Source organism: Oncorhynchus mykiss, chromosome 11, assembly GCF_013265735.2.
Source record: "Oncorhynchus mykiss isolate Arlee chromosome 11, USDA_OmykA_1.1, whole genome shotgun sequence".
In the NCBI taxonomy this organism is placed as follows: Eukaryota; Metazoa; Chordata; class Actinopteri; order Salmoniformes; family Salmonidae; genus Oncorhynchus; species Oncorhynchus mykiss.
This window is the reverse complement of record NC_048575.1, coordinates 9,830,705-9,902,793: the sequence shown is the minus strand read 5'-3', so window position 1 is coordinate 9,902,793 and position 72,089 is coordinate 9,830,705. Positions and strand designations below refer to the sequence as shown.

Genomic DNA, 72,089 nt, shown 5'->3' with positions numbered 1-72,089 from the left:
TTATAAGGCAAAATCCTGGAGGAGGAGCACTGTGCAAGCGATACTATTGAAATGGAAGGAGTATCAGACCACTGCAAATCTACCAAGATCTGGCCGTCCCTCTAAACTTTCAGCTCATACAAGGAGAAGACTGATCAGAGATGCAGCCAAGAGGCCCATGATCACTCTGGATGAACTGCAGAGATCTACAGCTGAGGTGGGAGACTCTGTCCATAGGACAACAATCAGTCGTATATTGCACAAATCTGGCCTTTATGGAAGAGTGGCAAGAAGAAAGCCATTTCTTAAAGATATCCATAAAAAGTGTCGTTTAAAGTTTGCCACAAGCCACCTGGGAGACACACCAAACATGTGGAAGAAGGTGCTCTGGTCAGATGAAACCAAAATTGAACTTTTTGGCAACAATGCAAGACGTTATGTTTGGCGTAAAAGCAACACAGCTGAACACACCATCCCCACTGTCAAACATGGTGGTGGCAGCATCGTGGTTTGGGCCTGCTTTTCTTCAGCAGGGACAGGGAAGATGGTTAAAATTGATGGGAAGATGGATGGAGCCAAATACAGGACCATTCTGGAAGAAAACCTGATGGAGTCTGCAAAAGACCTGAGACTGGGACGGAGATTTGTCTTCCAACAAGACAATGATCCAAAACATAAAGCAAAATCTACAATGGAATGGTTCAAAAATAAACATATCCAGGTGTTAGACTGGCCAAGTCAAAGTCCAGACCTGAATCCAATCGAGAATCTGTGGAAAGAACTGAAAACTGCTGTTCACAAATGCTCTCCATCCAACCTCACTGAGCTCGAGCTGTTTTGCAAGGAGGAATGGGAAAAAATTTCAGTCTCTCGATGTGCAAAACTGATAGAGACATACCCCAAGCAACTTACAGCTGTAATCGCAGCAAAAGGTGGCGCTACAAAGTATTAACTTAAGGGGGCTGAATAATTTTGCACGCCCAATTTTTCAGTTTTTGATTTGTTAAAAAAGTTTGAAATATCCAATAAATGTCGTTCCACTTCATGATTGTGTCCCACTTGTTGTTGATTCTTCACAAAAAAATACAGTTTTATATCTTTATGTTTGAAGCCTGAAATGTGGCAAAAGGTCGCAAAGTTCAAGGGGGCCGAATACTTTCGCAAGGCACTGTATATTATCCAGCACTCTGTCAAAGACTGGGGCCTCAAACATTTCCTTGCATTTGGAGTTAGCTCTCCATTTTTGGTGTGGAGAGATCCCTATTTCTTTCTGTGTGTGCAATGCCACAGCTTTTCTCATGATGTGCTTTCCTCAGAATCTGAACAGGTACATGGAGACGAGTTGTCATAGGGTAACACACACACATACAGTCAGACTGAACGTTTTGTGATGTCCCTCACATTATCACAGCCCTGGATGAGGTGTCTATTAAAGACCGGAAAGTAACGGACAACCCAATCCTTGACAACTATACCAAATAATATGTTGGAAAAATGATGAAAAACCACAACATACATTATGGCTGATTTTCACTGTTTGCCATGAAATGCTCATAATGCTGTATTTTATTTAACCAGGTAAGTTGATTGAGAAGACATTCTCATTTACAGCAATGACCTGGGGAATAGTTACAGGGGTAAGCTGGGGATGATAAGCTGACCGTGATGGAATGAAGATCAGATTGGGAATTTAGCCAGGAAATCAAGCTTAACACCCCTACTCTTACGTTAAGTCCCATGGGATCTGAAGTGACCACAGAGAGTCAGGACACCCATTTAACGTCCCATCCGAAAGACAGCACCCTACCGAGGGCAATGTCCCCAATCACTGCCCTGGAATATATTTTTTAGACCAGTCTAAAGGGGGCCACCTACTGGCCCTCCAACACCACTTCCAGCAGCATCTTGTCTCCCATCCAAAGACCAAACAGGACCAACCCTGCTTAGCTTCAGAAACAAGCCAGCAGTGGGATGCAGGGTTTTGCTCAGTTTGCTCAGTGAATAACAGAGTCTATTTGCCTTTTGAACATACGAGAGTCGCCAGAGGCGATGTGGGTTAACTGACCTTTCACATTAAGTGAATGATCCGGTTACGCTGGAGTTTGTTTGAATCCAAATGACTAATTAGATTAGGCCTGTGTTCTATGATTCCCTACAGTGGATCAGTAACGGCATGCAGAGGATCCGAGTTGAGAGGGTTTAGTTTTGTGTTGTTGCTTTTCTCCCTCTCGTTTTGCCAATGCATCATCATGCATCATGATCCTTTCCTCCTTGAGCACAATGACAATTTCGAGGATTTCTCATCTAATATCTGTGGAACACTGCCCTGAACGTTCAGGAGAAAGTTCCCTCAGGGTTAGAGTATTGGTCATCCCAGTCAAACGTTATTACCATGTTTTATCATCTCTCTATCAATCTGTGATGTTGCCCCAATTCATTTTCCATGTTCTGAACGGCTGTTTTAACCTATCGTTATGTCAAAGCTTGTTTGTATGGAAATGAGAGTAACCCCACAAAGTGAATTTTATAGACCGGGACAAACAGAACACTGTTCTCCTTGGGTTCTGCAGAACTTGAGTTGATCTTGAGTTGTCTTGCGATAAGATAACTACGACACACAGTATATCCTCTATGCTGATGAATGAAAAGGGCTGGAGATGTGAAACAACAAGAAGTGACCTTCAACATCAAGATACTTTTATTCACCATGCAAATAGCCAAGCTTCAATTGAGACTGCAAATATGCATGATCCTACTTCAAGTTGCCTTGTCGAGTAAACAATGGCACGTTCTTATAACCACGGGTCGAAACAATCTCTGAATATCAAACCTCGCCATCGAATCCTGGCAGGAAGGGCACTCTAGGGTAATCAATGATTCAGTGACCTTGGCACTACGGTCAACTTGGGACCTTTTGGACCAATCACAGGGCAATTAGAAGCCCAGGTGAATGGAAAGGCCTCATCCCCTCGCAGTGTGGTGGCCTCAGGGCTATGTTCTCCAGCCGAGGTCTCTGTCATTCTCAATCTCTCTATCTCAATCTCCCTCTCCCTCTCCTTCTCAGCTCAGAGAGAACCATCCGAATAACAAGGAGGCTGATGTTCTGCCCTCAGAGCAACTCTGTGGTTGTGGCAGCAGCCCTGCAAGTTAATAGACATAGCCTTAAGCTGTCAACTCTGTGGTTGTGGCAGCAGCCCTGCAAGTTCATGGACATAGCTGTCAACACTGGGGTTGTGGCAGCAGCCCTACAAGTTCATGGACATAGCTGTCAACACTGGGATTGTGGCAGCAGCCCTCCAAGTTCATGGTCAGAGCCTATACTGTAGCTGTCAACACTGTGGTTGTGGCAGCAGCCCTACAAGTTCATGGACATAGCCTATACTGTAGCTGTCAACACTGTGGTTGTGGCAGCAGCCCTACAAGTTCATGAACATAGCCTTAAGCTGTCAACACTGGGGTTGTGGCAGCAGCCCTCCAAGTTCATGGACATAGCCTATACTGTAGCTGTCAACACTGGGGTTGTGGCAACAGCCCTACAAGTTCATGGACTTATCCTTAAGCTGTCAACACTGGGGTTGTGGCAGCAGCCCTCCAAGTTCATGGACATAGCCTATACTGTAGCTGTCAACACTGGGGTTGTGGCAACAGCCCTACAAGTTCATGAACATAGCCTTAAGCTGTCAACACTGGGGTTGTGGCAGCAGCCCTCCAAGTTCATGGACATAGCCTATACTGTAGCTGTCAACACTGGGGTTGTGGCAACAGCCCTACAAGTTCATGGACATGGCCTATACTGTAGCTGTCAATACTGGGGTTGTGGCAACAGCCCTCCAAGTTCATGGTCAGAGCCTATACTGTAGCTGTCAACACTGGGGTTGTGGCAACAGCCCTACAAGTTCATGGACATAGCCTATACTGTAGCTGTCAACACTGTGGTTGTGGCAACAGCCCTACAAGTTCATGGACATAGCCTATACTGTAGCTGTCAACACTGGGGTTGTGGCAACAGCCCTACAAGTTCATGGACATGGCCTATACTGTAGCTGTCAACACTGTGGTTGTGGCAACAGCCCTACAAGTTCATGGACATAGCCTATACTGTAGCTGTCAACACTGGGATTGTGGCAGCAGCCCTACAAGTTCATGGACATAGCTGTCAACACTGGGGTTGTGGCAACAGCCCTACAAGTTCATGGACATATCCTTAAGCTGTCAACACTGGGGTTGTGGCAACAGCCCTACAAGTTCATGGACATAGCCTATACTGTAGCTGTCAACACTGGGGTTGTGGCAACAGCCCTCCAAGTTCATGGACATAGCTGTCAACACTGGAGTTGTGGCAACAGCCCTCCAAGTTCATGGACATATCCTTAAGCTGTCAACACTGGGGTTGTGGCAACAGCCCTACAAGTTCATGGACATGGCCTATACTGTAGCTGTCAACACTGTGGTTGTGGCAACAGCCCTACAAGTTCATGGACATGGCCTATACTGTAGCTGTCAATACTGGGGTTGTGGCAACAGCCCTACAAGTTCATGGTCAGAGCCTATACTGTAGCTGTCAACACTGGGATTGTGGCAGCAGCCCTACAAGTTCATGGACATAGCCTATACTGTAGCTGTCAACACTGTGGTTGTGGCAACAGCCCTACAAGTTCATGGACATAGCCTATACTGTAGCTGTCAACACTGTGGTTGTGGCAGCAGCAGTGAATGGGCGGTTGACAGAGTTGTGTTGGAGAGGCGGTGGACCAGCAACCAGCAGCTGGAGTCGATGGCTGCCTGCCTTCCTGCTATTCCATCTACACCCTCTCTCTCCGACGCTGGTGTTTCAGCACACAATGACAATGAATTTGTCCTACATTTCTGAATGAGCTTATATCAGACGTTTAACAGTAACTCTTTCTTCATTGCATTATTTTCAACCCGTTAGCAAGGTAGTTGTAGTATTATTTCAAGGTAGTTGTAGTATTATTTCAAGGTAGTTGTAGTATTATTTCAAGGTAGTTGTAGTATTATTTCAAGGTAGTTGTATTATTATTTCAAGGTAGTTGTAGTATTATTTCAAGGTAGTTGTATTATTATTTCAAAGTAGTTGTATTATTATTTCAAGGTAGTTGTAGTATTATTTCAAGGTAGTTGTATTATTATTTCAAAGTAGTTGTATTATTATTTCAAGGTAGTTGTAGTATTATTTCAAGGTAGTTGTAGCATTATTTCAAGGTAGTTGTATTATTATTTCAAGGTAGTTGTAGTATTATTTCAAGGTAGTTGTATTATTATTTCAAGGTAGTTGTATTATTATTTCAAGGTAGTTGTAGTATTATTTCAAGGTAGTTGTATTATTATTTCAAGGTAGTTGTATTATTATTTCAAGGTAGTTGTAGTATTATTTCAAGGTAGTTGTATTATTATTTCAAGGTAGTTGTATTATTATTTCAAGGTAGTTGTATTATTATTTCAAGGTAGTTGTAGTATTATTTCAAGGTAGTTGTATTATTATTTCAAAGTAGTTGTAGTATTATTTCAAGGTAGTTGTAGTATTATTTCAAGGTAGTTGTATTATTATTTCAAGGTAGTTGTAGTATTATTTCAAGGTAGTTGTATTATTATTTCAAGGTAGTTGTAGTATTATTTCAAGGTAGTTGTATTATTATTTCAAAGTAGTTGTATTATTATTTCAAGGTAGTTGTAGTATTATTTCAAGGTAGTTGTATTATTATTTCAAAGTAGTTGTATTATTATTTCAAGGTAGTTGTAGTATTATTTCAAGGTAGTTGTAGCATTATTTCAAGGTAGTTGTATTATTATTTCAAGGTAGTTGTAGTATTATTTCAAGGTAGTTGTATTATTATTTCAAGGTAGTTGTATTATTATTTCAAGGTAGTTGTAGTATTATTTCAAGGTAGTTGTATTATTATTTCAAGGTAGTTGTATTATTATTTCAAGGTAGTTGTAGTATTATTTCAAGGTAGTTGTATTATTATTTCAAGGTAGTTGTATTATTATTTCAAGGTAGTTGTATTATTATTTCAAGGTAGTTGTAGTATTATTTCAAGGTAGTTGTATTATTATTTCAAAGTAGTTGTAGTATTATTTCAAGGTAGTTGTAGTATTATTTCAAGGTAGTTGTATTATTATTTCAAGGTAGTTGTAGTATTATTTCAAGGTAGTTGTATTATTATTTCAAAGTAGTTGTAGTATTATTTCAAGGTAGTTGTAGCATTATTTCAAAGTAGTTGTAGTATTATTTCAAAGTAGTTGTAGTATTATTTCAAGGTAGTTGTATTATTATTTCAAGGTAGTTGTATTATTATTTCAAGGTAGTTGTATTATTATTTCAAAGTAGTTGTAGTATTATTTCAAGGTAGTTGTAGTATTATTTCAAGGTAGTTGTAGTATTATTTCAAGGTAGTTGTATTATTATTTCAAGGTAGTTGTTAGTTTGTATTATTTAGATGTACTGTGTTTATTCTTATATTTCACGAATGCAGTTATTTTCTAGGACCTGTAGTTGCAGCTTATTATACCAGATATCAAAGCAAAAAGTAATATACTTGTTGTCTGCCGTATGTATTTGCACTAGTTATGTGTGGTGTATTAAAAAAAGCATGTTGAACACCATGTGAATAATGTTTTTACATTTGACTAGAAGGGTCATTGACTCTGTTATTGAGGCTTTTTCACCTTCTCAATCACTCTCTGTCTCTGACCTTTCAGTGAGGAAAACTGATATCTAATCAGTGTTGGGGAAGTTACTCTGAGCATATCTTACCAAGCAACCAATTACTTCACACTGGAAGAACTTAAGCTACACTAAAGCTATGCTTATGAAAAATTGACTTTATTTAACTAAAGTAACTTTGAAAAAACACAAACTACTTTGTGAAAAACGTTTTTATGTAAATCTGAAATGTCATAGACTACAAATTGCAAGATAACATAACGATAACATAATGTCTAATTTAGCCTATTAAACACAAAAATAATGTTTCGAGTGAGAATTACGCAGGTCTGATAACGTAAAAGAAAGTAAATTATTGTCTACTTCACCAATACCTTATTTTCTTTTTGCAAAAACAGTAGTGTGTAATTCCAATGGTTAGCTACACCGCTACATGGTAAAACAGTAGTGTGTAATTCCAATAGTTAGCTACACCGCTACATGGTAAAACAGTAGTGTGTAATTCCAATAGTTAGCTACACCGCTACATGGTAAAACAGTAGTGTGTAATTCCAATAGTTAGCTACACCGCTACATGGTATAACAGTAGTGTGTAATTCCAATAGTTAGCTACACCGCTACATGGTAAAACAGTAGTGTGTAATTCCAATAGTTAGCTACACTGCTACATGGTAAAACAGTAGTGTGTAATTCCAATAGTTAGCTACACCGCTACATGGTAAAACAGTAGTGTGTAATTCCAATAGTTAGCTACACCGCTACATGGTATAACAGTAGTGTGTAATTCCAATGGTTAGCTACACTGCTACATGGTAAAACAGTAGTGTGTAATTCCAATGGTTAGCTACACCGCTACATGGTAAAACAGTAGTGTGTAATTCCAATAGTTAGCTACACCGCTACATGGTAAAACAGTAGTGTGTAATTCCAATAGTTAGCTACACCGCTACATGGTAAAACAGTAGTGTGTAATTCCAATAGTTAGCTACACCGCTACATGGTAAACCAGTCGTGTGTAGATCCAGTCGTTAGCAACACTGCTACATGGCAGAAAAGTAATTAACTACTGAAAACACAACCTGAATTTGAATTTAGTTAAACTACCACCAATCTACTGTTAAATTACTAGTTGAACTACCTGTAGTTAACTACTGTCCAATACTGCATCTCAGGCTTGACTTACTGTACCGTTACTGTCACAGTAAAATGTTCTTCAGTATATACTGAACGATCTCTTGAACAGAACAGGTTATGATTTTGAATGATGACGCACAATAAATGTACAAACATTTTTAGAAATGTTTGTACATTTATTGCAAAATGAAATACAGTAATAGTAATAGATAGTTCTGTGATGAGAAATATATATTTGGGAAGGGTATGAAGCCATTTCTAGAGTGTTTAAAATGTCCAAGAGCACAGTGGTCTTCATCATTGGGAAATTAACATAACACAGAACTACCCAGACTCTGCCTAAAGCTGGCCTTCCGACCAAACCGAACAACCAGGCAGAAGGAACTTGGTCGGGGAGGTGACCAAGAAACCAATGACCACTCTGACAGAACTACAGAGTTCCTTGGCTGAGATGGGAAAACCTGCCAGAAGGACAAAAGTCTTCATAGCGATTCACCAATCTGGGCTTAATGGGTGAGTGGCCAGATGGAAGCAACTCCTGAGAAAAGGGCACATGACAGCACACCTGGAGTTTGCAAAAAGGCACGTGAAAGACTCTGAGAGCATAAGACAAAATAATATGTTGTCTGATGAGACAAAAATGTAACTCTTTGGCCTGAATAAAAAACGCTGTCTGGAGAAAACCAGGCACAGCTCATCACCCGTCTAACACCATCCCTAGCGTGAAGCATGTTGGTGACAGCATCCTGCTATGGGGGTGCTTTTCAGTGGCAGGGACTGGGAGAAAGGTAAGGATAGAGGGAACAATAACGATCCAACAGGACAATGAACCCTAAGCATACAGGCATATCAATACTCAAATGGTTTCAGTACAAGAATGTGAGTCATTGAGTGGCCCAGCCAAAGCCCAGACTTAAATCCCATTGAAAATCCATGGAAAGACTTGAAGATTGCTGTTCACCGTTGCGCCCCATCTAACAACAGAGCTTAATAAAATCTGCAGGGAAGAATGGGAGAAAATCCCTAAATCCAGATGTGCAAAGCTGATACAGACGTACCCAAGACAACTCAAAACTGTAATCGCCGCAAAAGGTTCTTCGACAAAGTATTGACTCAGGTGTGTAAATACTTATGTAAATAAGGTATTTATTTTTCAATAAATTTGAAAAAAACTTCTATAAACATGTTTTCACTTATGTCGTTATGGAGTGTTGTGTGTAGATGGGTGAGAAAAATATATTTAATCCATTTTGAATTCAGGTTGTAACACAATAAAATGTGGAGTAAATAAAGGGGTATGAATACATTCTGAAGGCACTGTAACTGTAGGCATTTCAAATGTTTACCAGAAAAAAAACCTGATAATTAAGAACTGCATCTAGGTTGGAACTAAATCTGATGTCTGTCTCCAAATCCGGGAGGAAGCTGAACAGTCTTGCCATTCAGTACACTTTAGACGTCAGACAGATTTGCTAATATGTCACCTACATTTAAGTTTGTATTACTGATACATTTAATCCCGCAGCAAGAGAGAAAAATGATATAAACTCTAAGGTTTCCATATTTATTATATAGATGTGACTGGCTGCAGAAGATGGAAGGAAAATGTGCAGGAAGAAAAAGTTTCACATAGTGACATTTTTACATGTATCAAGCTAAGGTTTACTTAATTAGAACCTCCAGGCAATGCAGGAAACCTTTTTTTAAATTCTGTGAATGTTAATATGCTAAATGATGCAAAGCTCCGGCTCTTCAAGCATGAGACACACATCTGGCGGCTTACCATTTAAATTACAGCAACAAAAAACGAGGGAGTGGGGAGAAAAAGTGGAGAAAAACACTTCAAAAGTAATTTTCCAAAAGGAAAGAAGAACGGAGAAATGTATTACAACCAAATTGTATTTATTTTAGATTTGTCATCATGTCCAATTGCATGCATTAGAGAGTTGAGGCTCGGAAGGTTTGGCTTAGATTGTGGGAGATGTGTGGTGCAGGGAAGGGTCTTAATAAGTAATCTCTCTCTCTCTCTTGAAAAACAGCAACTAAGACTTGTTTTGCTCTCCAAACTGTACAACAAAAAACTTTACTTCCTGCCCATGAGTACAATCACCCCTGGAAGTGTTTATTTACTAGTTTAAGGAATACAGTACATGATTTTGAATTTCCCTTTAACTAAAGAACAATTATGGAGAAATGTTTTATTGATTGATTGTTTGTATGAGCTTTGAATGAGAGATGTCATGATGTCCTTTTGATACAATTTATGACTGTCTTTTTCGACATCACAATTTAAATTGTAATTTAGTTTTTCTTATTTGAATTACTAGATATGTAACATATAGGTGGTTGTAGATATGTTGTTTAGATATGTTTGTGTTTATGAAATCATCTTACAACTTACAGTTTGTTGATGGTTTGAGATATTTTTACGAAATGCAAATCTTATCATCAGATCTTAATGTTTGTTTACTTTTTACAGCCTTGCTAATAAACTCTCACCAGCACTCCTACAGTTAGCAAAACCAGGATTCAAATATTCTATTCATAAATCATATATATATAATGATTTACTAATCTCTTGCTGTTGTTGACAGACGTGCTAATAAAAACATGTTTTAACTTTCTTTCACTGTTATATGACTGGGAGGAACAAGGGAGTAGTGCTCCCTGAGACTAGCGAGGAGAGGACAAGTGATCCCTACACAGGGAAAGCAGACAGCAGAAAGACACTTGTTATTATTGGAATAAATTAATTTCCCACTAACGGGTATTTGTCAGTCAAAGACAGTTTTGATCTGCTTGACAAGCCAAAGCAGCTCAAATTCTGTGAAGTCTGCAAGTCCATTCAGGTCCTTTTAATTGCGCAGAACACACCTCTTCTTGAGATGAAGATTACTTCAGCTAAATTGCTCAAAGTCTACTATACCTGCTACTTTTTAATGGTAATTACAGAATGACTCAAATCCTAGTATGTTACCTGTTACTACGGTAATTACAGAATGACTCAAATCCTAGAATGTTACCTGTTACTATGGTAATTACAGAATGACTCAAATCCTAGAATGTTACCTGTTACTATGGTAATTACAGAATGACTCAAATCCTAGTATGTTACCTGTTACTATGGTAATTACAGAATGACTCAAATCCTAGTATGTTACCTGTTACTATGGTAATTACAGAATGACTCAAAGCCTAGTATGTTACCTGTTACTGTGGTAATTACCGAATGAATCAAATCCTAGTATGTTACCTGTTACTATGGTAATTACAGAATGACTCAAATCCTAGTATGTTACCTGTTGCTATGGTAATTACAGAATGACTCAAATCCTAGTATGTTACCTTTTACTATGGTAATTACAGAATGACTCAAATCCTACGGTGTTACCTGTTACTATGGTAATTACAGAATGACTCAAATCCTACGGTGTTACCTGTTACTATGGTAATTACAGAATGACTCAAATCCTAGTATGTTACCTGTTGCTATGGTAATTACAGAATGACTCAAATCCTAGTATGTTACCTGTTACTATGGTAATTATAGAATGACTCAAATCCTAGTATGTTACCTGCTACTGTGGTAATTACAGAATGACTCAAATCCTAGTATGTTACCTGTTGCTATGGTAATTACAGAATGACTCAAATCCTAGTATGTTACCTGTTACTATGGTAATTATAGAATGACTCAAATCCTAGTATGTTACCTGCTACTGTGGTAATTACAGAATGACTCAAATCCTAGTATGTTACCTGTTGCTATGGTAATTACAGAATGACTCAAATCCTAGAATGTTACCTGTTACTATGGTAATTACAGAATGACTCAAATCCTAGAATGTTACCTGTTACTATGGTAATTACAGAATGACTCAAATCCTAGTATGTTACCTGTTACTATGGTAATTACAGAATGACTCAAATCCTAGTATGTTACCTGTTACTATGGTAATTACAGAATGACTCAAAGCCTAGTATGTTACCTGTTACTGTGGTAATTACCGAATGACTCAAATCCTAGTATGTTACCTGTTACTATGGTAATTACAGAATGACTCAAATCCTAGTATGTTACCTGTTGCTATGGTAATTACAGAATGACTCAAATCCTAGTATGTTACCTTTTACTATGGTAATTACAGAATGACTCAAATCCTACGGTGTTACCTGTTACTATGGTAATTACAGAATGACTCAAATCCTACGGTGTTACCTGTTACTATGGTAATTACAGAATGACTCAAATCCTAGTATGTTACCTGTTGCTATGGTAATTACAGAATGACTCAAATCCTAGTATGTTACCTGTTACTATGGTAATTATAGAATGACTCAAATCCTAGTATGTTACCTGCTACTGTGGTAATTACAGAATGACTCAAAGCCTAGTATGTTACCTGTTACTATGGTAATTACAGAATGACTTATCTTAGCTGATCTGGCATTGCTGTCATACACTCTGCCTTCCTTTGCCTGCACCCCTTTTGTTGTTGTGATGTTGTGGTTGAGATGTTGTGGTTGAGATGTTGTGGTTGTGATGTTGTGGTTGAGATGTTGTGGTTGAGATGCTGTGGTTGTGATGTTGTGGTTGAGATACTGTGGTTGTGTCCGTTGTGACGACCCTCCCACTCTGTCTGCCGTATTCTCGCTTTGTTCTTGTTTCCTTATTAGGATGCCGGTGGGCGGAGTTGGGAGGGTCGTCAGCTACATGGGAAACACCTGGGCCCGGTGTGTCCCAGGATAAATAGACCTCTTCCACATTCATGGGGGAGACTCTCTCCATGCAGACACCTTTATAGATTTTGTTGTGGTTCTTGGTGGTTTTTTGGTTGTTTGCTTTGGCACCTTTCAACACCCTGCATTATCACATTCATGCAAAACACTCACTTACACTACTGAATACTGATTACACACACCATTGTATGTTATACTTAGTTACTTTATGCAATAAATATATACTTTGTTACTCCTTATCTCCAAGTTGTCTCCCTTTTGTTACGGGCTTTGAGCCGGTTTGTGACATTGTTGTGGTTGAGATGTTGTGGTTGTGATGTTGTGGTTGTGGTGGAGATGGTGTGGTTGTGTTGTTGTGGTTGTGATGTTATGGTTGTGATGTTGTGGTTGTGGTGGAGATGGTGTGGTTGTGTTGTTGTGTTTGTGGTGGAGATGGTGTGGTTGTGTTGTTGTGGTTGTGGTGGAGATGGTGTGGTTGTGTTGTTGTGGTTGTGGTGGAGATGGTGTGGTTGTGTTGTTGTGGTTGTGGTGGAGATGGTGTGGTTGTGTTGTTGTGGTGGAGATGGTGTGCTTGTGTTGTTGTGGTTGTGATGTTGAGGTTGTGATATTGTGGTTGTGATGTTGTGGTTGTGATGTTGTGGTTGTGATGTTGTGGTTGTGATGTTGTGGTTGTGGTGGAGATGGTGTGGTTGTGTTGTTGTGGTTGTGATGTTATGGTTGTGATGTTGTGGTTGTGGTGGAGATGGTGTGGTTGTGCTGTTGTGGTTGTGGTGGAAATGGTGTGGTTGTGTTGTTGTGGTTGAGATGTTGTGATTGTTGTTGTGATGTTGTGATGTTATGGTTGTGATGTTGTTGGTGTGACATTATGGTTGTGATGTTGTGGTTGAGATGTTGTGGTTGATATGTTGTGGTTGTGATGTTGTGGTTGTGATGTTGTGGTTGTGATGTTGTGGTTGTGTTGTTGTGGTTGTGATGTTGTGGTTGTGGTGGAGATGGTGTGGTTGTGTTGTTGTGGTTGTGATGTTATGGTTGTGATGTTGTGGTTGTGGTGGAGATGGTGTGGTTGTGCTGTTGTGGTTGTGGTGGAAATGGTGTGGTTGTGTTGTTGTGGTTGAGATGTTGTGATTGTTGTTGTGATGTTGTGATGTTATGGTTGTGATGTTGTTGGTGTGACATTATGGTTGTGATGTTGTGGTTGAGATGTTGTGGTTGATATGTTGTGGTTGTGATGTTGTGGTTGTGATGTTGTGGTTGAGATGTTGTTGGTGTGACATTATGGTTGTGATGTTGTGGTTGTGATGTTGTGGTTGAGATGCTGTGGTTGTGATGTTGTGGTTGAGATGTTGTGGTTGAGATGTTGTTGGTGTGACATTATGGTTGCGATGTTGTGGTTGAAATGTTGTTGGTGTGACATTATGGTTGAGATGTTGTGGTTGAGATGTTGTGGTTGAGATGTTGTGGTTGAGATGTTGTGGTTGTGATGTTGTGGTTGAGATGTTGTGGTTGTGATGTTGTGGTTGAGATGTTGTGGTTGTGATGTTGTGGTTGAGATGTTGTTGGTGTGACATTATGGTTGTGATGTTGTGGTTGATATGTTGTGGTTGTGATGTTGTGGTTGTGATGTTGTGGTTGTAATGTTGTGGTTGAGATGTTTTGGATGAGATGGAGATGGTGTGACATTATGGTTGTGATGTTGTGATTGAGATGTTGTGGTTGTGATGTTGTGGTTGATATGTTGTGGTTGTGATGTTGTGGTTGAGATGTTGTGTTTGTGATGTTGTGGTTGTGATGTTGTGGTTGTAATGTTGTGGTTGAGATGTTTTGGATGAGATGGAGATGGTGTGACATTATGGTTGTGATGTTGTGATTGAGATGTTGTAGTTGTGATGTTGTGGTCGTGATGTTGTGATTGAGATGTTGTGGTTGAGATGTTGTGGTTGAGATGTTGTTGGTGTGACATTATGGTTGTGATGTTGTGGTTGAGATGTTGTGGTTGAGATGTTGTTGGTGTGACATTATGGTTGAGATGTTGTGGTTGAGATGTTGTGGTTGTGATGTTGTGGTTGAGATGTTGTGGTTGAGATGTTGTGGTTGAGATGTTGTGAATGAGATGTTGTGGTTGTGATGTTGTGGTTGAGATGTTGTGGTTGAGATGTTTTGGGTGAGATGGAGATGGTGTGACATTATGGTTGTGATGTTGTGGTTGAGATGTTGTGGTTGTGATGTTGTGGTTGAGATGTTGTGGTTGAGATGTTGTTGGTGTGACATTATGGTTGTGATGTTGTGGTTGAGATGTTGTGGTTGTGTTGTTGTGGTTGAGATGTTGTGGTTGAGATGTTGTGGTTGAGATGTTGTGGTTGTGATGTTGTGGTTGTGATGTTGTGGTTGTGATGTTGTGGTTGAGATGTTGTGGTTGTGTTGTTGTGGTTGTGTTGTTGTGGTTGAGATGTTGTGGTTGTGTTGTTGTGGTTGTGTTGTTGTGGTTGAGATGTTGTGGATTTGATGTTGTGGTTGTGATGTTGTGATGTTGTTGTTGAGATGTTGTGGTTGTGATGTTGTGGTTGTGATGTTATGGTTGTGTTGTTGTGGTTGAGATGTTGTGGTTGTGTTGTTGTGGTTGTGTTGTTGTGGTTGAGATGTTGTGGATTTGATGTTGTGGTTGTGATGTTGTGATGTTGTTGTTGAGATGTTGTGGTTGTGATGTTGTGATGTTGTTGTTGAGATGTTGTGGTTGTGATGTTGTGGTTGTGATGTTATGGTTGTGGTTGTAGTAGATGAGTCCTACACCACACCAGGCTTTTTCCACCTCACACACTTCCCCCTGTCCACCTCACATTCTTCCCCCTATCCACCTCACACTCTTCCCCCTATCCACCTCACACTCTTCCCCCTATCCACCTCACATTCTTCCCCCTATCCACCTCACACTCTTCCCCCTATCCACCTCACATTCTTCCCCCTATCCACCTCACATTCTTCCCCCTATCCACCTCACATTCTTCCCCCTATCCACCTCACACTCTTCCCCCTATCCACCTCACATTCTTCCCCCTATCCACCTCACACTCTTCCCCCTATCCACCTCACATTCTTCCCCCTATCCACCTCACACTCTTCCCCCTATCCACCTCACACTCTTCCCCCTATCCACCTCACATTCTTCCCCCTATCCACCTCACGCTCTTCCCCCTATCCACCTCACATTCTTCCCCCTATCCACCTCACATTCTTCCCCCTATCCACCTCACACTCTTCCCAAGCCTTTATTCATAAAAGCTCCCCTCTACAGCCGCGTTACAAGTGGTTCTTAGTCTCCAGACGGCCAATAATCAGCACTCCTGACCTCTTAAATTAATATGTTTGTTGATACGAGGTTTTCTTTTTTTCTACAGCCACAAATCTGCAGGGTTTTAAATGCTGCTAACTCTGTCAAATGTCACCCGGTTGAAGCCAGTTGTCTAATGATTAAGTGCGGTGATCTCAAACCTGCCCCAACCTGGGCACAGAGGGATAAAATTTCAGCCCCCTCTCAACCTGCGGTGCCGGGCTAATTAAAATGTATTTTCTCCAGGCGACCACTTTAGCCCAGAGGGCAGAAATAGCAGTTGAAAATTTCGCTATTGCATTACATTTATTGTAGAGAGGCACCGGAGAACATTGCGGTTTATATATCTCCTGTGTTTATCATCCTCTCTCTCTCTCTCGCCACCTTTTTTCATTGCTATCATCACTCCGGATTTCCCACTTTCTTTGGTAAAGACTTTCTTTGGTAAAGATAACTCTATGAAAATCAATGGAACTTTTATAGAGGCCCTACACCATTTACTACAGAGAGAGATCTTTTTCAAACTAGGGAACTCATTAGCATATATCAGGGAGAATTTCACAACTTCTAGCTTCCAGAAAGCCTAAGCCCACCCAAGGGCAAGGCAGCACCATTTGACAGGATGAGGAAAAGCAAGCCGTTATTAACACGTTGGCGGGCTTGACAAATAATATCCGGCTCTGAAGTACCTCTGCATGTGAAATATTTAAAATACACTTCCTAAATCCATTTGGACTGTGTTTATGACAGTCCATGACTAGAATAACAGCTCTGACTGCCCTAAACATTCCGTTGAAAATCCCATATTTAACCTCCATTGTGTTTCTCCCTCTTTGCTGTGTTTCTTCCTCTTTGCTGTGTTTCTCCCTCTTTGCTGTGTTTCTCCCTCTTTGCTGTGTTTCTCCCTCTTTGCTGTGTTTCTTCCTCTTTGCTGTATTTCTCCCTCTTTGCTGTGTTTCTCCCTCTTTGCTGTATTTCTCCCTCTTTGCTGTGTTTCTTCCTCTTTGCTGTGTTTCTCCCTCTTTGCTGTGTTTCTCCCTCTTTGCTGTATTTCTCCCTCTTTGCTGTATTTCTCCCTCTTTGCTGTGTTTCTCCCTCTGTGCTGTGTTTCTCCCTCTTTGCTGTGTTTCTCCCTCTTTGCTGTGTTTCTTCCTCTTTGCTGTGTTTCTTCCTCTTTGCTGTGTTTCTTCCTCTTTGCTGTGTTTCTCCCTCTTTGCTGTGTTTCTTCCTCTTTGCTGTGTTTCTCCCTCTTTGCTGTGTTTCTCCCTCTTTGCTGTGTTTCTCCCTCTTTGCTGTATTTCTCCCTCTTTGCTGTGTTTCTCCCTCTGTGCTGTGTTTCTCCCTCTTTGCTGTGTTTCTCCCTCTTTGCTGTGTTTCTTCCTCTTTGCTGTGTTTCTCCCTCTTTGCTGTGTTTCTTCCTCTTTGCTGTGTTTCTTCCTCTGTGCTGTGTTTCTCCCTCTTTGCTGTGTTTCTCCCTCTTTGCTGTGTTTCTCCCTCTTTGCTGTATTTCTCCCTCTTTGCTGTGTTTCTCCCTCTTTGCTGTGTTTCTCCCTCTTTGCTGTGTTTCTCCCTCTTTGCTGTGTTTCTCCCTCTTTGCTGTGTTTCTCCCTCTTTGCTGTATTTCTCCCTCTTTGCTGTGTTTCTTCCTCTTTGCTGTGTTTCTTCCTCTTTGCTGTGTTTCTCCCTCTTTGCTGTGTTTCTCCCTCTTTGCTGTGTTTCTCCCTTGTTGCTGTGTTTCTCCCTCTTTGCTGTGTCTCTTCCTCTTTTCTGTGTTTCTCCCTCTTTGCTGTGTTTCTCGCTCTTTGCTGTATTTCTCCCTTTTTGCTGTGTTTCTCCCTCTTTGCTGTGTCTCTCCCTCTTTGCCTTGTTTCTCCCTCTTTGCTGTATTTCTCCCTCTTTGCTGTATTTCTCCCTCTTTGCTGTGTTTCTCCCTCTTTGCTGTGTTTCTCCCTCTTTGCTGTGTTTCTCCCTCTGCTGTGTTTCTCCCTCTTTGCTGTGTTTCTCCCTCTTTGCTGTGTTTCTCCCTTGTTGCTGTGTTTCTCCCTCTTTTCTGTGTTTCTCCCTCTTTGCTGTGTTTCTCCCTCTTTGCTGTGTTTCTACCTCTTTGCTGTATTTCTCCCTCTTTGCTGTGTTTCTCCCTCTTTGCTGTGTTTCTCCCTCTTTGCTGTGTTTCTCCCTCTTTGCTGTGTTTCTCCCTCTTTGCTGTGTTTCTCCCTCTTTGCTGTGTTTCTCCCTCTTTGCTGTGTTTCTCCCTCTTTGCTGTGTTTCTCCCTCTTTGCTGTGTTGCTCCTCTCCAGAGATGTGTTATTTGGTTGTCATTCGTTTCTCATGTTGATTTCAGTCTGAGACTAACAGAGACGAGTGGCTTCAAAAGTGTGATGCACTGTCAGGATGTGATTCCCAGAGAGATCTGGGGGCCGTTTCCTGCTCTGACTGCTTTGATTACGAACGACATCCGTATGTGTCTCCTCCTGATTTGTGCTCTCCCCTAACGAAGAAGCCAGTCAACAAGATAAATAGCTCAAGCCGCCGTGTGAGAGGGAGCGCTGCACCACCACCACCTCTGCAGGGCCAGGCTGACAAACAGGAGACAGCAGCAGCATCGGAGAAGAGAGAGAATCTCTGGGCTGAAGAGATGGAGGAGTATAGGTTCTCCTTACAGTAAGTCTCACCACTCATTATGAAATTTCCAGGAAATGTGGGTGACGAAGGCGTTTTGCCTCGCAGAAAACGGGGCTGTGACAGCCACATGTCAATGGACAACGTCTCGAGAATAACTACTATAGTAAAGATGGCACACACTCATTTTAGTTATCCAGTGTGAAGTAGAAATAAATGGGTGTGTTTATATCTTTATTTTTTTACATTTAGCATTTTATTTGATGATGTCTCCGACCCCATCATGTTTAAGTATCTCTCCTAGTGGTAAGATATTTTAGAGGGGTACACATTGTCTCAACACACATACCTCTGTCACTGTTTGGTTAGTTGTTTTTCAATTCCCTCTCAACGCAGACTGAGTAGGCGTTTGGACAAGTGTTTTCTCCTCTTGTGGAGGAGCATTTGATTTGAATGAGAAAATTGGGGGTCTAGCATGAACAGCCCAGGATAAAACACGTTATAAACCACCTTGGCAAAACACCATGTTTAAAATTAAAATAAAAAAAACATATTTCAAGGAGTATTAAAATAGCATAAAATGGGTATTGCTTATTTGGACAGGAAAATAGTTTTTCAGATATTTGTTTTTATGTGAGCTGAACATAAATGAATACTAGGCGAAACTGCACTATTGCAATGAAAGGGGAAGCCTCACTCTCTCCTGGGGCCTCTTTTCTCATTTCTGGATGGTTCGTTGATTTGTAGCTTCTGGTAGAATATTAAACAAGATCAGAGACTATACCCTGGCATCTCCCGACGACACGGAAGGAATTACAATGATTACCACAACAACAAATATAAAGCCACACATGTGACGACACAATGCCAACTGACTGGAGAGAATAAATGCATATGTAACTTGTATAGGCCGACTACACAGAGGGAAACATTTCATGTGTATTTTATCTTACAGTCCTATTTTGACTTTTGAACAGTTAATTGATTATCCAATATGTATTTCCTTCTATTTAAGCTGTGGAACATAATATGAGTTTGTCTATACGCCCTATAATGCCCCAATGCCCTAGAAAACTACTCCCATATTGAAGCCGTTTTAAGACCAAACACGAACTTCAAGCAGAGCTCGCTCGCATAACAGTACAATTATATCTGTTCATCACAGCAATCCCCGGCACTGACATTGTCTTTTCTCAGTATCCCAAACAGTCGTGCAATGCTTTCACTGGGCATGTCTAGCACCTGAGAACTGTATGGGAAACGAGCATAAGGGGATTCTTGTATTGTTTTATTCACTATTCCACTCGTCTCAGTGTAGTGATGTCACCTGAGCTGCTGTGTGCTGGAGACGTGTGTTCTATTCACCATTTGTAGATACATATTGTGGTGATTGAGGAATATTACTGCCAACTAGAGAACCACGAGACACTGAGCCCATTGATGAGGGAGAGCCTTGTTTTTTATAAGGTACTCAAACCAGATATACACACCGTACTCACGCTGTCTACTCTGAATAATGTTCAAAACAAACTATAGTATTTTGTAGTTTCAGGTTTCCACTTACCTCAAGTTTCACATCCTCTTGATACTCCTCTGGTAGGTTTATGAAGGCATCTTGATGAAGCTTAAAACGATGTTACTAGGACATATCAAATTGAAAATCTTATGCTGACATTTCCTTTCCAGTAATTCCACAAGAATGTCAGTTATCCACACAAGAGCATGCCATCATGCATCATTAACAAGAGAAAGACAATAAAGTCTTCCCTTAGATGAACTACTCCACTGTTTCTAACAATAAGGAGGAAATACTAACATCCTTCTGGATTATAAAATACTTTTAAATGTTGTGTGCTGTTCATAGTACAGCGGTGCCTAGATAAATAATGTTTTAGCTCGATGGGCCAGTATCTGGTGGGTCACCCCTCTCTTCTTGGAGTTTTGATTATATTAATTATCCTCTCATTTGTATCCCCTCCGATTTGCATATCAAAAAGTAAGCTGTTGGTAGCCAACCTCAAACGAGACTCTACCCAAAAACATACTTGGCTGCACGTTAACCATAAATTACCATAAATGACAATTTCAAAGGAAAGCTCAATGCTCCTATAATAAGTACAAGTATTGACAGTATCAGTCAATCCATGGAAAATGAAAAGAATAAAAGTATGCCAGGAATGATTTTTATGATGTTTTCCAGCTCTGTTGATATCTGTTTGAAGAAACATGAAAGACACTCGCCAACCTTTCCACCTTATTTGATGTCTGTGAGTGGAGTCTTCTTTAAGCACCTTTCTCAAAATAATGTGAGAGCATAAAAACTTCTTATGGCTGGGGGCAGTATTGAGTAGCTTGGATGAATAAGGTGCCCAGAGTAAACAACCTGCTACTCAGGCCCAGTTGCTAATATTTGCATATTATTAGTAGATAGAAAACACTCTGAAATTTCTAAAACTGTTTGAAAGATGTCTGTGAGTATAACAGAACTCATATGGCAGGCATAAACCTGAGAAAAAATACAACCAGGAAGTGGGAAATCTGAGGTTTGTAGTTTTTCAACTCATTGCCTATCGAATATACAGTGTCTATGGGGTCAAATTGCACTTCCTAAGGCTTCCAATTGATGTCAACAGTCTTTAGAACCTTGTGATGCTTCTACTGTGAAGGAGGGGGGAATGACAGCTGATTGAGTCAGGGGTCTGGCAGAGTGTCATGAGCTGGTCACGCGCGTTCACGTGAGAGGTAGCTTGCATTCCATTGCAATTGTACAGACAAAGGAATTCCCCGGTTGGAACATTATTGAAGATTTATGTTAAAAACATCCTAAAGATTGATTCTATACTTAATTTTACATGTTTCTAAGAACTGTAACGGAACTTTTTGACTTTTCGTCTGGCCTGCGCGTCATGAATTTGGATTACTGGGCTAAACGCGCAAACAAAAAGGAGGTATTTGGACATAAATGATGGACTTTATTGAACAAAACAAACATTTATTGTGGAACTGGGATTCCTGGGAGTGCATTCTGATGAAGATCATCAAAGGTAAGTGAATATTTATTATGTTAATTCTGACTTCTGTTTACTCCACAACATGGCGGGTATCTATATGGCTTTTTTTTGTGGCTGTGCGCTGTACTCAGATTATTCCATGATGTGCTTTCGCTGTAAAGCTTTTTTGAAATCTGACACAGCGGGTACATTAAGGGGAAGAGTATCTATATTTCCATGCATAATAGTTGTATCTTTAATCAATGTTAATTATGAGTATTTCTGTAAATTGATGTGTCTCTCTGCAAAATCACCGGATGTTTTGGAACTACTAAACATAATGCGCCAATGTAAACTCAGATTATTTGGATATAAATATGAACTTTATCGAACAAAACATACATGTATTGTGTAACATGAAGTCCTATGAGTGTCATCTGATGAAGATCATCAAAGGTTAGTGATTAATTTGATCTCTATTTCTGCTTTTTGTGACTCCTCTCTTTGTCTGGAAAAAATGGCTGTGTTTTTCTGTGACTAGGTAAGGACCTAACATAATCGTTTGGTGTGCTTTCGTCGCAAAAGCCTTTTTCAAATCGGACACTGTGGCGGGATTAACAACAAGTTTATCTTTAAAATGGTGTAACATTTTTATTATGAGATTTCTGTTGTTTTGAATTTGGAGCCCTGCACTTTCACTGGCTGTTGTCATATCGATCTCGTTAGCAGGATTTAAGCCATAAGAATTAAATCAAAGTGTTTGATTAGTGTTGTAATTTCATAGGGCCAATTTGCTACTGGAAAGCATTGCAACAACTTTTTCTAAAGTAAACATATTTGAACTGACTACCGTACTGACTACTAATCAATGTAATGATCCAACACAGCGTTTTAAAGTCTAGAGTATTCTTAGGAGAACCTCAGACTTAGAATGCTTTTCTGACCCTCCCCCTCCCAAAAAATAGGAAGTCAACAGGAAGTTGTTGACTGCAATTACTTACAACTCTCTTTAACAACGTCTTAGAATGGCCAACTTCAGTGGACCACGCTAGCACCTCGTGATTTCAGTTCATTTTTGTGTCATCTGTTGTATGAGGTGTCGCATTACTGTCTCTTATGCAAGTTTACATTGCAAAGGGGTGAAACAAACTCTCACTTTAAGTTGAAAACTGTGACCTCTACACATGAGCATGCCTAATAATATTATAGTGCTGATCGGCATTGATACAAGAGGCCAGTACTCATTAGCCAACTCTATTGGTCAGGAGGACTACTGCGCATGTATTTTACTCCCCCCCCCCCCCCCCCCCCCCCTGTTTCTGCATGTTTGCTCATTAATTAGACTGCCGAGTGTGTCTCAGCAATGTTATCCAGCTAAATATTTTTTTTTCTCTCGTTTTGGGGAAACCAGTTTTAATCAAACTCACACTCACATAACAATTAGATCTAATTAGCCCAATTATTAAGACTCTAATTACACTGAAATGTACCCCCTAAATCTCATATCAATTATGTGAGTGACATTCCTGTTAGAGACAGAGCAAGGGATAAGACAACGTGTAGCGACACCCTTTGTCTCCAGAGGCCAAATGATGATGCCAGCATCTCCACAGTAGATTCACTCCATGCTGAAACTGGTAGGGGTGTCCAGGTAGGGGAGCCCTGCTAGGGGAGCCCTGCTAGGGGAGCCCTTGTAGGGGAGCCCTGGTAGGGGAGTCCTGGTAGGGGAGCCATGGTAGGGGAGCCCTGGTAAGGGAGTCCTGGTAGGGGAGTCCTGGTAGGGAGTCCTGGTAGGGGAGCCCTGGTAAGGGAGTCCTGGTAGGGGAGCCCTGGTAAGGGTGTCCTGGTAGGGTAGTCCTGGTAGGGGAGTCCTGGTAGGGACTCTCTGAAGTTGGAGACTCACATCTCCCTCACTAGCTTTAAGCACCAGCTGTCAGAGCATTTTCCTGATCACTGGTAGTGTAGTCCTGGGAAGGGGAGCCCTGGTAGGGGAGTCCTGGTAGGGGAGTCCTGGTAGGGGATCCCTGGTAAGGGAGTCCTGGTAGGGGAGCCCTGGTAAGGGTGTCCTGGTAGGGGAGCCCTGGTAGGGGAGTCCTGGTAGGGGATCCCTGTTAGGAGAGCCCTGGTAGGGGAGTCCTGGTAAGGGAGTCCTGGTAGGGGAGTCCTGGTAGGGGAGTCCTGGTTGAGGAGCCCTGGTAAGGGAGTCCTGGTAGGGGAGCCCTGGTAGGGGAGTCCTGGTAGGGTAGTCCTGGTAGGGGAGTCCTGGTAGGGACTCTCTGAAGCTGGAGACTCACATCTGCCTCACTACCTTTAAGCACCAGCTGTCAGAGCATTTTACAGATCACTGGTAGGGGAGTCCTGGTAGGGGAGTCCTGGTTGAGGAGCCCTGGTAAGGGAGTCCTGGTAGGGGAGCCCTGGTAGGGGAGTCCTGGTAGGGGAGCCCTGGTAGGGGAGCCCTGGTAAGGGAGCCCTGGTAGGGGAGCCCTGGTAGGGGAGTCCTGGTAGGGGAGCCCTGGTAGGGGAGCCCTGGTAAGGGAGCCCTGGTAGGGGAGCCCTGGTAAGGGAGCACTGGATGTTTTGTGTATATCTCCTTATTGCTGGTTTGGATTTCCACAATACAAACTAAGTGGGGGCAGTAGGCTACATAGGTGTCATTCTGAATCACTGTTTCGATTGCTTTCTCTCTCTCTTACAAATAACGAGTTCCCACATTTGAAGAAGTACTGTATGGGTAGCTTTAGAAATGAGGTTGGTTTCTGTTGAATTTATTTCAAATATTGGAAATGTAGTAATCATGCATTGAAAGGCATCTGTCTCATGGGTGGTCAGAGGCCATAATGTCTTTATGATCTATCAGAGAATAGTTGACCCAGTGCAGTCTCGCTCTCTCTCTCTGTTCTCTTGCCCTATTTCCCATTAGCTTCCATTCATTCAGTGTTCCATCAATTTAACAGTTGCGCTGTTACTGCACAACACCAAGCACTGCAATCAAATGACATTTTGTTAAAATGCAGAGAGATAGTAAACAACAGGTGTAGACTTACAGTGAAATGCTTAAGGGCCCTTCCCAGCAAAGCAGAGAGAGAAACAAATGAGAAATAGTAGACAAATAATAACAAGAGAAATAAAGACAATGAGTCCATGATAACTTGGCTGTATACACGGGGTACCAGTACTGAGTCCATGATAACTTGGCTGTATACACGGGGTACCAGTACTGAGTCCATGATAACTTGGCTATATACACGGGGTACCAGTACTGAGTCCATGATAACTTGGCTGTATACACATGGTACCAGTACTGAGCCCATGATAACTTGGCTGTATACACGGGGTACCAGTACTGAGTCCATGATAACTTGGCTGTATACACGGGGTACCAGTACTCAGTCCATGATAACTTGGCTATATACACGGGGTACCAGTACTGAGTCCATGATAACTTGGCTGTATACACGGGGTACCAGTACTGAGTCCATGATAACTTGGCTGTATACACATGGTACCAGTACTGAGTCCATGATAACTTGGCTGTATACACGGGGTACCAGTACTGAGTCCATGATAACTTGGCTGTATACACGGGGTACCAGTACTGAGTCCATGATAACTTGGCTGTATACACGGGGTACCAGTACTGAGTCCATGATAACTTGGCTGTATACACGGGGTACCAGTACTGAATCCATGATAACTTGGCTGTATACACGGGGTACCAGTACTGAGTCCATGATAACTTGGCTGTATACACGGGGTACCAGTACTGAGTCCATGATAACTTGGCTGTATACACGGGGTACCAGTACTGAGTCCATGATAACTTGGCTGTATACACGGGGTACCAGTACTGAGTTGATGTACAGGGGGATTTTCCCATAAAGGGGAAATTGCAAAAAACATTTTTTTTCCCTTTGTGAGACTCAGAACCCAAACTGGTGTTCAGTGGAGTCACCAGGATGTCGGGAGCACGGTGACCTATTTTCCCCTCCAGCCTGGTGGGTTGGCAAGGTGCAGTCTGCCTCTCCTGCTGCGTGTGTGATGACGAGAGGTGCGGGCCAAATACCGGCGGGTCACGAATCAAAGACACTTGGCGTGGTAGGGGACAGTTGGCGTGGTAGGGGACAGAACCTCTCTCCCTCTGCTGGCAACACTGCTCTAATCTGGAAAAATGTGGAAATAGCTATGAAAACACATTTCTTATCGGTTGGTTATCTAGATATTGCACTGGAGTGAATCACTGATTGACAGTTTAATGAGAAAAAACATTGATGCGAGAGAGAGAGAGAGATATATTTAGAGAGCGATAGAGAGAGAGACAGATCTGAAGAAGAAAAACATCCTCAACAATACCACTTAATGCCCTATTCCTATCCAGAACCCAACAGGGGTCAATAAAATCTGATGTAATGCTTGTTGCAGTTGTGTGTAGAGGTGGCAAGCGGTCACCCACCCCAGGTTCCCAGGGCCCTGCTGCAGCCGAGAGGCAGGATGAAAGCGGGAGGCCCACGCCGTGGCCTGGGCCACATGTTGCCTTCACCTCTCCAGGTCACGCTGGATGTTGCTCCCGCTTCACGGAAATCAGTGCTGTCAGCTCCCTGACAGACAGGCCCCAGCCCTGACGCCATTGGCCAGTCCCCGGCAAAGTGGGCATATGATCAGAGAAAGGCCTTCCAAGGCCTGGCAAGTCTGGTATCATCTGGTCTGGGTCAGTGGGCTGTGTTTCCCCACATCCACTCCATAAAGCCTCAGAGACTGAGAAAGAGAGAGAGACTGAGAGTCAGGAGACGTTCACAGAGGGCAGGTGCAGAGGTGAGACTGCTCTGCCACTCTTTTCCAGTTTATTTGTCTTCACATGTGATCTGGATTACATGAAAACCGAAAAATATTGCAAAATCATTAAACATCCTGAAAATGTTTGACACGTCACCCTGGATTTTCTATTAGAACAACATCGCTGATAAACGTCTCTTCTAATAAGCTGACCGGCTGTGACCGTTGATTTTATCAGCCGCCTGATAGACATAGTTGTATATCTAAATATGGCGTTGGCCGACCATTTTGGATTCAATTATTTGCATGTGTGGCAAATGGCTTAATTTGTAGGTTGGACTCTTTCAGCATCCTTCCCCCATACCAGTCATTTACACGAGTACATGAGCTTTGCAGGCACGTCCCAGGTGACTATTGATTAATTCCATTTAATTTCAGCAACCCATGACACCCACCATCTCAGAAATTGTTCCTGTCGTGAGAAACAGGTAAGATTGTCATTCCTGAAACTTTATTTTGTTTAAATGTAATTTGATATTGGAGAAATTAAGCTAATTGGTTGCACACAAATTGGCCATTTTATTTGATAGGATTCAGACAACATTCAATAAATATAGTACCAAACATCCGATTTGGACCAAACTTCTTCCTAACCATCAGTAAGACATGAAGAATAATACATTTTAAAAAGCCACCCAAGGATCCCCCACACCTCACGCCAATCCCACCCCAATAACCAACATACAGTATCAGTTCTCTATGTTTAAAGACGTGGCTTGGAGTATTGCTTCTTCATACTATATAATGTATTCCCTGTGAATCTGGCAATGTTTTTTTTCCCACTGTTCAGAGAAATTTGTAGTTGAAGTCGCTTGCATTATTTACCAACAGAGAGAACTTTATAAATATAGAGAACTGGTAGTTATGTTATACTGATAATAATACTTCAACAATATAAATGTTTCAGGAATTACCACCACCACCAATCATCACCACCACCTTCATCCCCTCCCTACACCCCCTTACCCTGAACGTGTGGTGAGATAAGAGAGAGAGAAAGTGAGAGAACAAGAGGAGAACCTGATGGAGATTTGACACGTCTTCTCTCTCCCTCTCCCCTCCCTCCCTCCCTCCCTCCCTCCCTCCCTCCCTCCCTCCCTCCCTCCCTCCCTCCCTCCCTCCCTCCCTCCCCAATGTCCTGCAGTTATGAAGACAAGGTCATGAGGAGAACGAAAGTACTGATGCAACACTCATGAGGCTTCCTGGGGGCCTCCCAGTGTGCCTCAACCAAATAGTTCTCCCCAGAGCACTGGTGATTAGTTGCTTCCCCTGCCTTAATCAGAGGGGTTATTAAACTGCAGTGATACCACGCAGCAAAGCGTTGGATTGTTTTTTAAAGGTCATTATTATACTTAGGTGATGGAAAGCAACCTGCTTTGAGATGCTAAGTGCTGTGTTTCTAGAGGGGGGTGTAAGGGAAGCCCCTTTTGTTTTGTTGTTCCCAGGTGCATGTGAATTCTAATGTTTCCATCTCTGTGTATGGCTCGTTAAGGGAGATGCCATTTCCATGTTTTAATTTGTTCCTGTGCTGAGTCAGTCAAGTCTATAAAAAGGCCACATGTTGCATTTTTGGTTAAAAAACTGTGAAAAACGGCTACCTCACATAGACCTACAGGCCTGTTCTCATGAACAAGGCCAAAACACCTTTCGGGGGGATATTTGGCTTGGGCAGCAACTTCTAGTTACTACCCTTTCTCTCTACCAGCACTGTAGCAACTTTACAGCGCAAGCATTTCATTGGCTCTCCTACACTTGCCTCGCATGTAAGAGCCTCCTCCCAGCATAAAAAAGGCCCAGGCAGCTATTAGTCAAACAAGGCCTCCTAATTAAGTGGAACATATTTTTCACTACTTTTGATTAGGTTAGAGAGCCCAGGCTCCCAGTCCCTCTCAGCTGCAAATCATTCTTCTGATTTGGCAGTACGGGCATTATACCATTCTAATTATATGATGTACTCCAATTCTACAGCTGAGTCACAATGCCATAATTCTCTTTACGATACCCCCAAATACCTACTGCTTTCCCATTTTCTCAATGAGACTCATTTATGTGTGTCTCGCTTTGCCAGCGTGTAAAACTGAAGATGTTAAGGTAATTGTAGGGGTCGGGAGAGGGAAACAAGGGTGCAAAGTTAAGCCGGGTGAAAGTGTTAAGTACTTTAAAAAAGAAACCTAATAAAACTTCTTCTAATAAGGTGATGTCAAAATGACTAAATTATCCGAAAGCCTCGCAGACATTTCTTGCTAGTCTTTTACACGTCATCTAGGGTGCCTTTAAAAGAATACCACCACTGCTGCACCCAAATATTATCCTTTAATATATGTTAATGGGAGAGAGCATATTTGGGATTTTCACTTTGATTAAGAGGTTTCATAGCTTCCTGCTTGGCTTTAACCCACCTGCCCCTGCTTTTTACATGTCAAAATCATTCCAATCTATTACAGATACTTCTAGCCCAGAAGTAGAACACATAGATATGTCCAGTGATGACTATTCACCGTTACAAATACAAATGTCTACACAATTATGTCATGTTGTCCTATGTCTTGCAGAGCTACCTCGACCCGGGAGACACGGCACACAGTGACAGTGATGCCAGCCTGACTACAATATTGTCCCTAGTTAATTGTCAGCGGGATTGGAAAGGTCAGGCTGCTGGAATCACACAGAGACCCTCGCTGCTTTGATTGAAGCATTCGTTCCCAGCTCGTGTTTTTCCTGGAGTGTTTTTCAAAGCTTCCCAGTCAGATTAACTAGGTGACTTTCTCTCTCTCTTTCCTCTTAGACCAGGTTTAGACTGCTGTCAATGATAGATAATAGTCACAGTTTACTGTCCGAGTAGACAGTAAATCCTACTCTATTGCATGTGTGTGTGTGTGTGTGTGTGTTCGAGAGAGTGAGTGTGCGCGTGCACCTGTGTTTGTTTTGCCATGAAAAGGAGCCTCAGTGGTTTGAGGAGTGTATGCACCCTTCACTATGTGACGACCCTTAACTTCAGGAAAAAAGCCCATCAGCCGACGAGGAGGAGACAGTCATGCCTTTTCTCTATCTCTTACTTCAAAGACCTAGACCAGCGCGGTGCAGCCAGTCTGTGAAATCCTCCTTGAAGTTCAGGCACGCTTTGGATGTGTTGTGTAAAACACAGCACTATAAAGAAGGCATACACTGTGATATTGCTAATCCCGCCATTTACCATCAATCACCAACAAAGCACGGCTTTCTTTCTACTGCTCAGCAGCTTGACACTTGCGTTAAATGAGACTGCTTGAGTCAAAAACATGGAGACTGATCAATGCTTTCCAATGCTTGAAAACTGGGAGTTAGAGAGATACTTTCAAGGGGTACTATGACAACATTGCCATAAAAACTTGTCAAATTGACATTTTAGTCATTTAGCATAAGCTCTTATCCAGATCAACTTACAGTACCGAGTCCATCCGTTTTCATACTGGTATCCCTTGAGATACAAACCCACAACCCCTGGCGTTGCAAGCACCATACATACCAACTGAGCTACACAGGACATCAGCATAAAAGGAGATCAGCTGCTGCAGCAGTGGAACATTAAAGCTCTGGGGTTAATTAATGTGTTCTCTAATACACAGCAGTAGAGCAGCAAACCCCTGTGTACTGTAGCTGTGTGTTTGGGCCCTTAAAGCTGCAGTATGCATAAATCGCTCCGCCATTTCCTGGTTGCTAAAATTCTAATAGTTTGCTTAATTTCAAGACAAGCAAGTATAGTGTAGAGAATCATTCTACCAACTAAACTGCTGTGAAATATATTTTCATAATTAAAATATTGTATTTACAGCTGTTTGAAGCAGGTTTACAAAACTTGAAGAAAAAAACTAAACCTAAGAATACTAAGAACAAGAAGAATAGAAATAGCTCACATAGAACAGATCTACCACTTCTTAGACATGCTTTCAATGAGTGACAGATCTATAACTCACATGTCTATGTGAATTTGGTCGGGTCACCCAAAAAGTTACATGAGGCAGCTTTAAGTGGCACAATATGTAGGTTCCATGATTAAAATAAGTACATTTTTAATCGTTTTTGGCTCAGTTACCTTTTTAAATCATGTTGTTCTTGATCTTAAAAACTATTTTGAGAGGTTGCATGGTTTCTAAAGTGGGGTCCTCGGTTGTAAGATATAGAAGCTGTAGTTGATTGGAAACCTGTCTGTATGATGTGCCATTACATCAGACATACCTTCTGAAACGGAAAGCAAAAACATTTGCCTTGTTCTGACCTCGTTTTCAGAACGTAGAATGTAAATGAAGATGATACTTCTGTGTCAGTCCTATCTTCGCACTTCGCTGAAAATCTACTTTCCGACACCGATAAGCATTCAGCGTGTGAAGAAACAATAACATTATGGGGCGTTCGGAGAAGCATTTACAAAACAATGCCTGTGGCAAGAAAAGAAAAGAAAAGTGAAGGCAAATAACTTAATCTTCCAAATAAAGGATAAGTCTGGTCTTTAAGTGGGCCCAGATTTAGAGCCTTAACCGGCGGGGGGCGGGGGGGGGGGGGGGGGGGTTACCTTCTTTACTGCTCCCACCCCTGCAGACATCTCCACTCAGCTTTAAACTCCACGGCCCGCTATCTCCCTGCAGTACTGCCGTCAGTACCCATGCCAACTTAAAGGCTTAATACGTATCACTACTCACTGCTTACTTTATGCTATTTAGCTATTTTTAAAGACCAAAGCTTCCGTGGTATGTAATGTAGAACGAGAGAGATGCTCTCTCGCAACACTCGACTGGAGAAAAGCATGTTGCACGCTATTCAGATTTTAGTTGAAGCTACAGGAAGTATATTGTTTAATTTATGGATAGTTGACAACCCTTACAATGTAGGCTTCAAGAGTTGGCTACCTCCTTGACCAGGTTTACGGTTGTGTCTGATTTTTGGTGAATACAATGCTAATCTTCTTTGACAACTGAGAAATTAACTACAATGAACTTCAATTGAAATGATATGGAACATATACACTACTGTATGTCTACAGTACAGATGTAGGATCTTCATTTGAGCCAGCTTGCTACATCAGGAAAATAATCCTGCAGAAACAGGAAATGTAAATTATTATGTGGATTATAATTAATGGACATTTTTGTAGGGGTTGCTACATTTTTTTGTGAGGGCAAATCAAGTCTGACATTTTTAAGGGGAAATTACAAACTTTAGAACCCTTTTTAAACCTCAAATACACTACACTTTTGCATTTACTGCTATGCAGGGAAATTCTCAGCAACAAAATAATGATCAAATGAAGATCCTACATGTGTATGTCTCTTTGAATGTATGGTGAAAATCCTTCTTCTCATCACATACAAGCCCACTCCACCCCCTCTACTTGCTATTTAAATATTGTACTTCTTTCTGGTAATCGGAGGTGCCACAATGAAATCAATTCAGCAGGTGATAACAGATTTCAAATCACGTTATCCAATTGGCTTTGAGGAGCCTCCTTGTGCGAAGACAGCAAAAAACCTTCCTATTCATGCATCATCTATATATGAAAGATGGGAGTCAGGTGTTATATGGAGTTCCTCCATAATGCCTCTTGACAGTGTAGCATCTTGCATCTGTCTGTGACACATTGCTTCTTTGTCTACAGGGCCATTTCACTTTGTGGAAATCCTTTCTACATGTACATTTTAGTCATTTAACAGACACTCTTATCCAGAGAAACTTACAGGAGCAATTAGGGTTAAGTGCCTTGCTCAAGGGCACATTGACAGGTTTTTCACATAGTTGTCTTGGGGTTTCGAACCAGCAACCATAGGCTACCTGCCCCACTATAACACACCAGGAAGGCATACTCGTGACAAGGCCTTGAATGATACAACTGTCTTTTTTCCAATGACAAAACAGCAAGTAGAGACAATGCATGCACTGAAAACACAATGCTAAAAACTCACAGCATTTAGCATATAATTAGGCTATAACACACTTAACACACAATATCGAAATCATGCATAAGGAAATAGAGAGCATCCTGTGCTTTTTCTTGTCTATCAACATTGGATACTACTGTACTTAACGCAACCACCAGTAATTGACTTGTACGCTGAGTAGTTTATCCTCACTGTACCAATTTGTTTCAGAGCGCTTTATGAATATCTACCGTCTACCGTCTTTAACTGTTGACTGGGCATTTTCTGGATGAAAGCGAGCTCTCCCACGTGGAAAGAAGAACTTGAAGCGATCTCTCGTGTTTATCTGTGAGAACCTGAGAACTGAACGCAAATAGTTTAAACACTTCACGTAGTGCGTTCATTCCCCTGAGGTTTGGTTGATGATGACTTTTAGTTTATTGTGACTTGATGTAGGAGATTACCGGCCACATTCTGAGATTTAATCTTTGGCGAATTACGCTCCACTCTACTCAAATCTAACAGTACAGGGGAGGGGAGGGGAGGGAGAGACAGACTGGAAAGAAAAAGAGAGAAACAATTGATTATTTTCGTGTTTCCTCTTTAGGCATTATATGCAAGCCATTTCCCTGGGTACACACCACAAAGTGAATACCAAGCATCTTTGAGAACAGAAAGATGGCTAGACTTGTCCACGGGCCATTGCCTGGAGAAATATTAGGATGCACCTTCTCCCTGTTGTCTGACTCTTTTCACACTGACAAAGAGACACGTTATGTATTTAGTCTTTGTGTGTGTGTGTGTGTGTGTGTGTGTGTGTGTGTGTATGTGTGTGTGTGTGTGTGTGTGTGTGCGTGTGTGTGTGTGTGTGTATCCCTGTGTGTGTGTGTCTGTGTGTGCTGAGGTATGGAGAAGGTCGGGGAGACTAGAGCCCTGTTGAGAGAGGCTCTTATGTTCTCAGTCTTGTCCTAATGTGACGTTCCAGCATTCCATGCCAGGACATTACTGGCCCAGCAGCCACTCTCTCCTCCTCTCTATCCAAACTCTCCATCTGTGCCCTTTACATGAGAGAGAGAGAGAGAGAGAGAGAGAGAGAGAGAGAGAGAGAGAGAGAGAGAGAGAGAGACCTGCTGTGTGTTTTGTTTCCAGGCCCTGAACTCTCCCGCTGTCGTCCTTCGTTATCTCTCTGTGTGTGTTTCCCCGAATATACAAGTATATCCTGTATATGTATATATATACATGTTGTTGTTTCCAGGCCCTGTCCTCTCTTACAGAGGCCCGGGCGGTGGTAGTGGTGTTGGGGCTGATGAGGGTATACATTTGGCTCCCCCCATGCTCCCGTCAGAGCTGTCACCGCGGCGCTGGGGCAGGGGCTAGCACTCCTCCTCATCAGAAGCACAGCTCTGCCTCATTATGCCGCTACTGGCTTTGATCTGGTTTGCGAGGCTCTACCTGCATTACTGCAGCCAATGGCTCTTCCTTCAGGCCATCGTAGTTCCTGTCAACAAGTGAGTGTGCTTCCTTTGATATCCTCCTCTGTCCGAGGAGGTGGTGAAGCAGGAGGAGGAGGAGGAGGAGGAGGAGGAGGGGAGAAGTGCTTGTGTGGAAAATGTGAAGGGGAGTGGAGAGAGGAGGTGTGTATGTGGGAGGGGGGAGTTTGGTGGGGTGGAGATGCGCGCGCATACACCCACACACACCCACACACACACACACACACACAAGCATACACACACATTCTCTCCCGCTACATACTGTATAACACCGTTATCAGTAAAAAAATTAAAAGAATCTGCCCATTACCAGTTTAACAAGTCTAAGCATTAATGGAACCATGTGGGAGTATACATTGATTTCAACATGCAATCTTGTGGTCCCTGAACGTGTGCATTATTTGGAAAGAATGTATTGTTTGTTATTTTGTAGACAGCATTCCGTAATAAACAAAGTAGGATGCCATTGAGAGGCTCTTATATCTCAATAGCATATGGTGTTGGTTTAATTTATCACATTAAAAGCTGTAAATATGTTTGCAAGTCTACTTTTACATCGGGGGAACAAACACGAGCATTAAATAATGGAAAAGCCATCTGACAGAACATGGAAAAAATGTGCATGAGTAAAAAAGGGATGGAGGGAGGAGAAAATGTAGATTATGGAGGCGGTCACCAGCCACTAAAGGATGACAACACCATGTCCGGCCGCTTCCTCGTCTGAGCGTTTCTCCCTGTAACTGCCAGCTAGCTTTCTGTCTCTATCTCTGACAGACCAGTGTGCTGACAGCCCCCCCCAGCCCCTCCCCATGTGTCCAACCCCTTGTCTTACCCGATGCCACACCATCTCCTGCCCCCTCCCCATAGTGACATCATCAAAGCGAGCCCTTCAGGAGACTCTCACTCAGGCCCCACGAGGCTCTCCCATAACCCCCAGCACACCACTTACACATTAGACATTACACCACTCTGTGGCCCCCACTCTTCCCATTTTATATGGAAAGTATTTGTCAGTAATCAACAATCTACATTTTTTGCAAAGATTTAATTTGTAACACCTGGTACAAACCGCAGCTAAGGTATATCAGAATACTGGGATATGGGTAGAGTAACTGTTTATGATCACAGATACACCTGTCCTGTAAAGTTGTTATGGAATTGGAATTGGACACAATTGTAGACAAACCAAAATACACGAGTGTAGAATATAGACAAATGAGTTGTTGAGGAGACAGAAAGCACAAGGTTTATCATAGTGTGGTGTTGGATCAGGAGGAGTACAAATGGGCCGTCAGTGGGAGTAATGGAGAGTGGCTGAGAGTGGGTTCCTTCTCTTAGTGGATCACATGGGAATTAATGGACAAAACAGCCACCTCTCCACTTACACAACCGCAACTTGCCAATGGTAGATTAAGAAACTCATGAGCCTTGATGTAAACTGTTGAGCGACAGTACGTCTTCTCTTACCGTTGTTGTTGAAACCACAGTTTTGCATCTCTTGAATTGCATGCTCAGTTGTTGTGAATGAACTATTCATTGGTTGGTAGATCCATCATATTGTGTCGCTATGTCCTTCTTAATGTAATCCCCACCAAAAACTGAAATGAACAGTGATGTTGGTTATGATGCGCATGAAATCACTACTAGTATGTTCTTTATATATATATATTCTGCATATACTAAGTACCAGTCAAAAGTTTGGGTTTTTCTTCATTTTCACTATTTTCTACATTGTAGAATAATAGTGAAGACATCACAACTATGGAATCATGCAGTAACCAAAAAAGTGTTAAACAAATCAAAATATATTTTAGAATTTAGATTCTTCAAAGTAGCCACCCTTTGCCTTAATGACAGTTTTACACACTCTTGGCATTCTCTCAACCAGTCTTGAAGGAGTTCCCACATATGCGGAGCCCTTGTTGGCTACATTTCCTTCACTCTGCGGTCCAACTCATCCCAAACCATCTCAATTGTATTGAGGTTGGGTGATTGTGGAGGCCAGGTCATCTGAGGCAGCACTCCATCGCCCTCCTTGGTGAAATAGCCATTATACAGCCTAGGTGTGTTTTGGGTCATTGTCCTGTTGAAAAACAAATAAGACTCCCACTAAGCGCAAACCAGATGGGATGGCGTATCGCTGCAGAATGCTATGGTAGAAATTCTGGTAAAATGTGCCTTGAATTCTAAATAAATCACAGACAGTGTAACGAGCAAAGCACCCCCACACCATCGCACATCCTCCTCCATACTTCACGGTGGGAACTACATACGCGAAGATCATCCATTCACCTACTCTGCATCTCACAAAGACACAGCGGTTGGAACCAAAAATCTAAAATTTGGACCCATCAGACCGATGGACAGATTTCTCCCGGTCTCGTATTTCATTGCTCGTCTTTCTTGGCCCAAGCAAGTCTCTTCTTATTATTGGTGTCCTTTAGTAGTGGTTTCTTTAGAGCAATTTGCCCATGAAGGCCTGATTTACACAGTCTCCTGAACAGTTCATGTTGCGATGTGTCTGTTACTTGAACACTGCAAAGCATTTATTTGGGCTGCAATCTGAGGTGCAGTTAACTCTAGGGAACTCTGCAGCAGAGGTAACTCTGGGTCTTCCCTTGCTGTGGCAGTCCTCATGAGAGCCAGTTTAATCATAGCGATGTTCTAGAAATGTTCCGTATTGACTGACATTCATGTCTTAAAGTATGATGGACTGTCATTTATTTTAGCTTATATTAGCTGTTCTTGTCATTATATTGACATGGTATCACATTTCAGGTAAGACCCAAATGCAAACTGTGTCGAAGTAACAATGTTTATTACAGCAACAGGGGCAGGCAAACGACACGTCAAGTCAGGCAGGGGTCAATAATCCAGAGTAGTGGGGCAAGGTTACAGGACAGCAGGCAGGCTCAGGGACAGGTCAGGTAGAGGTCAGTAATCCAGAGTAGAGGGGCAAAGGTACAGGACGGCAGGCAGGCTCAGGGTCAAAACAGGAGACAAAGGGCTGAGAGATATGGGTTTGGACACAACTCTGGACACATGAAAGTTGGGATGCATACGAAGGGTGCATGGCAACAGAATACGAACAGCAGAGGGGCAAATCATTTTGGAGATGGGAAATGGGCAGATTAACCAGGGTGAGAGTTTGCGGGATTCCACCCGGAGGTGCAGATCCCTGGTGGATAGCCATACCTTCTGCCTGAGATGATACTGGGGAGCCGGGGTCCAATGATAATCCGCTTGTCATCGGTACCTGGAGGTGGTCTTGAGGAGTGCCGACCGGGCTCATTACCGGAGATAAATAACGAAGTACGCGCCCTCACCGGAACGCGCTACAAACACAACAGCCAAAATGGGAGCCACTTAGAAAAACTACATTTTTCAAAAAACAAGCCTGAAACTCTTTCTAAAGACTGTTGACATCTAGTGGAAGCCCTGGGAACTGCAATCTGGGAGGACTTCCTTTTATATTCCCATTCCCAGCCATTGTAATCAGAGGTGAGCTGGAAAAAAAAATTGTGCATGGATTGTCCTCGGGTTTTCACCTGCCATATCAGTTCTGTTATACTCACAGACATTATTTAACATAAATCAACTTTAGAGTGTTTTCTATCCAACACTACCATTATACAATTACTGCAATTATATGCATAGCCTAGCTTCTGGGTCTGAGTAACAGGTCGTTTACTTGGGGCACCTCATTCATCCAAACTTCCAAATACTGCCCCTTAGCCCAGAGAAGTTAAGGTCCAGGGCAGAACGTTGGGACAGGACAGCCCCCACTCTGACATCCAAAGCATAGGCCTCCACCACGAACTGACAGGAAGGTTCAAGATGAACCAAGATAGGAGTAGCGGTGAAGCAGTGTTTGAGGTCCCAGAACACCCGGTCAGTGGCAGAGGACCACATGAACGGAACCTTGGTAGAGGTGAGTGCAGACAGGGGGAAAGCCAGAGTGCTGTAACCCCGGATAAAGTGGCGATAAAAGTTAGCCAAACCCATGAAACATTGCAGCTGCACCCTGTATGTAGGCTGAGGCCAATCCACCACCGCTCTCACATTCTCGGGATCCAGCTGGACACACCCAGCAGAGATGATGTAACCCAGAAAGGGGATAGTGGAAAGATGGAACTTGCACTTCTTCTCCTTCACAAACAGCTGATTCTCCAGAAGGCGTTCTTGGAGGGAGCGGGAGAAGAGGAGGATTTCATCAAGGTAGACGAGGTTGAACCAGTTCAACATGTATGTCGCGGAGAACATAATTTACCAGAGCCTGGAACACATTAGGGGCGTTGGTGAGGCTAAAATGCATGACCAGATTCTCGGTGTGGCCGCTCGTCCCCCTCTCGTATCCGCAGCCGGTGGTAGGTGTTCCGTAGATCCAGCTTGGAAAACACGGTGGCCCCCTGGAGGCTGAGGAAATGAGTGGTAGCGGGTAACTGTTTTTAACAGTAATGCCATTGAGTCCCCGGAGCAGCGTCTTGTCCTTTTTCTCCACTATAAAGAACCCTGTGCTGGCGGCGAGGAAGAGGGACGTATAAACCCTGCAGCTAGGGCGTCCCCAATGTAGGTCTCCATAGCCTTAGTCTCTGGTCCCGACCAGAGTACAGACGTCCCCGGGGCGGCGAGGTGCTAGGGAGAATCCCAATCCCACAGTCATAGGGTCAGTGTGGCGGAAGCGAAGTGGCCTGGGCCTTGCTGAACACCTCCCGGAGATCCTGGTACTCCGTGGGGATGGTGGATAGATCCGGGGCACCTTCCAAGCCCCCCGGAAGATGTCCCGGGGCAGGTTGCACTGACTTCAGACAATGGCCGTGGCAGAACAGACTCTAGCCCATGATGGCACCCGTAGACCAGTTGATGAGGGGATTGTTTCGCTGGAGCCAGGAGAATCCCAAAACCATGGGAATCTGAGGAGACTAGATGAGCAGAAATGTAATAGTCTCGTTGTGATTCCCTGACCCCCATAGGTTGATGGGAGTGGTATTATGAGTGACCCGGCCTATAGAGTACCAGTCCTGCGCTCCATAGGCCAGGAATAGAGAGGGGCTGAGTGGGGATGTTCAGCTCAGAAGTCAGGGTAGCATCCAAAAAACTGTCATCGGCCCCAGAGTCAATGAGGACCTGGAGAGATTTAGACTGTTGTCCCCACAGCAGAATGGCATGAAAAGGGGTGTGAGCAAGTGAAGCAGAAAGGTTCTCCATATGGCCCACCAGAGTACTCGCTCCTACCGGTGAGCCTGGTCTTTTTAAAGGACAAGAGGATACAAAATAACCAAGAGTCCCGCAATACAGACTCTTCTGTACTCTTCGTGTTGATCCTGTTTTGCCGTTCCGCTGGCGACAGCAGAGCTCCACCTAGTTGCATAGGCTCGGGAAGTGGTGACTCGGCCGTCTTCGGCGACTCTCGGTGGAGGTCAGGAGGCCTCGGGTTCTCTTGGCACCGGGACCGCCAGGGACTTCCAGGATGACTCGAAGGCAAGGGGCTTCCGGGATGACTCGAAGGCAAGGTGGAATCTCTGAAAGTGCGAGCAAAATTGGAATTTTCTCTCGATATGGATAGTCATCGCGATGAGGGAATCGAGATCCGTTGTTAACACCCGGGCAGCAAGCTCATTCTTGTCTTCCTCCGAGATGCTGTGCAGGAAGATATCGAACAGCGCTTCCTGATTCCAAGCACTCCCTGCTGCCAACATGGGAAATCCACCGTATAGTCTGCCACACTGCAGGAGTTCTCCTGAAGTTGAATTAGCTTCCGGGGAGCTTATCTCCCGGAGAACAGGTCGTCAAAAACCTTGTTGACCTCTCCCACAAACCCCTCCAGACTAGCGCCGGCTGTTGTTTCCTTACAGCAGTAGCCCAGGTGAGAGCCCATCAGCGTGATGCGGTAGGCTATCTTGAAGCAACCTGAGGGGAAAGAGGAAGGCTGAAAACAAGGGCACACTGAGCCAGAAACGCCCGACAGTTCCTCAGGTCTCCATTGAAGAGTTCCGGAAGAGGTAATCGGGGCTCCAGAGAAGTTGTAGTGACCAATGAGACAGTGCTGCTCACAGCTGAGTTACTGAGGGGCTGTAACCACTGTAACCCCACAGCCCCACTCCATACCTCCTCTCTCTCTCCCTCTCCCCCTCTCTCTCTCCCTCTCTCCATACCACACCTCTATCTCCCTCTCCCCCTCCCCCTCTCCCTCCCTCCCTCCCTCCCCCTCTCTCTCTCCCTCCCTCCCTCCCTACCCCATCCATCCCTCCCTCCCTCTCCCCCCTCCCCTCTCCCCTCTCCCCCCACTCGCTCCCTCCTCCTCCTAACCCCTCCAGATTCCAGTCTCACGCTCATACCGTGGAGCTGGTCTACCAGAATTCCTTGCTTCATTCCCGTGAGGAGTTTGCCCATGGTCGTGGTGGGACCTCTGACCTTGAACAACATAACGTTGCTGCTGCTCCTGATCAGATGAGGCTGTCAGCTAGTGTTTGGCTCACTGCCCTCCTTCACGTCTAACTTGATCATGGCTCTGGGAGTGTGGACAGTATTGGACCCGCTGGCCGTCTTTGTAGTGGGTGCCATCCTGGGGGTAAGTCACTTAAAATAACTTCGACACCCGTGCTCTCTTTAAATAGGAAGTTCACTTTATCTTGGCAAAGTGACTTTAGAAGTTAGAAAACACACACATAAGGACATGTATCTTTTTGTGGATCCCCTTGTCTGTCTGAAATAACGCCACCGTCAAATGACTTTCAGTTGATTATGAGGAATGTGAAAACCACTGCATAGAGGTTGATAAAGGGTTCTTTGATAGCCACACAGTGTATTATGGTGTTTTATTAGTCATCCTGGGTATTTGCTCTTGAATTTCAATAACCAACCATGTACCGTAAACAAACATAATTTATCATCCAAAGGGAACTATGTCTAACACACACATGTACTGTCCAATTTGATCCTATGGTTAATCATCATATTAATGAAGAGAGGGTAGCACAGTGTTGTATTTCCTCACATAATGGAATACCACAGAGGTCCTTGACGAATGCACGTCCAACCAAACCCTTTTACCAGGTTTCTCTGTTGGAGGCCTCTCATATTGCCTGCAGATTTCACTGTAGATGTACTGTCCTTTGCTTCAATGTATTTCATCTCGTATGCACAGTAGTATGCCCTATGTAAAATGTATGCATGCATTACTGTTGCTTAGGATAAAAGTGTATGCTAAATATGGTGATGGTTTTCTGTCTGTCCAGCGTACAGTGCAGATTCTGGTACTGGTACTTCTACCGGACTGACCGTTCGGGCTGGTCATCACCCTCTTCCTCTACACCGTCCTCTTCCTCGACACCGTCATCTTCTTCGACAACGTCGTCCTCCTCCTCTCCGCCGCCACCATCCTCTACCTCTACTTCCTCAGGTCAGCACACTCAGTTCACTTCAGTTTAATTTATTGAATCTTTTCAGATATCTTTAGCAAAACATGTTTGAGGCATAACACTAATATAAATCAAGATACAGTTAATTTGACACATAAATCATTCTAAGATGTTGAATTTGGCCTTCAGTCATAGATGCGTGACACATATGACACCATGGATGTCTGTGTATCTTGCCTCCTCTACTGACAATGTCAAAGATGAAACTAGACATGTGTTTCTAATGTCTAATTTCATATTTCACCTGCTTTTAATGATATTATGCTGTGTTTCTAATGTATAGTTTAATCTTTGGCATTATCAATAGAGGAGGCAAGATATACAGACATCCATGCGGGCATACATTATGGCTCCCTAGTGGCATAGTGGTCTAAGGCACTACACATCAGTGCAAAAGGTGTCCCTTGTTTGAATCCAGGCTGTATCAAATCTGGCTGTGATTTGGAGTCCCATAGGGCAGCGCACAATTGGCTGGGCTAGGCCGTCATTGTAAATAAGAATTTGTTCTTAACTGACTTGCCGAGTTAAATAAAGGTAAAAAATATATATATGTGTCATGAAGCTTAACATCCCCAGGGCTAGGGTTTTCATGTAGCTTAACATCCCCAGGGCTAGGGTTTTCATGTAGCTTAACATCCACAGGGCTAGGGTTTTCATGTAGCTTAACATCCACTGGGATAGGGTTTTCATGTAGCTTAACATCCACAGGGCTAGGGTTTTCATGTAGCTTAACATCCCCAGGGCTAGGGTTTCCATGTAGCTTAACATCCACAGGGCTAGGGTTTTCATGTAGCTTAACATCCACTGGGCTTGGGTTTTCATGTAGCTTAACATCCACAGGGCTAGGGTTTTCATGTAGCTTAACATCCACAGGGCTAGGGTTTTCATGTAGCTTAACATCCACAGGGCTAGGGTTTTCATGCAGCTTAACATCCACAGGGCTAGGGTTTTCATATAGCTTAACATCCACAGGGCTTGGGTTTTCATGTAGTTTAACATCCACAGGGCTAGGGTTTTCATGTAGCTTAACATCCACAGGGCTAGGGTTTTCATGTAGCTTAACATCCACAGGGCTAGGGTTTCATGTAGCTTAACATCCACAGGGCTAGGGTTTTCATGTAGCTTAACATCCCCAGGGCTAGGGTTTTCATGTAGCTTAACATCCACAGGGTTAGGGTTTTCATGTAGCTTAACATCCACAGGGCTAGGGTTTTCATGTAGCTTAACATCCCCAGGGCTAGGGTTTTCATGTAGCTTAACATCCCCAGGGCTAGGGTTTTCATGTAGCTTAACATCCTCTGGGCTAGGGTTTTCATGTAGCTTAACATCCACAGGGCTAGGGTTTTCATGTAGCTTAACATCCCCAGGGCTAGGGTTTTCATGTAGCTTAACATCCACAGGGCTAGTGTTTTCATGTAGCTTAACATCCACAGGGTTAGAGTTTTCATGTAGCTTAACATCCACAGGGCTAGGGTTTTCATGTAGCTTAACATCCACAGGGCTAGTGTTTTCATGTAGCTTAACATCCACAGGGTTAGGGTTTTCATGTAGCTTAACATCCACAGGGCTAGGGTTTTCATGTAGCTTAACATCCACATGGTTAGGGTTTTCATTTAGCTTAACATCCACTGGGCTACGGTTTTCATGTAGCTTAACATCCACTGGGCTAGGGTTTTCATGTAGCTTAACATCCACTGGGCTAGGGTTTTCATGTAGCTTAACATCCACAGGGCTAGGGTTTTCATGTAGCTTAACATCCACAGGGCTAGGGTTTTCATGTAGCTTAACGTCCAGTGGGCTAGGGTTTTCATGTAGCTTAACATCCACAGGGCTAGGGTTTTCATGTAGCTTAACACCCACAGGGCTAGGGTTTTCATGTAGCTTAACATCCTCAGGGCTAGGGTTTTCATGTAGCTTAACATCCCCAGGGCTAGGGTTTTCATGTAGCTTAACATCCACAGGGTTAGGGTTTTCATGTAGCTTAACATCCCCATGGTTAGGGTTTTCATGTAGCTTAACATCCACAGGGCTAGGGTTTTCATGTAGCTTAACATCCCCAGGGTTAGGGTTTTCATGTAGCTTAACATCCACAGGATTAGGGTTTTCATGTAGCTTAACATCCACTGGGCTAGGGTTTTCATTTAGCTTAACATCCACAGGGTTAGGGTTTTCATGTAGCTTAACATCCATTGGGCTACGGTTTTCATGTAGCTTAACATCCACTGGGCTAGGGTTTTCATGTAGCTTAACATCCACTGGGATAGGTTTTTCATGTAGCTTAACATCCCCAGAGCTAGGGTTTTCATGTAGCTTAACATCCCCAGGGCTAGGGTTTTCATGTAGCTTAACATCCCCAGGGCTAGGGTTTTCATGTAGCTTAACATCCACAGGGCTAGGGTTTTCATGTAGCTTAACATCCCCAGGGCTAGGGTTTTCATGTAGCTTAACATCCCCAGGGCTAGGGTTTTCATGTAGCTTAACATACACAGGGCTAGGGTTTTCATGTAGCTTATCATGTTCACATCCACAGGGCTTTCATGTAGCTTAACATCCACAGTACTAGGGTTTTTATGTAGCTTAACATTTTAACATCCACAGGGCTTTCATGTAGCTTAATATCCACAGGGCTAGTGTTTTCATGTAGCTTAACATCCACTGGGCTAGGGTTTTCATGTAGCATAAAATCCACAGGGCTAGGGTTTTCATGTAGCTTATCATGTTCACATCCACAGTACAGGATTTTTATGTAGCTTAACATTTTAACATCCACAGGGTTTTCATGTAGCTTAACATCCACAGGGCTAGTGTTTTCATGTAGCATAACATCCACAGGGCTAGGGTTTTCATGTAGCTTAACATCCACAGGGCTATGGTTTTCATGTAGGGTTTTCATTGTAATTTCATTGTATATGTACTGTAGTTTATAAAGTGCTCTAACAATATTGGTATATCCCATTGCTTCAGAACCCATTATCATTGAGATATTTTGGGATGGACCAGCCTATGGGGACACCCTGCCAATGAAGACTAAAACCTCTCTGTAACACTCACACTCTTGTACCCACTCCAAGATAACTCCAACCCCCAGAACCGTTCAATCGGTGTGTATGTTTGTGCTTATGTGTGTGTTTTCCCTCAAACAAGTGTTGATCTAAATCGGTTTTGATTTTAGAGTGTTATGCTTAAAGCGAACTGCCACACACGGTTGTCAAATGAAACGGAGCTCCGTAGTCAGTCGGGGAAGATCTGAAGCATGGCTAATTCCAAACTAGGTAGATTTCTTTTTACACAGCGTGAATATGTAAAATCCTTCTATCACGCGATTAGTTGATATGGTGTGTGGCTATGCATGGTGGATCTTTGTGTGAGATCCATATTGAGGTGCCTTGCTGCTACAGTAGACGAACGGTGAACGTTTGAACAACGTTTGTGCTGCTCGTCAGATGAAGTCCATCAGATTGAGGTCACCCATGCTGGAACGTTAGCAGAACGTTAGCAGAACGTTAGCGCAGAACATCAGCCAATGAGAGTGGTGCCTTTCAATAGATGTTTTACTAATTGAAGTTAGGGCTAGATGTCAATTAATGGATGTTACACCTGAGGAGGTCAAGGTGAAGATGTTTTATACAACATGTAGTGTGGAATTGTTCTATTTGGCTCTCCTTCAGCCATTCATTTGTTCTCTGGAAGTGAGGCAACACTCTTTTACACAATGTAGTAAAATACTGTTTCATGACCATCCTCAAAGTTGTGTGTTTTCATACCCTGAAATTAGGCCGAATTCCATTAACATCTCAGCATGTAAGACATCCTCAATTGAGGGAATCAGGTTGGAATCGGGTCCGAGGAAGAAAAAGAGGTTACCATCTAATTTTCATGTAAGCGGCCGCTTATCGGCTCGGTACTAAATGGACCAGCAGCCCATGATAATGATTTCTCAGTCGCCAGGCGGATTGTATTGAATGTAGGGCACGAGGCCGAGGAGGGCTGATCATTTTATGGGGTTACACGTTATTATTGGCTGTCAGAGGGAGAGCTCTGACACAGCTCGTGACCTATATATTTTTTTAAAAAGGCCTGGAGCTATATGTATAGATAGAATGAAATGTTTTCTTAATTACATTTTAGGCAGCCTTGATACATTAGCTGCAATAAAAACATTATTATTATTATTTCTTTGTATTATTTTACACCAAAACTTCACAAATAGAGGGGATGTGATATGACATTGATAGTGGTGCAATTACATTGGAATGATTACAAGGTAAAGAAGAGGGAAATGGTCTCCCTTTTTGTATTGGTATTGAGAGGGCTTGGTGTCCCTCCTGTCCTTTGAATGACCACTGACTGACTGACTGGCTGTTTGTGTGTGTGTGTGTGTGTGTGTGTGTGTGTGTGTGTGTGTGTGTGTGTGTGTGTGTGTGTGTGCGTGCGTGCGTGTTGATTGAGAAGTCTTTCTTTAATGAAATATCTTTGGAAATTGGTTGAAGGCTAACAGGGCAGGAGGTCAGCTATACTGTATGACTCCCTATGTGGGATAGAGATATTATAGAATTTAATGATTTGATCTCTGCACACATTATTCTTTTTAAACGTATATAATTTACATGATTGATACATGTTAATTAGCAGCTACCATTTAACAGATAAGGCCCATGTTGGACAGAAGTTCTGCCAAACATATTGTGCATATCCAAGGCATTCCCACAATGAACCATAGTGAATCCCTCTAAGAAAGAGGCGCAGAAATGAATGAAAAGAGCATGTCTGATGAATGCAAGCTATTCTTATGTCTGGGATCAGAGAACTACAGATGAGTAGCAAGCTCTCCCCAGAGCTCTGGATAGGACTGATGCTGGGTTCAAAGCTCTATCTATCCAGTATCCTTGTATACAGCTAGCTATCCTTGATGTTAGTTTATTTGAGAACTGATTACCCCTTGACCGCAGAGAATCTCTCTAGTACGGGTAAAGGTTTTGCGCTTTTGATGATTGGCTGTTGTCTTTGTGGGCTGTCGGTTGTGGAAATAGCTTGCCGTGTGATGCTCTGTCACCTAGAGACCATGATCAATACGGCTTCTGGCGTGGTCATATGACTTAGACCACCTCATCAGACGAATGCTCAATCAGCAGCCAATAGCAACCAATCCTCTGGCCGCCATCTTTGAAGTGCCTTCCTCTAGAGTCTCCTGTGATCTTGATTGTTCCATACCGCCCACTCACCCCTTAACCCCTTCTAACTAACAAGTAGTCTGACTCCCACTCAACCCCTTCTAACTAACAAGTAGCCTGCCTCCCACTCATCCCGTCCAACTAACAAGTAGCCTGCCTCCCACTCACCCCCTTCTAACTAACAAGTAGCCTGCCTCCCACTCACCAAGGCTATGCCTGCATTCTGATCTTCTCTGTTCTGCATTGGATTCTACTGACAGATCATACTAAGTGTAGAATGAGATGCTTAATGCAATTAATCAAATGTTTTCTGCTACCCTGGTCGCCATGGCTTTAGATATAAGCACTAGATAACATAGAAACGTCGAAGCTTCATTTAATAGTGCCAAGGCTCGTCACATGAAATGGAACGTTGTCTTGAAAGTCAGGGAACCGGTTTGTGAAACGGTTGCCAACGTGACGTAAACGTTAGTACAACCAGGATGTGAGGTTGGTTTGTCATCTGACAAGCCGAGGAAACCATGGTTACAGTCATGAACTTTGACACCGGTGGGCGGAGTAGGGCAATGTTGTTGCTAGTTTTGACAATTGACCCTTGATGAACTTTTAAGGAAGAAAGAGTTGCAGACAGCGATGGTTCGTGGCTTGTCTCCTCCCGCCCCTTCTTTCCCCCCAGACTCCACGACGAGGGCCGCTTGCTGGACATCTTCCAACGCCTCAACGCGGCGGAGGGATCCTACTTCGTACTTCTGAACTTGGAGGTGTCCAACCAGGAACTGGATTACATCGTCCAGAATGCCGAGCAGTGGAGCGGCTTCAACGGAGAGAGATGCAAGGTGAGCCATTTAGCCCACCTGGACCTACTGCACAAAACACACCAACCACTACTCTTGTACCTGTTTCACAATATTGTGCCGAAACCCCAACCAAGCTGCACTGGCTCACATATTTTCCTTCTTCTCAGGACGGTTCCAGCAACTATGGTGGCCAGCTAAGTACAGCTTGGTTTAGCTCCGTTTGGTTTGGCTCAGTTTGGTTTGGCTCAGTTTGGTTTACCTCCGTTTGGTTTGGCTCCGTTTGGTTTGGCTCAGTAGTGTAAAAAGGCCTTTCTGTTGGTTACTTCACCCCAGCCCAGGCCTCCTACTCTCTGCGATCCTCGAGTCCTAAGTGTTTAATTGGATTAATGGTTGTTTTCTTACTGGGAGGATGAGCAGAAAGGCCCTGTTGATTCTATTCCATTAGATTTTGCCATCTAACAGGCAGAGACATTGCGTTTGGTTGTCTGTAACCCGCAAGTCATGCCCACTAGGGTCTAGGACCAAGGGGACAAGGGGATTGCCTAGAGAGGGAACTAGAAAGAGTGGCCAAGATGGACGCCTTAACCAAGATATTAAGTCCTAAGAAGATACATATAATAAGCTTGTTTTTATATATTTTTCTTTAGTTACATTTCAGAAAGCCATCTCAAAGGTCTTCAGCTCCATTCTAATTAGTACAAGATAATTACCAAAACAGAAACTTGGATAACCTCGGCTGCCTGATTAGTCTGTGGAAACCAATTTCCAAAGATATTTCATTAAAGAAAGACTTCTCAATCAACACGCACGCACGCACACGCACACACACACACACACACACACACACACACACACACAGACACACACACACACACACACACACACACACACACACACTGGCAACAGGCATTTGGTTAATGTGAACTAAACGTGGACAAATTGATGTCACAAGGTTGTGTGTGGGGGACATTCCAGTTTGCATAAAAAACAACGTTCCCATGAAATGATTCTCATCTGAGGGAAGCTGTCATCTTCTGACGGACACTATGGGTTGACGAGGATGACATGACGACCACACCGTATTAGCATGTAACCACGTCGATGGGGAATCTATGCATAGTGATTGAAAATGTGACTTCTGTAGATAAGGAAATAGAACATGGCAATCCAACTCCGTTTCATTTAGTCTGTAGGATTTGTTAGTGGCGTACATCTCTTTATTAACCCTCTCTCTCTCTCTCTAGTTCATACACACCCAAACTGCTACAGCTTGTAGTCTATTACAGCCTCTAAAACTATTTAGTGGCTTTCTGATGACAGATTTGTTCATTGTCAACCAAGGTATATTCATTTGATTTGCCTGTAAGTGAAAGATCATCGCTGTTTCGTTTAGAAAATTATAATATTTTGATCTGATGTGATTAAAACATGTCTTGTATTTATACTCCATTTCTGCAGACCAAAGTATGTTGATGTTACCACGAGTCAATGAAACCACAAAAACTCCCAGCCCAGCAATGTGCCCTTATAACTTTTGGACAGTAATCTGTGCCATGCCAAGATGACTGACTGATTTGTGGTTCTCACAGTCTTTTGTGGTTCTCAATGCCTCACTACGACTTCAGTGGGTTATTGAAAATCATTCAAAGACATTCTGTCCATACAAGTCAATATACACCGAACAAAAATATAAACGCAACATGCAACAATTTCAATTGAACTCAGACAAATTAAATGAATTCATAAGGCCTTAATCTATGGATTTCACATGACTGGGAATACAGATACAGTATGTATCTGTTGGTCACAGAAACCTTTTAAAAAAGGCAGGTGGCGTGGAACAGAAAACCAGTCAGTATCTGGTGTGACCACCACTTGCCTCATGCAGCGTGACACATCTCCTTCGCATAGAGTTGATCAGGCTGTTGATTGTGGCCTGTGGAATGTTGTTCCACTCCTTTTCAATTGCTGTGAGAAGTTGCTGGATATTGGTAGGAACTGGAGTACGCTGTCGTACACGTCGATCCAGAGCATCCCAAACATGTTCAATGGGTGACATGTCTGGTGAATATGCAGGCCATGGAATAAGTGGGACATTTCCATCTTCCAGGAATGTGTACAGATCCTTGCGACATGGGGCCGTGCAACTTCTCTGAAACATGAGGATGGAGGCGGATGAATTGCACAACAATCACGATCTCGTCACGGTATCTCTGCATATTCAAATTGCCATAGATAAAATGCAACTGTGTTTGTTGTCCGTAGCTTATGCCTGCCTATAACATAACCCCACCGTCACCATGGGGCACTATGTTTACAACATTGACATCAGCAAACCGCAAACCGCACGCCCACACAACACCATACATGCTATTTACCATCTGGCTGGTACAGTTGAACCTGGGATTCATGCGTGAAGAACACACTTCTCCAGCGTGCCAGATGCCATCGAAGGTGAGCATTTGCCCACTGAAGTCAGTTACGACACCAAATTACAGTCAGGCCAAAACCCTGGTGAGGACGACTAGCGCACAGATGATCTCCCTGAGACGGTTTCTGACAGTTTGTGCAGAATTACTCGGTTGTGCAAATCCACAGTTTCATCAGCTGTCCGGGTGACTTGTCTCAGAAGGTCCCACAGGTGAAGAAGCCAGATGTGGAGGTCCTGGGCTGACGTGGTTACACATGGTCTGCAGTTGTGAGGCCGGTTGGACATACTGCCAAATTCTCTAAAACGACGTTGGAGGCAGCTTATGGTAGAAAATTTTACATTCCATTATCTGGCAACAGCTCTGGTGGACATTCCTGCAGTCAGCATGCCAATTGCCTGCTCCCTCGAAAATGGAGACATCTGTGGCATTGTGTTGTGTGACATAACTGTTGCACTCTCGACAACCACTGTGATTATTATTATTTGACCCTGCTGGTCATCTATGAACATTTGAACATTTTGGCCATGTTCTGTTATAATCTCCACTGGGTACAGCCAGAAGAGGACTGGCCACCCCTCATAGCCTGGTTCCTCTCTAGGTTTCTTCCTAGGTTCTGGCCTTTCTAGGGAGTTTTTCCTAGCTAAATATTAGCAATCATATACTGTCATTGTCATGATGGAGCTAATGTGTAGGTGAGACTATGCTTCTACACCTGCATTGCTTGGTGTTTGGGGTTTTAGCTTGGGTTTCTGTACAGCACTTTGTGACATTAGCTGATGTAAGAAGGGCTTTATAAATACATTTGAATGATTGATTGATTGATTGACAACTACACATTTCAGAGTGGCCTTTCATTTTCCCCAGCACAAGGTTCACCTGTGTAATGATCATGCTGTTGATGTGCCACACCAGTTAGGTGGATGGATTATCTTGGCCAATGACAACATGCTCACTAACAGGGATGCTAACACATTTGTGCCCCAAATTTGAGAGAAATAAGCTTTTTGTGCATATGGAAGATTTATGGGATATTTTATTTCAGCTCATGAAACATGAGCCCAACACTTTACTTGTTGCATTTACATTTTGGTTCAGTATAGTTCATCAATCACTGTCATTGTCATGATGGAGCTAATGTGTAGATGAGACTATAGTCACTCCTTGAACCGTCCTCCTGCCCCTCGCTGAACATTACAGGAGATGCAACCTCAGTTGGTGCAGTTACTAAAGTAATACTAATTAGATAGTCATGTTGACTGGATAGAAATTGTGCCTCGCTTTCTTCTGAGACTTTGAGAGAAATCATCGCCCCATAGTTTGTGATTAAGAAAATTCTTACATTTAGCCTGATGACGTCTCACAGTTTTCCTCATACATGTCCCTACATTACATACTGTATATTTTCAAGCTGCACTGCAAGAATTACAGCATACTTCATATTGTCCCTAATTTGGCTTTATTGAACTGATAAAAAGCTAACGCATTAAACATTTTTGCCAGCGTGATGCAAATTTAGGGTTATTGCGTTTTATGATTTTTACATTATTCAGGCTGGGGATTTTTCACTGAAAGAAGATGGGCTGTGGCATTATTTTATAATTATTGGAGCAATTTTTCCCATGCAAAAAAGGGTCACTTTCCTAACTCAGCAAAGACATATCCCTATTAAACTAATTTGCCTACATGCAAATTTGTAATTTTTCCCTCATTAACTATTTATCAGAGACAAGAAAAAATATATTCATGAAGGAGAGAGGGGAGCAGCCCGACAGAGCTGAAACTAATATTTTGCAACTCTAATGATTTTTTGCATCCTTAATTAGATAGAATAAGGTTGATATGATTAGGTCAGGATGTAGTGTTTTTCATTAAAAATACATTTTAGAAACTGTATTCCAAATGTGCCCTTGCAATTAAATAATGAATCCAACGAGTTTCTTATTACGGACCCAATTAATATGAGAGTGGAGGGCGTAATTTGAATAACAATGAGCCACAAGGCCAAGAGAGAAGGAGGGAAGAAGGGATAAAGAAAGAGAGGGAAACAGAGATATTCACAGGTACAGTATAGTGATTGTGTGACGGGACACAGAATGTTTTGAGGGTCAAGGTGATTCTCTTTACCGGTCCCCAGACACAGCTCATAATCTAACTATTTCTATACTATAAACAGAGATATTCGCAGGTACAGTATAGTGATTGTGTGACGGGACACAGAATGTTTTGAGGGTCAAGGTGATTCTCTTCACCTGTCCCCAGGCACAGCTCATACGAGCGAGAATTTGAAACTAAGCAAAGACAACCTCAAAAAGGCAGACATATTTAGTTTTCTCTCTGATAGAATGTAACTACACGGTTCAACACTGACTCTGAACAAGGTTCAATCCAGCACAAGGAAATGGGAGAGGGTAATGGCGTCGTTGACTAAATCCAGTTTCCTCTCATGGTTCCTTCTGCCATATTTCGGACACAATCCTTCCTACCGTTTACTGTACATGTGACGTTATTTCCCTCAGCGCTAAAACAATAAAAGAAGAATCCATGTTCAGTAATAAATCTGCAAATGATCCTATTATTGTCGAACTTGTAATTCTCACGAGCCAATCGTAAAACATAATCTGATTTAACTTTCTTACCAGTTAACTTTATGTTACTGGTCTACCAGGGCATAATGTGTACGATCTGTTCTATTGCTGGAAGCCTTGGAGATACAGGTGGTGACATGAGATAAAAGTGCCAACCGTTGAGCGGATCCTATGTGGATGAGTAGGCCTAGCTACACTTACTGTACACTTACTGAGTAGCAATTTGATCTGAACACTAGTGGAGGAAGCAGAGTTTCCATCAGTCTTATTACCTAGTTGATGGGGATGGATACACCCAGTCGCCGATTTCATCTCTTAGATCATCTACATCTACACCAATGTCCAAGTTCCTCTCATTTGGTTGCGTTTAAAATGTCTCTAGTTCCAGGGAAGTTACAACGGATGCCAGCCTGAGTACCTTCTGTGTTAGTTAGCACACGGCTGTAGGAATCTACAGCAACCAAAAAACTCATAGTGGAGCTCAGCTTGGTCGGTAATGAGCACATTAATTATGTAGAGGCACTGATGCAGATGGACCTAATTGTCTGCCGTCACCCTCTTTGATTACTGTACCTGGAAGGGAGGTGTTCATTTCAGTAATACTTAAGCAGGTACGCAAACTGTTTTTTCAGAGTGGGGGCCGTGACAGTGAAGGAGGAGAGCCCTACCTCACTGGAGTCGTCCTCGTAGTCGTTATTCACCAGAAGTTTCTGGGTGACATTGCGCTAATGGGAGTCGTCGTCTAGTTGATGGCCCCGGAGATGTTTTTGCAACCAAACGTCAGTCGACAACATCGTGGCACCGGCGTTTGTCTCCGTATGTCTAGGTAATGGGTTACCGGGAGCGAATTTGGGGGAACACCCAAGGTGCTTTGCAAAACATGTTTGTGGGGGGGGGGTAAACCTGTCGAGGTAAGGATGGCACAGATTGGAGCTCTAATGATAACTGGGCCCGCGAGGCTCGCTGCGATCTCCCTGCTAATCTACACTAGGTTCCTCATGTTACCACTTGACCAGATTTCAGCCTCACTTTCTCACTCAACGTAACTTCTTACCTTGTAGGAATTACCATAACACACCTTTTGAATTGACCATTAAAATGTTTTACTCTTTATCCTGTATCTGTTTCAGCCCTCTCAACAATGTCCTCGGATCTACTTAAAAACAATGCTGCAAACCCTCTGAGTCCAGAGAACTCCTAAGCAGGCGGTCAGATGATACGTGCCATTATTGATATTCACCAGACTGTCTGAACCTTGCCATCTCAACCCAACCTCGCTTATGTACAGTACAGTAAAACGAGACTGCATAGGAGCTCCGAGACGACCTCTTCCTCCACCCCCACTAAGGGAACAGGCCCCGTCACCCCAAAACAGGGGAGTGTTAGACCACGACGAGAAGTCCCAGGAACCGTTTATCACAGGAACAATAGCCCAGAGAGCCCCCTTACAGGAACCCAAAACAGGAACACAGGAAGTGGAAAAGAGCTGACGTGTCGCCTTGGTAATAGAGGAGTGGTCATCTTGAATCGATGGGGGTAGTGGGGGGGTCACAAAGGGCAGCTCCCCCATCACCCCTCACACCCCCCCATAGAGTGGGGTGTGTGTGTGAGTGTGTGCGTGCCTGTGTGTGTGTCTGTGTGTGTTGCATTAGGTCTGAGAGTGGCTTCTTCAATTACAGGGGGCTATTAGTGGACAGTGCTGTGAGTCTCCGTGGCCCCGGGCTACAGCAGCCAGCCAGCCAGCCAGCCAGCCAGCCAGCCAGCCAGGCAGAGTGAACACGAGCACAACCGCTCCACTGGCTGCTGCATTAGAGTGCTCAATATGAGATGTGACTGCAAAGGGTACATGCCTGTGTTGGTGAAAAGGTCACGGACTTTGGGGGGCAGTAATGTGTGAAAAACACTGCAGTCGCACAATGGTTAAAGAAAGAAAGAAAACATATATAGAAGTCCCCCCCCCCTCCCCCCTCCCCACTCTCAAAACACTGCAGCTCTGCCTCCATTTGTTAGTACCTCTACATTCACCCAGGGCAACCCTGTCGAAAGGGTTAGCAGCTGATTCACCGAAGATCCCCCACATCTCTGACAAAGTGTCTGTTTGTCTAAAAAGAGATGCAGCCGTTGTTGTAATTGTAGCTATTGTTGTAATTGTAGCTATTGTTGTAATTTCAGCCATTGTTGTAATTTCAGCCGTTGTTGTAATTTCAGCCATTGTTGTAATTTCAGCCGTTGTTGTAATTTCAGCCGTTGTTGTAATTTCAGATATTGTTGTAATTTCAGCAGCAGTTGTAATTGTAGCTATTGTTGTAATTTCAGCCATTGTTGTAATTTCAGCCGTTGTTGTAATTTCAACCGTTGTTGTAATTTCAGCAGCTGTTGTAATTGTAGCTATTGTTGTAATTTCAGCCGCTGTTGTAATTGCAGCCGTTGTTGTAATTTCAGCAGCTATTGTAATTGTAGCCATTGTTGTAATTTCAGCTGATGTTGTAATTGCAGCCCTTGTTATAATTGTCGGTTTGTTATGTGCATTCCATGTATTTACAGAGTTGAGCCAACTCATTTTGAATATTTTCCTAATCCTAGACATTCAATTACAAACCATTATTTCAATATTCCTCGTGTATTGTTAATGAGACACTAACATGGCTGCCATACAATGTTGTAGTGTCATGTAAATTCATCATATTGCAGAATTCTCAAAGTGTCAACTCTCTAAATGCATGTCTCTGGGTATGTGTCCCTCTCTGACACTGAACCGTCCCTGTTGGCTGCTTGTGTTAGCTCCCCATACCTCCTCCCAGTCCCAGGCCCGTAGAAACAGGCATCGGTGGAAAGGATCTCAGTGTTTGAACTCGTCCGTGTGAACGTTTAATTACTGGGAGTGTCAGCCTTAATGTGTCCCTCACCATTAATCCAGGAAGAGGATATTATTATCTCTCCTTCCTAAACCCTGGGCTGGCTTTTCTCTGGGAGCCCGGGATGGAGAGAGTCCGAGAGAAAGAAAGAAGGAGAGAGAGAGGGTTAGAGATAGAAAAATTGCGAGATGGAGATGAGAATGAGAAGACAGGAAGAGAATATGAGAGCGAGAGAGGGAGGGACAGAGAGAGGGAGAAAGAGAAAGCGAGAGAGAGAGAGAGAGAGAGAGAGAGAGAGAGAGAGAGAGAGAGAGAGATCCATCACATAATGAGGAAATGGGTCTGTCTGGTTAGCAGCCCCCACCCTGCACCCCCTGTCACATGACAGACAAATACAAACTAACACAAACACAGATTACTTTCCAAAGTGGATGTTTTCTACTTGCTGTTTTTTTTCTCACTTGTAAATATTTGGGGTGGGGGGGAATGGTACATGTCTTTTCATTTCATCCTAATATGTTGTTTTCTCTGTCAGCTGTCAAAACAATGTCCAGCTGGAAGCCACAAAATGTAGTCCACATGTTGAAGTCCGGCCTCTGCCTGCCCGGCTCTAATGGATCCCTGGCCCATTCAATTGCAATCCATAATGCAAACCAGAAGGTAGAAATTGGACTGTCGGGAGGAGTGAGCAAGTGTTCTTTAGCTGCACACAGAAGAGCAAATGGGATTTTTAAAGAGAGCTCGTCTCGCACCGTGTTTGAGCGTTTTGCGGCCTCACAGGATGAGTCTAATTTGTCTTGTGGTGGAGGGAAAGGAAATCATTTCATCTGAGGATTAGCAGGGAAGGTTTGCTTGTTCGGAGACCAATGAGATGTGCTCAATAATCTAAATAATTACTGTTTGCTCCGTTGACAAGTAGTTAATGAACAAATAATTCCTAGAAAACAGGAATTGATCTGTAGAAAGTGGTGGGGGTGGTGAGACTTGGTGGTGGAGAGTCAGTGGTCGTAGACGTTTGGATTTTATGTTAGCATTAGGATTATTCAAAGCAGTAAAATTATTAATACAATTCCATATCCTTCTTTACAATCGTATGACATGACGAGAACCAGCATGTGAATCCATCAACTCTTTCACCTTCTGACCATCTGTTTGTTATTATTTTCTCTCCTCCTCCTGGGTTCCTTTAAAGAGTTTGACCTTGACTTTGTCCTGTGGCCCAGGGGGGGAGCAAGGCTGCTGATTGTGACAGGTGTCTAGTCTTAACAGAACGGATGATGACATCCTCTGGAGAGATAGGTTGGAGGGACTTTAAAATCTCTTATCTCTCTCATAACCACATAGATAGATATACAGCACTGCACTGCCAAGGTGGCCCCACTATAAGCATAGAATCCCAGGTCTAATTTTGTTATCACCGGTTGTCCTCTGAAGCCTTGAAGGGCCGAACGGAATGAAACAGCTCTTAAGTGGCCGGAGAGAAAATCAAGAGAGATGTTTCACTTTAGCGCCTGTTTTATTTTTGGCATCTCAATATCCAATAGTACAAAGTACAGTACCATAGCCTATAGGTATGTGGTACATCATGAAGAAAGCTTCATATGGCTGTGGATTTACAGGCTCCTGGTGCTATTTTGTGTGTTTTTTTCTGCTGTTTTTAACCTTATTTTGTACATAATGTTACCTCCATTGTTTCTTATGATCGAAAAGAGCTTCCGGGCATAACAAGAGTGATTACTCACCTCGAACTGGACAATAATATATTTTTTTAATGAGTTGGACGTGAAGGACCAGAACCTCCCGGACCAGGCCCAAATCCCCATCATTCGATATGAAGAGGAGACGCCGAGGTCAGAGAGCCGGATGCCTGGCGAGACTGCGTCAGCGAGTGGATATTCCGCCTTTACCTTCCGTTCTGCTGGCGAACATATAATCACTGGAGAATAAACTGGATGAGCTTTGTTCGAGACTATCCTATCAACAGGACATTCAAAACGGTACTATCCTATGTTTCACCGAGTCACGCCCTGACCTTGGAGAGCTTTTTGGTTTGGGCAGGGTGTGATTTGGGTGGGCATTCTATGTTCATTTTCTATGTTTTCTATTTCTTTGTGTTTGGCTGTGTGTGGTTCTCAATCAGAGGCAGCTGTCTGTCGTTGTCTCTGATTGAGAATCATACTTAGGCATATTTTTCCCACCTGTGTTTTGTGGGTAGTTGTTTTCTGTTTTGTTTCTGCACCAGACAGAACTGTTTTGTTTTGTTCCATTTTGTTATTTTGTCTCAGTGTTCAGTTTAAATAAATGATCATGAACACGTACCACGCTGCGCTTTGGTCCACTCCTGCTTCATGCAACGATGAGCGTTACACACCGAGTCGTGGCTGAACAAGGACATGGATAATATACAGTTAGCTGGGGTTTTTTGTGCATCGCAAAATAGAACAGCAGCCTCCGGTGTGTCTCTTTGTCAACAACAGCTGGTCCGCAATCTCTAATATTAAGGAAGTCTCAAGGCTCTGCTCACCTGAGATAGAGTATCTCATGATAAGATGTAGACCATATTATTTACCAAGATTTTTTATCTATATTCTTCATAGCTGTCTGTTTATCACCACAAACCAATGCTGACACTAAGACCACACTCAATGAGCTGTATACGGTCATAAGCAAACAACAAAATGCTCATCCAGAGGTGGCGCTTCTAGTGGCCGGGGAGTTTAATGCAAGAAAACTGAGATCCGTTTTCAACCATAAGCCATGGCATGACAACATCTGCACTGAGCTAAAGGCTAGAGCTGCCGCATCAAGGAGAGGGACACTAATCCGGACACTTATATGAAATCCCGCTACGCCCTCTGACCAACCATCAAACAGGCAAAGCATCAATACAGGACTAAGATCAAATCCTACTACACAGGCTCTGACGCTCATAGGATGTGGTGAGGCTTGAAAACTTTCACGGATTACAAAGGGAAACACAGCCCAGTCATTCGATCCAACCACATGAGCTAAATGCCTTTTATGCTCACCTCGAGGCAAGCAACACTGAACCATAATTGAGAGCTCCAGCTGTTCCCGACGACAGGGTGATCACACTCTCCGTAGCCGATGTGAGTAAGACCTTTAAACAAGTTAAAATTCACAAGGCCGCGGGGCAAGATGGATTACCAGAATGTGCACTCAGAGCATGCGCTAACCAGCTGTTTGTCATCAGTTATAACTAGCTAGGGTCCTTTTTTTCGGAATTTCAGCCTGAATTTCCGCCTGACTGACGTGCCCAAAGTAAACTGCCTGTTACTCAGGCCCAGAAGCCAGGATATGCATATAATTGGTAGCATTGGCCAGAAAACACTTTGAAGTTTGTATAAATGTTAAAATAATGTACGAGACTATAACACAATTGATATGGCAGGCGAAAATCCAAGGAAAACCAACCAGAATTGTGTCTTATATTGGCTGAAAGCTTAAATTCTTGTTAATCTAAATGCACTGTGCGATTTACAGTAGCTATTACAGCAAAAACATGCCATGCGATTGTTTGAAGACGGCGCCCGACATCAAAATATTTTTCCACCGGCACAGGTTTCATACATTCACATAACGATTAAATATTCACATACTTTTTAAAATCTTCCTCTGATTTGTCATCCAAAGGGTCCCAGGTATAACATGTAGTGTCGTTTTGTTAGATAAAATGCTTCTTTATATCCCAAAAAGTCGGTTTAGTCGGGGCCATCGAATTGAGTAATCCACTCGTTCAACTTGCAGAGAAAGTCATCCGAAAATCAACCCCTAAACTTTGTTTCATAGAGACAAAATACATTTATATTTACTCCTTAGATAGCCTCAAATGTAATCAAACTATAAGATTTATTTTGGAACGAAGTATGTTCAATAGGAAACCGATTTTAGCAGGTGCTTAATGTCTTCATGGTGCGCGCAAACAATATTTTCCAAGACTTGTACTAAAATTGTTTTTCCTTATTAGTTTTTGAAGTTACAAGCCTGAAACCTTGGACATAGACTGCGGACACCCTGTGGAAGCCATAGGAATTGCATCCAGGGAGCTACTTTTCAATATGACCTTTCTCTTGCATTTCTAAGAGAATGGTATCTCAAAAACAAAATGTCCAGTTGATTTTTCTTTGGCTTTTCTCCTACCATATCTATTGTGTTGTATTCTCCTACATTATATTAACATTTCTACAAACTTTAAAGTGTTTTCTTTCCAATGGTATTAATTATATGCATATCCTGGCTTCAGGGTCTGAGCTTCAGACAGTTTACTTTGGGCACGTCATTCAAGCAGGAAGTGGAGAAAAAAGGGGCCTAGCCCTATGAATTAATGTGTTAATGAGTGGTCGCCGTGCCGTGTAGCTTCTATGGTGTCATCGTATTGAGATAGTTGCCTATGGAGTATCCATAATTCTACAAACTATGCATTAGATGGATCAGATGTCACCTTCATCTCTCTCAGTTAATGCCATGACACCACAACACAACAACACCAACAACACACCAACAACACAACAAACCTGGAGAAACCATTAAAGGCACAGTGGTTCAGTTTTGGTGAAGGGTACTGCTATTGGAGTTGTTTGTGCAATGAGTTGTCATTATTTCCCCCCTACGAGAAAAAAAGGAGATTAGTAACAGTGAATTATACGTATTTTATTTCCTGGAATATCTCAAACTCGAGATGCTATCTCGCTAAAACCCTTTTAAAGTCATTACATTTATGCAGACTGTATGCAAATATTCATTGTTACTTGTTTATCTTTTTCTAGAAGTCAAATTTTAAAAGGAGGCAAAACTGGGTGTTTTATGAGCATACTGAAGTTTAGGATTATTCAAGTAGTTAAGAATAAATTGCCCCATACGCACAATAATGAGGGTGCAGAGACAAAAATTAACATGTAGTATACTGTATCAGCCCTACTATACATAATACCAATAGGTATGTGCATTTAACCAGACACATGCATTGTAGCCGTGCCAAATCAGACGAGCACTGGAGATGCGTCCATTTTAAAGCTGTCCCAATTACACAAACAGACTGGCCCCTTATTGAGCACAATGTCGACAATAATAGTGTATCTATTTCCATCCTAATGGCTGGCGTTGGCCTTGGTTATCCATGCGTATGTATGGCCCCTCTCTGATTCCTGATCAGTGACTCTGCATGGGAGCTCCATCTACACAGCAGCAGTAGCAGCAGGCTTGGCGGCCCCGGTCCTCTGCTGCCTGCCTTTTCTCTGAATGCAGCGCTGGGGAAAAGGGCCTTGAACTCTTTGCCGAAGCAGGGTGGAATTCTCAGCTCAGACAGCCTCCCCTCCTCCAAGACCCACACGCCCTCAGATCCTGGTGTGTGATTGTGTGTCTGTCTCTGTGTGTGTGTGTGTGTGTGTGTGTGCGTGTGTGCGTGTGCGTGTGCGTGTGCGTGTGCTTGTGTGTGTGTGTGTGTGTGTGTGTGTGTGTGTGTGTGTGTGTGCACGTGTGTGTGTGTGTGTGTGTGCGCGCGCGTGTGTGTGCACGTGTGTGTGCGCGTGTGTGTGCGCGTGTGTTTGTGTGCGTGTGTGCACTTGCGCGCGTGCGTGCACAATGCACATATATGTAGCTGGATAAGGATGTGTGTACAAAGGAAAAAGACATGGCTGCCACCTCAATAATTGTCACTGATCCTCTATCTGTAAAGTTCATTCAGAACTTACATGACTCGTTTCAGGAAACGCACGTCACAACTTCACAGGTTTATTTAAACGTGAACAAACATTTTAAAAATCCAAATCTGTTTTTTTGGAAGGAATTCCTTCTTAAACATGTGACCTTTCATGTGCCTTAACAACAAAAGTGTGTGCCATCTGAAATATGAATAAAACTGTTCAATTATGAGGATAGGTGGTTTAGCCACGGAAACAGTCAGGAACCTTCCTTGGCTGAGATAATGGATGGGCTTTTTTGAAAGATATCCTGAAGGACTGCAAAAGTGTTGCTACTGCGCTCCATTTTCTGGAGGACGATTGTGCCATGCTGACTTTCTCTGACTCTGAAAATGAACGAGACGATGAGGAAATCCCTGATTTAGGTAAAACCATTTTCATTGAACCAGACATTGTAGAGCCTTCTGAAACAGACATTGTTCTTCAACTGCAGTGATCTATCATTTTCTAGCTCCGAGTCTCTAATTTTATCCACTGTAAAAATATATATACTTTTAACATTATTCTACATAGGACTGAATCGAGCCAGTCGGTCACATATATGTACATGTCTTGGTATTGATAGCCTGTCTTGCCTCTCTGGATGGTGGTACAGTAGCCAGGGTGTTGTGCCATGCAACTCGGTGGATTATGTGAGGGGTAGGTGGACAGGAGCTGCCAGAGTATCCAGCCACCGCTGCCCATTGCCCCCATACAGCCAGACTAAGCCTGGGCAGCCAGAGATTCCATCCTACATCAATGTGCGATTGACACATAAATGACACAGCCTGTGCACCACCCAGGCAAATTAAAATGCACATGTCAATGTGATGAAGCACTCGCCCATAGGGGGGCATTGTTTACATTTTTACTCCACTATTCGGGAAAGTGAAAAAGTTAAATTAAAGACAAGTGGGACAGAACTGAGAACCAAAAGGGATCAACCAATGAATGGAAGGAAGTGAGCGCCACTATATAAATTGCATTCGGGGAAAAAGGCAAAGGAAAACAGGTGGGTGGTACTAATTAGGATGGTGAGCGGCTTTTGTCTCGATAAAAAGAAAGACAAGGAAAAGAGGGAGGAAAAGGAGAGAGAGATAAAGGGAGGAGGAGAGAGATATAGAGGGAAAGAGGGAGGAGAAGGAGAGAGAGAGAGAGGGAAAGAGGGAGGAGAAGGAGAGGGAGACAGAGGGAAAGAGATGAACTGCTCACACAGGTTGCAGTGCACAGCGTGTTGTTGTGCTCATTACACCTGGGTCTTGAGATATTCAGCCCAGTGGAATACATTATAGCCCCACATTTTATATAATAATGTGCCAAAATTGCACCTCGATATTTGTTGTCCCGATGACTTGAGAGAGAGAGAGATTTCAACTTTAAGTCACCGAGATTTAATTAGTCCAAAGGGAAATGAAATTTGACTTGAAGAGGAATAACATGAGTTTGAATGGTTGAGACAGCTATCTAGCTTGGATCAATCAGCCAGGTATCAGGGGAGGTGACAGGCCGGCTCGTGCCCAGGCCCCATGCTCCCGTCCTGGACGACGGCCAGCACGGCTCAGCTTCTTTTTCTGCATGTCCATGGAGGCTTCACCTCTCTCTCCAACCGCCAGCTCCGTGAGTCATACAGTATACCTTTACCTGTAAAACCGTTTGCTCTTGTGCATCACCTTACACTCTGGACACACATCACTCTGGGGTGTATTAAGTTCTGTTGTTTATTCATCAGTGATGTAAAGCCTATGGCAGCGGTTTTCAAAATGGTGGTTCAGGACCCAATGGTTGGCTGTACTTCCAACCAATTCCTACAGACTCAGCTTCTGACCAGACTGTGGCTGAGAAATAATTAAATTATGGATGGGTCGTATGCAAATCTGGATATGGTAGGTCACGGGAGGAAAATGTTTGGGAATCGCTGTCGTTATCAGTTGCGTCACAGAGTCAGAAAAGCATAAGGTCGGCAAGGTATTCCTCTATTTCAATTATTGTCAACTTTAAAAGGCCGTTGTATTTATACATGCTATTTGCAAGTGTCAAGGTCGAGTTATTTAAATACAAATGCACTCTATTCACAGCCATGCCTATTACTGAAATAGTTTATTAAAATAGTTATTACTGAAATAGTTTATTGAAATGGTTATTACTGAAATCATTTACTGAAATGGCTATTCCTGAAATAGTTTACTGAAATGGTTATTACTGAAATAGTTTACTAAAATGGTTATTACTGAAATAGTTTACTGAAATGGTTATTACTGAAATAGTTTACTGAAATGGTTATTACTGAAATAGTTTACCCAAATAGTTATTACTGAAACAGTTTACTGAAATGGCTATTACTGAAATAGTTTACTGAAATGGTTATTACTGAAATAGTTTACTGAAATGGCTATTAATGAAATAGTTTCACCTAGTGATATATATTTAGATATATATTGTGTTGTGTAGGGAATCATTGTACCATCTAAACTTCTGTGAAATATATTTTCAATAACCAAAAATGTTATATTTTCAGGTATTTTCAGGTATTTGAAATAACTTAAAAATGGGTAGTATATAAATAGCACACATATCTACTGCTTCTTAGACTTGCTTCAATGAGAATGACAGATCTACTGCTTCTTAGACTTGCTTCAATGAGAATGACAGATCTACTGCTTCTTAGACTTGCTTCAATGAGAATGACAGATCTACTGCTTCTTAGACTTGCTTCAATGAGAATGACAGATCTACTGCTTCTTAAACTTGCTTTCAATGAGAATGACAGATCTACTGCTTCTTAGACTTGCTTCAATGAGAATGACAGATCTACTGCTTCTTAGACTTGCTTCAATGAGAATGACAGATCTACTGCTTCTTAGACTTGCTTCAATGAGAGTGACAGATCTACTGCTTCTTAGACTTTCTTCAATGAGAATGACAGATCTACTGCTTCTTAGACTTGCTTCAATGAGAGTGACAGATCTACTGCTTCTTACAAACGTGCTTACATATTGCAAGTCAATGTTCCCCCATTGACTTGTTCCACATTTTGTTGATTTACAAAGTGGGATTAAAATGGATTTAGTTGTCATTTTTTGTCAACGATCTACACAAAATACTCTTTAATATCAAAGAGGAAGAAAAATTCCAACATTTAAAAAAAAATATATATTATTAATAATAAAACAATGTGAATAAATCTGGAATTGGACAAGTATTCAACCCCATGAGTCAAGACATGTTAGAAACATATTTGGCAGTGATAACAGCTGTCGTTGTGGGTAAGCTTTCCACACCTGGATGGTGCAACATTTGCCCATTATTCTTTTAAAATTATTCAAGCTATATCAAATTGGTTGTTGATCATTGCTAGACAACCATTTTCAGGTCTTTCCATAGATTTTCAAGCAGATTTAAGTCAAAACGTTTTTCAATTTTCACCTAAAAAAACATACCCAAATTGAACTGCCTGTAGTTCAGGACCATTTGAAAGGAAACACTTTGAAGTTCATGGAAATATGAAATGAATGTAGGAGAATATAGCACATTAGATCTGGTAAAAGATAATACGAAGAAAAAACGTGTTTCTTTCTGTGTTTTTTTTGTAACATCTTTGAAATGTAAGAGAAAGGCCATAATGTATTCAAGCCCAGGTGCAATTTAGATTTTGGCCACTAGATGGGAGCAGTGTATGTGCAATGTTTTAGACTGATACAATGAACCATTAAATTACTGTTCAAAATTTTGCATCAAGACTGCCCAAATGTGCCTAATTGGTTCAGTAACTTTTCAAGTTCATAACTGCACTCTCCTCAAACAATAGCATGGTATTCTTTCGCTGTAAGTTGGACAGTGCATTTAGATGAACAGGAATTGAAGCCAATATCGGATATGTCTATGTCCTGGGAAATGTTCTTGTTACTTACAACGTCATGCTAATCACATTAGCGCACATTAGCTCGACCGTCCAGAGGGTGGGACACCGATCTGTAGAGATCCTTAGCACTATTTCACACTGAGTCCATGCCACTTATGTATTTATGCTTGCCATAACGAATGGGTTGAATACTTATTGACTGAGGACATTACAGCTTTTCATTTGTAATTTGTAAATATATTTCCAAAATGTAATCAAGTTTAAATTCAGGCTGTAACACAACAAAATGTGGAAAAGGTCAAGAAGTGTGAATACTTCCTGAAGGCGATGTATACTAGAGGTCGACCTGTATGTTTCACCCAGTGGGAAGTTTCTATTTCCATCAAATGTGTCTGCCCTCTTCTAAGTTTCTTTATATGGTCCATTGTTTTGTTAAGTTGAAAGACATAAATGTATGTAAGGGAACAATGTATGTGATGCATTGTAAGTCCTTTTAATTTGGGGTCAAACGATTTATTATAATGCATTAACTCCCACTGTTCGTTCCTTCCTTACCTGAACGCTGAAACATTTTCAAGTATCCTCTCTTTAGTAAACATTTACTATTGCATGCAAATAATTGATATACTAAAACAGTATCTTATTAAGTATTAGTTTTGAACACTAACCTCGCTGACTATAGACATAATAATACTGAAAAACCATTGAGTTATATTCAAATTCAGACTTTTTGTGATCATCTTAGGGTTACATGCAGACTAATTTGTGAACAGTGGACCAATGGCAGCTGTTTGATTCTCTTCCTACATCCTGGATCTGCCGCTCTGTCTGGACATTTGCGATAATGTGTACAAATCCGCAATTGATGTCCTTGCTGGGAGACATGGCTTGCCTTTTATAGTCCCTAAAATAAGCAATGCTCGTCTCTCACCAAGCGAGTCAAGAGACTGATACAGACTCTATCAGATTTCCTACACGCAGACGTCAACGATAAATCTAGTCGAGATTGGTCGGAATTAGGTTAGCTCACTTGAATGCTATCTGCTTAACCCACAGCTGGTCGGCCTGCTACACCAAGGCATTGAATGTAAATCAGTCACTTAGTGCTATCAGATGGAACATTGGGGAAGAAGAGAGCACTCACACAGCCTCATACAAGGCAGGCCAGAAACAAAACCAGCCTTCTAATGCTCGCTGTCTCGCTCTCGCTGTCTCTCTCTCTCTCTCTCTCTCTCTCTCTCTCTCTCGCTCTCACTCACTCTCGCTCAACTCAAAGGGATTTATTGGCATGGGAAACATATGTTTACATTGCCAAAGAAAGTGAAATAGATAATAAACAAAAGAAAGTGAAATAAACAATAAAAAAGGTACAGTAAATATAATAAAGACATTTCAAATGTCATTATGTCTATCAGGAAGTGTTGTAACAATGTAAAATAGTTAAGGTACAAAAGGGAAAATAAATTAACATAAATATGGGTTGTATTTACAATGGTGTTTATTCTTCGCTGGTTGCCCTTTTCTTGTGGCAACAAGTCACTTATCTTACTGCTGTGATTGGACACTGTGGTATTTCACCCAAGAGATATGGGAGTTTATCAAAATTGGATTTCTCTCTCTCTTTCTCTCTCTGTCTGTCGTTCTCTCTGACGTTCTCACTCTCTCTCTCTTTCTCTCTCTCTCTCCCTCTCGCTATATCTCTGTCTCTCCCTCCATCTCTCTCATTCCCGTTGTCTATCTCTCTCTTTCCCTCTCTCTATCTCTCTCTTTCTCTCTCTTTCCCTTTGTCTTTCTCTCTCTTTCCCTCTCTCTATCTCTCTCTTTCTCTCTCTCTCTCTACCTGTAGCTACAGTTCCCTCTGTGAACCACGGTGATACTGTACGTCATCCCCCTCATCTACCCCACAGGAAAGTAGGAGGAGGAAGCTATCAAATAGGCTACTCAATGATCTAAATATGAATCGATTCCTGTTATCGTGAATTGATTATTGGTTATTGGGGAAGTATGTCTCCAGATCACATGATTCAAGATACGACGGAGCTAAAGGGTATAGCTAGGTACTTAACCGTAATGAATACCCGAATTAGAGTTAAAGATATGGGTCTCACTGAGTTTCCTTCCGTAAGTGTTTACGGCTGGTCTCTCAAACCAAAGTGACTCTCTGACATTTGTGACAATGAGGTCATTTTCTCCAGGCTGTCTGCAGTGTGTTTAAAGCAGTTGTCTAATTACGAGTTGGTAATGACTTGGGTGTTTTCGAGTTGTGTTTGGCTAACTGTTTAAGTAGTTAGGAGAAAATCAGGACATCGATATACTTCTCCAAATGAAGTCTCTCCTTCAGCGTGACCCTGCCACGCAGGCCCTGTGAATGAGTTTGCTTTTCAGTGTTTTCTTAGACAAATCATAATTAAGGAGCCAATTAAGGGGTCATCTTGAGTTTATAAACTCTGCTGCCGGAAAAAACTCTGATGATTTCACCCAACCTGAACCTTCAATGTGCGTGTGTGTGTATGTGGGTCTCCACAAAGTGACTCATGCCTTAATTAGGTCCTTGCTCTGAACCTGGTAGGATGTGAGCCTGCCTCAGCTCGCCTGGCTCCCCCACCACACATTCAGTCAGTCTGGCTCTCCCACCACCACACATTCAGTCAGTCTGGCTCCCCCACCACCACACATTCAGTCAGTCTGGCTCCCCCACCACCACACATTCAGTCAGTCTGGCTCCCCCACCACCACACATTCAGTCAGTCTGGCTCCCCCACCACCACACATTCAGTCAGTCTGGCTCCCCCACCACCACACATTCAGTCAGTCTGGCTCCCCCACCACCACACATTGTCAGTCTGGCTCCCCCACCACCACACATTGTCAGTCTGGCTCCCCCACCACCACACAATCAGTCAGTCAGCCTGGCTCCCCCACCACCACACAATCAATCAGCCTGCCTCCCCCACCACCACACAATCAATCAGCCTGCCTGGCTTCCCCCACCACCACACAATCAGTCAGCCTGCCTGGCTTCCCCCACCACCACACATTCAGTCAGTCTGGCTCCCCCACCACCACACAGTCAGCCTGCCTGGATCCTCCCACACCACATCTCAGAGGATGAGTCCTTTTACTCAGGCTGCCTGGTGCTCTGTCCCTCTGTTCCTTTACCTCTGTCTCTCTGTCTATCTGTTTCTTTACCTCTCTGACTCTCTCTCTGTCTCTCTGTCTGTCTGTCTGTCTCTTTCTCTGTCTCTCTGTCTCTGTCTTAGACTGTCCCTCTGTTCCTTTACCTCTCTGTCTCTCTCTTTGTCTCTCTCTTTGTCTCTCTCTTTGTTTCTCTCCCTGTCTCTCTCTCTGTCACTCTCCTTGTCTCTGTCTCTCTGTATCTGTCTCTGTCTCTCTTGGTCTCTGTCTCTCTTGGTCTCTGTCTCTTTTGGTCTCTGTATCTCTTGGTCTCTGTCTCTCTTGGTCTCTGTATCTCTTGGTCTCTGTCTCTCTTGCTCTCTGTCTCTCTTGGTCTCTGTCTCTCTTGGTCTCTGTCTCTCTTGCTCTCTGTCTCTCTTGGTCTGTCTCTCTTGCGCTCTGTCTCATTTGGTCTCTCTCTCTTGGTCTCTGTCTCTCTTGGTCTCTGTCTCTCTTGGTCTCTCTCTCTTGCTCTCTGTCTCTCTTGGTCTCTGTATCTGTTGGTCTCTGTCTCTCTTGGTCTCTGTCTCTCTTGGTCTCTGTCTCTCTTGGTCTCTGTCTCTGTCTTTCTGGGTGTTTCTCAAATTGCATACTACCGTGCACCGAGCATGTAAATTGGAGCACGCGAAACAGAGCAAGGAGGGAACTTCTCGATTGCATCGATGCAAGCTTCAATGAAAAGTATACAAAGACATATGACGCAAACGTAAAAAGATATCTTGCAGTTAATGTCGGCCATTATTTGAGCTGAAGCGAGGGAAAATACCCTCCAACTTTGGAATGAAATGTTGCCTATTCAAATCTCTTATGTTGCCTGACTGCAATATTTGAACTTCATATGTTAATAAATACATGCTGTGTTAATTTTGGCATGTTTACCTGCCTACAATGCCCACTGTAGTGTGCTTGGGTCACAGGCCCATAGTACGTCAACAGAGCTAACTGGCTAGCTACTACTGTTAGCTACTGCTGTTAGCTAGCCAGATAGCCATAAAGAATTGTTAGCTAGCTACCCACGAAGAATTGACATCGACCTTGGATAACATTGGTTTAATGTCATTTTTGCATATAATACTCTCTGTTTAGCTACAATATGACAAATCACATATAGCTAGATGATTGTTATGAAGCAAAACATGTCTCTTTGTGTATATCTCGGTTTGTCTTTATTGTTGCCGTTGTCCTGGCTGGAAGAAGGTCCGTGAATGGGCAGATGCAGCGTAAGGTAATGCAGTAGAGGGGAGTGCGAGTACTACTCAAATGTAATGTTTTGTGCATTTCTCAAGACTCTCGTCCTCACAAGAACATAATCAAGAGAACATCCTCAGAGAATGCACTTGGAGCATGAGAGTGTGGAGTACGATAGTACGCATATTGAGAAAAACCCTATGCCTCTCGCTCTCTCTCTCTCTCTCTTTCTTTGTCTCTCTGTCTCTCTCCCTCTGTCTCTGTCTCTCTTTCTCGCCCTCAGTTTCTCTCAATTCATTTGAATATACTTTATTGACATGAAAAGTAAACACTTCCATTGTCAAAGTAAACATATAGTGATGATGATGAAAGACCATTGGTAATGAAGCAGAAATAATGATAGTGGTACTCAGCAATTACAACAAATATGAATAAAGAATATGCAAATAATCACATTACACTTCTCACTGGCTGTCCCTCACCATGTATGTATTTAAGTTTGTCTTCATCATTTAGGTTTGCATTTATCATTTTTGTGAAGAATGTATTTGTTATGTCAGAATATTTGTCACAGTTAGACAGAAAAAACAGCTCTGTCTCTATTTCTTTGTGGGAGCCCAGCCTGTCCTCTCTGTGATGACTGTTCTTTATGGCCAGCCTGTCCTCTCTGAGCAGCCAGGTTTGCCTGAGACAACCGGTCTCTATGGCCAGCCTGTCCTCTTTGGGCATCTGTCTCTATGTCCAGGCTGTGACATGTCTCTATGTCCAGGCTGTGACATGTCTCTATGTCCAGGATGTGACATGTCTCTATGTCCAGGATGTGACATGTCTCTATGTCCAGGATGTGACATGTCTCTATAGACAGGCTGTGACATGTCTCTATGTCCAGGATGTGACATGTCTCTATAGACAGGATGTGACATGTCTCTATGTCCAGGATGTGACATGTCTCTATGTCCAGGAGGTGACATGTCTCTATGTCCAGGCTGTGACATGTCTCTATGTCCAGGCTGTGACATGTCTCTATGTCCAGGATGTGACATGTCTCTATGTCCAGGATGTGACATGTCTCTATGTCCAGGCTGTGACATGTCTCTATGTCCAGGATGTGACATGTCTCTATGTCCAGGCTGTGACATGTCTCTATGTCCAGGATGTGACATGTCTCTATGTCCAGGAGGTGGCATGTCTCTATGTCCAGGCTGTGACATGTCTCTATGTCCAGGCTGTGACATGTCTCTATGTTCAGGATGTGACATGTCTCTATGTCCAGGCTGTGACATGTCTCTATGTCCAGGATGTGACATGTCTCTATGTCCAGGCTGTGACATGTCTCTATGTCCAGGATGTGACATGTCTCTATAGACAGGCTGTGACATGTCTCTATGTCCAGGATGTGACATGTCTCTATGTCCAGGCTGTGACATGTCTCTATGTCCAGGATGTGACATGTCTCTATGTCCAGGATGTGACATGTCTCTATGTCCAGGATGTGACATGTCTCTATAGACAGGATGTGACATGTCTCTATGTCCAGGCTGTGACATGTCTCTATAGACAGGATGTGACATGTCTCTATGTCCAGGATGTGACATGTCTCTATGTCCAGGCTGTGACATGTCTCTATGTCCAGGATGTGACATGTCTCTATGTCCAGGAGGTGGCATGTCTCTATGTCCAGGCTGTGACATGTCTCTATGTCCAGGCTGTGACATGTCTCTATGTCCAGGATGTGACATGTCTCTATGTCCAGGATGTGACATGTCTCTATGTCCAGGCTGTGACATGTCTCTATGTCCAGGATGTGACATGTCTCTATGTCCAGGCTGTGACATGTCTCTATGTCCAGGATGTGACATGTCTCTATAGACAGGCTGTGACATGTCTCTATGTCCAGGATGTGACATGTCTCTATGTCCAGGCTGTGACATGTCTCTATGTCCAGGATGTGACATGTCTCTATGTCCAGGATGTGACATGTCTCTATGTCCAGGATGTGACATGTCTCTATAGACAGGATGTGACATGTCTCTATGTCCAGGCTGTGACATGTCTCTATAGACAGGATGTGACATGTCTCTATGTCCAGGCTGTGACATGTCTCTATGTCCAGGCTGTGACATGTCTCTATGTCCAGGATGTGACATGTCTCTATGTCCAGGATGTGACATGTCTCTATAGACAGGCTGTGACATGTCTCTATGTCCAGGCTGTGACATGTCTCTATGTCCAGGCTGTGACATGTCACTATGTCCAGGCTGTGACATGTCTCTATAGACAGGTTGTGACATGTCTCTATGTCCAGGATGTGACATGTCTCTATAGACAGGATGTGACATGTCTCTATAGACAGGCTGTGACATGTCTCTATAGACAGGCTGTGACATGGCTCTATAGACAGGTTGTGACATGTCTCTATGTCCAGGATGTGACATGTCTCTATAGACAGGCTGTGACATGTCTCTATGTCCAGGCTGTGACATGGCTCTATAGACAAGATGTGACATGTCTCTATAGACAGGCTGTGACATGTCTCTATGTCCAGGCTGTGACATGTCTCTATGTCCAGGCTGTGACATGTCTCTATGTCCAGGCTGTGACATGTCTCTATGTCCAGGCTGTGCTCACTGAGCCTGTGCATAGTGTTTTCCTCAGTTTTCTATCAGACACAGTGGTCAGATAGTATGCTACCGTGTGCTGTCTGTTTAGAACCAATTAGCATTGACGTTTCTTTCCAGTAGGTGATATATATTTATTTTGCATCATGATAATTTGGTTGGGACAGATTTTCTGAGTGCTGTCCTGAAGCTTTGTTGGGTTGGTAGTGATTAGTGAATTGAGCCTCAGGACCAGCTGGCTGAGGGGACTCTTCTCTCTCTCTCTTTCTCTCTCTCTCTCTCTTTTACTCTCTCCTTGGTAAGAAAAGCCTGGAGGACCCTTGAAGCCTTGAATTATAAGAGAGGATAGATGATAAGCTTGTTTTTGTATATGTGTGTTTATGTCTGATTTTGGATGGCTTTTCAGTGTGTGTACGTGCCTGTGCATGTATGTTTGTGTGTGTGTTTGCGCTCAAGTCTGTGTGTCGACCTGTACGTCTTTCCTCAACATTCTCCCACCTTGTACCTTTGTGTGTGTGTCTGTCAGAGACTGCGTGTGTGTCTGTCAGAGACTGTGTGTGTGTCTGTCAGAGACTGTGTGTGTGTCTGTCAGAGACTGTGTGTGTGTCTG

The 72,089-nt window shown here is 42.9% G+C and overlaps 1 protein-coding gene across 1 annotated transcript; it reads left to right on the top strand.

The window, feature by feature from the left end:
• The first annotated feature begins 40,185 nt into the window (after positions 1 to 40,185).
• Positions 40,186 to 55,163, top strand: LOC118937465 (trophinin-like). The gene is made up of 3 exons (XM_036936636.1): positions 40,186 to 40,251; positions 42,159 to 47,108; positions 53,217 to 55,163. The coding sequence occupies exons 1-2, from the start codon at positions 40,186 to 40,188 to the stop codon at positions 43,647 to 43,649; spliced, it is 1,557 nt and encodes a 518-aa protein (XP_036792531.1). The 3' UTR covers positions 43,650 to 47,108; positions 53,217 to 55,163.
• Positions 55,164 to 72,089: the final 16,926 nt, after the last annotated feature.

Bases quoted from the DNA above. Each gene is read 5' to 3' on its own strand.
- LOC118937465 (XM_036936636.1), top strand. From the start codon at position 40,186: ATGGCTCTGGGAGTGTGGACAGTATTGGACCCGCTGGCCGTCTTTGTA. The intron at 40,252-42,158 runs GTAAGTCACTTA...GTTTTCATGTAG, and splicing joins TAGTGGGTGCCATCCTGGGG to CTTAACATCCACAGGGCTAG.